The following is a 72,089-nucleotide window of genomic DNA, read 5'->3' as shown; positions in this document are numbered from 1 at the left end:
TTGGTGATAAATGAAAAATTGAGGGAGAAAGTTTCAGTAACCACCCCATGGGCTGCAGTGGGCCATGGGCCTACAGACAAATTTAGGATGTCTGCAAAATGCCTCCTGCCCCAGGGCTTCCCTTGGTGGAACACTTATGTCTTTTAGGTGCTGAAAAGAGCATAACAGTCTAACATGAACCTTCATGCCACTTGCCTGAACTTTTCTAACTGTCCTTATTGAAAATTATGTAATTATCTCCCAATTTGCTGCCTACTTAGCTGTTTGTATTCTTTTCATTTATTATTCACATTGTATCACTTTCTTTTTCTTTTCTCTCTGATTTTTCAGGATACAATTGCTTCCAGTGTATTCTCTGATTACTGGCGTATTTAATCTTTTTTCTGTAACAAGCCAAGAAAAAAAAAAACAACCATCCTACTTTGCTGCCAAAGAAAGGGAACAAAAACCCCACGCACCTAATTATCCCAGGCAGCGCTTTGTTCCTCCTGCCAGTGCAACTGGGAGCTTCTGCAGTGATACCTCCTGGCTTTGGCCTGCTACTGACCTTCAGCTTTTCATGAGTTCACTGACTTTTGTTCCCACACCTTTACTGTCTTTTCTTCTAATACATCTGAGTTCACCTCTTCTCCCTGACTCCTACAAGGGTTTTGTTTTCCACATATCAGTGAACAGTGTTTAGAGAGGTTTCAGTCAGATTTCTTCTTGTTCTGATGGTGATTGCCAGCAATGAGCCCTCACGGCCAAGAGCACCAATGGCATCCAGAGGGGGATTGGGAAGAATGTCACCAGCAGGTCAAGGGAGGTTCTTCTCCCCTTCTACTCTGTGCTGGTGAGGCTTCATCTGGAGTCCTGTGTCCAGTTCTGGGCTCCTCAGCTCAAGAGAGACAGGGAACTGCTGGAGAGAGTCCAGCGCAAGGCTACCAAAATATTGAGGGGACTGGAGCATTGCTCTCAGAAGGAAAGGCTGTGGGACTTGGGGCTGTTCAGTCTGGACAAGAGAAGGCTAATCAACCCCTAAAGGGTGGATGTTGAGAGGATGTGGCCAGTCTTTTTTCTGTGATGGCCTTTGACAGGACAAGGGGTAACAGGCACAGGCTGGAACACAGGAAGTACCACTTAATCACAAGGAGAAACTCCTTTGGTGCTGAGGTGAGGGAGACATGGCCTAGGCTGCCCAGGAAGGGTTTGGAGTCTCCTTCTTGGAAGGTTTCCAAACCTACTTGATCAAGGGGAACCTGCTTTAGCAGGGTTTGAGCTGGATGACCTCTGAAGGATCCTTCCAAAGCCACCATTCTGGGATTCTGGGATTAACCTGTTTGCTATTCATGCTATATATGAGATATTTCTTTTCATCTTCAATAATTTTGCTGCAGAATAAAACAGATCAACATCACCAAAATTTGGTATGCCTAGGGTAGAAGAATAAGAGATGTCCATCACTCAGGGCTAGAGGAGTTAAAGATAAAAACGGAAGCATGTCTGTGTGTCCCTGTGTGTGCATATACATTCACATACAAGCATACTGACGCATGTATTACATATGTACTGTTCAGAAATGCTAGGAATGCCAGCAGTCCCTGACCGTAATTTTGAGGTGCTTTGCCTCAGTTCAAACTGATACCTGGGGAGGATGAGGAGGGAAGAAGGAAGCTGTGCACAGTCAGCATTGCCTGATGGTTTGACTGATAAGAAGAGAGTTCAATTTTGTCCACAAATACTGGGCTCAATGCTAAGAACCTGCAGCTTCCCCTGAAGGCAATGGTTTCTTCTATCTTTTTCTGCATGCCAGAAGCAGCCTTGTGTCATCCTGAAAGCCAGGGATCCTCCAGGCACTTGGCCATACACGTACCCTTGACTTACCTTTCCATGAGATCTACTCTCGAGCTGTTAACTTGTCTTCAGTGTGATGAAACCCGCTAAAACAAACTCCACAGAATTACACTGTGTGCGCACAGTGCAAACTTTTATCTGCTTATGCCTGTGCCAATATATGCTGCATTTAAATATTTATAGGGTTTTAATACCATACATTTCTCTAATACCATAGCATTGGGGTGTTTCATCTTTATTCAGACTCATAACAGTCACATTTGCTTGCGGGAGAAGTTACCATCACCATCTAAAGATATTACCCCCTCTTTATCAATGGAAAATACATGCACAGAGAAATTAAATTATTTGCCCAAAGTCACATAGCAAGTCAGAGTCTGAAACAAGAACTGCTGAGTCCTGACCTTGGGCTACACACCTGCCTTTTCAAATCATTGCAGAGGATCATCTAACCAACATCTGCACTGCAAGAACAAGACAAAATACAGAGATAATTCCCAAATCCATGACCTTACAAGCTCAATCACATTCTTAGGCACCGTCCCAGCTGCTCAGTCAGCAGTGTGGACATGCAGACACACACATAGACACACACACACAGCTTTTCACTCCAAATGGCAGAAAATCAGCTTGAAAATCAGTATATAACACACTGATGGTATTCTGATGCAAATGAACCAACTTAATAACACACTTTCTACCACAGGAAGAACAGCACCCAGAGGCTTTGGTGCATCAGAAGGGCCTGTAAGGGTCAGGTAAACACTGCCCAAGTTGTGACCTGTACCCAAAAGTGCCAAGCCCATGAGGCAGAGGCACATGGTGGGAGTTGCGTATGAGATTCCCAGGTAAGGCTGATATTGCCATCCCCAGAGTCAGCTGTGCTTGTCCACACCCACCTCTGCTGGTGCACAGCCCACAGCTACACACCCTGTGGTGCCCAGAATTGCGAGTGACTTCTGAATATACAAATGTGCACAATTCGCCTCTCATGCCCCAGGTACTTTCCCCTTTATGCAAAGAAGAGACAGCAGAGAACTGCAAATGAAGATTCATGGAGAAAGCGCCTGAGTTGTCTCGTACCCTTATGTATTTATTACCAATGGGTTCTGTGAAATTATGCATCAAGCACAGAATTATTTATTGAAGAGAAAAACCCCAAAGTTTCCTTCTCCCATACAGAGTACAATTTTGTAGGCAGTCGTGGAGCCATGACAGCCTGAGGGACAAGGCAAGGCAGAGTTTCATAGATCAGCTCAGGGATGGGGGCCAGGGGACAAACATTGGGGTAGGATTTCTGGAGCCACAGATACAGACTTAAGAAAACAGGACTTTGGGCCATTCCATGCAGGGGGGTGCAGGGGAAAGGGGGAAGGGCTGTGCAGTGAGGTGGCCCCATGGTCCCCAGCGTCAGTCCCAGCAGATGAGCTCCTGCACTGAAACCTCCTCTGGCAGCTTCTGGAGAGGGCTCACCAGGCCATGTGCCTGGGCTGGGGCAGGAATTGCTCTGTGCTTTCTGGCATCTTCCTTGCTCTCTGCAGCCTCCAACAGCACAGGATTTCACAGAGCACTGCTCATGAGCCAAGGAAATACTGCAGGCTATGGCTGCTACTCAGCAAAGGGAAAAGCCAGCTCCCTCTAAGCAAGAAGCAGGGAGGCAGCAACTCTCCAAGGAAAAGGGATGCAGCTGCCAGAAACAAATGTCCTCAGAGCAATAATGGAAAAAAGCACCAGGACAAACCCTCAGGGTGGTAGCATAGGTCTGAGATAAACTGAGTTTCCATGTCCCTAGGACCCAGCTGAGCCCCTAGACCTGGGCAGTGCCATCCAGGATGCAGATGGCTGCCCTAGGATGCTGTCTCTGTGCATGCTGATGCCCCAGCCCAATATCTCTGCTTGCAGTGCCATGGGGACTTCCCAGCTCCCTGGCCTTTCTGGCCCCAGTCCTGGCTCCCAAACACTGAGCACAGTGTTGGCTGCAAGCACAATAAAAGCAGTTCAATAATTCAGAACACCCCACTCTAATAATTCTGGTGACATTTGCCACTGTTTCATATGCAGTAACCATTAATGGTGTATTAATCAAGGACCTCATTCATATATTAGATCAATAGCGGGAGGTTTTGTGGGAGGCCCGTTCAGTGAGATGTGCGTGTTCCAACCAACAAAGATGAAGCAATTCATTGTAATATCACCTCAAAGGGAAGGAAGTATTGACCCGCCAGATCAAAAGCCTTCAGTGCTACAGGGTGCATAATATGCTACTGTAAGCTCAAAACTTAAGCAAAGGGGTAGCTCAGGAGCGATTTATAGTAAATTTATCTCATTCACCTTTGCTTTGAATTAACCACCTTCCCTCTCACTTATGACAAGGAATTTAATGGAAAGTTAATGTCATGGGACTGTGCTCCCTCACCTCACATTACTTCACACTTAAAGAATTAATCAGGAACAAAGGTGGGCAGGCAGCAGCAGACAGAGCTTGTTAGACAACCTCCCTGTGCCATACTTCTGCCTGATACCCATCCACCCACCCACCCACTGCCGAGAAAGTGCGTTCTGCTCTGCATATGGGCACCAGGCTCTGCTCCCAACACAGCTACTGCTCCCCACACAACCATTGCTCCCCACACAGCCACTGCTCCTGACACTTGCCATAGCCACTGCTCCTGCTTGTCAACTCCAGGAGCTGCTGGCCAGTTAGCCATGGCACAAAAACAATGGTTCTCTTTGGCACAGCTTAGCCAAAAGGGCTTTGAAAGGACATAGAGAAGAGACAGCTCAAAGAGACTGGTTCTTCCACCCTTTCACTTCTGTATGTCTGTCTTTTTACACATTTTTAGCAAGAGAGCAGAAAGCTCACTTTCTTACACACATCTTACATGCATGACCTGCTGCTGCTCAGTGGTTTTTGCTCCATCAGCACTGACAGGCTCACAGACCATTTAATAATATAAAATTACTGTCTAATAGAATTAATTATTACAAAATCACACAATATTTTGGATTCAAAGGGACCTTAAAGATCATCTATTCCAACCCCGCCTTCTACTATACCTTCTATTTCCATACCTTTTAAAATACTGGGTTGCTCAAAACCCCATCCAGCCAGGCCTTCAACATTTACAGCGATGAGGGATTCAAAACTCTGGGCAACTTGTTGCTGCCTCTGACCATCTTCATGATAAAAAATTTCTTCCTTATATCCAATCTAAATCTACCCTTTTTTGAGTTTAAGACTGTGCCCCTTCCTTGTTCAGTCACTACAGGCCCTGGTAAAAGGTCAACTCTTGTAAAAGATGTGAAAAAGACTTATCTGAGTAGCAGCATTCATATGAGCATGGAGTCACATTTGTAGTTTTTGCATGAGCATTTGCACATGAAAAAGATGTTTCTCCTGTCTTATCTACAGATCTTATACCTCCAGGCTTAAAGAACCATGTTGCATTTAATGGGTATTATTTTTACCTACCTTGGCTGCTGTACTGCTTGCAATAACCTGAAAAGATAGAAAAGCAACATGTAAATTTTGGTTGAACTCAGTGAAAACTCATTGCAAATGTGACCTCTAAGCTCACTCATGCTATTCCAGGACACGTGGTCCCTATAGTGACAGATCTGACCATGGAGCCCCAGCTGCACCCACTTGCCTGCGGTCACCAGCCATGGCTCTGGTGTGAGCCACCATCCCTCCTTCGTTTCAAGGTCAGCTGTGAGAAGCAGCCTGCTATGCCAGCCTTGACTGCATTCTTCGCATCAGCCTGGGAAATGCAGCGCTGAATACATTTTCTAAAAGCAGTGACTATTCAGTTATTGCCACACCACCACCTTTTTACGAGCCCCTGTAGGAGGTTGGGGAAAGGTGTGACATCTGTGGCAGGGGGTATTTCATTTTCACACACCATGAAATGCCATCCCCTGGGCACATCGGTGAAGTGTTCTGTTGTCTTGACGTTTCATAACAGAAGTTGGACAAACAACTGACATCAGTCCATTTAAAGCATTTAAAGCGCTGAAAGTAATAGCCATTAAAGCCCTTGTTGAATTGTACTTAAATGCAAAGGACCTTGACATTTTGTGAATTTAATTTAATACCATTGTACAGAGAAGCAATTACAGTTACATCACTATGTGTAATAACCATGACTAGAGTCTCACTCTAACCAAGCGTGAAAGGATATTATTTGGAAATCCTTGGCTATTGTCACAGTCTTTTAACATTCCCTTCCCCCCCCATTGCTGCACTCCCAACACAGAACATTAGAGCTTTTCTCTCCCCCATGCTCTGCAGGGATGGTAAAGTCCAGAAGAGAAGACTTCAAAGCACGACTGTGTTCGTATTGTAGAGGAGAAAGGAAGGAAGATTTGGGAAAGGACAGGAGTATTTCTTGTCTACGTTATCTATAGACTTTTATCTTGAATCAGGGTTTTGAGGAGTAAGTTAACAATATGTATGGACCCACACAGCAGTGACTCCTGGAGGGAAGGGTTTGGTGAGGGATGCATTGGCAGAAGCATCTGGGAGAGAAGCTGTGGGCAGAGAAGAGATGAGCTCCACACCATGGTCCCTGCCAGCTCATTCAACATCACCATCAGCTCTTGTATCAGCCCTCCCAGCCACGCCAAAGATGTCCATGGCAGAATGAAGCAGTGAGAATATAAGCAAAAAAAAAAGCTGTGCCAACTCTGCCTCAGGTAGCTTCCTACGCTTCGTTGTGTAACTACGAGCACTCATCTAAAATGCACAGTTTCAGCATATTCTGCTCCATGCCCATGTGATGAGCATGGGATCAGGAAAGAAAGTCTCCACAACACACCTAACACAGCCTAACTTCCCTCTTGGTACTCCCCTGCATGGCAATGGTCTGGCTGTGCCTCAAGGGACTTCACAGAGCTCATTTCCTTTCACCTTTGCTTCGGTTTGCAAAGTTTCACCTCCAAAAGCCATTGAGATTCCCAGGAAAAGTTTCCTGCAGCAGCACAGTGACCTGTGTGATAAAGGGGTCAAATAAGTGGCTTTGTAACTGCTGTTTGGGTAAAATTAAATGAAAACTTACATAAAACACCGAGCTAATTAAAAATAAGATACTGAGTATTAGATTATTAGAAGTCTGTAATGTTACCAGCTTAGCAAAGCGGCCAGTGCCAGTGGCTAATTATTTCATGCTAGTTTACTAGACAATATACTTTTCCCATCCTGTTCACTTGGCCATGGGGTTACCAGCCTCTGCACTGAGGCAATTTGGCTTTGCTGGAAAGTTAATATCCATCTCCACATTGCAATGACAATCTAAAAACAGCTCGCATTAATTTCAGCCCACAAATATTATGAATTTGGGTCAAAGGAAAGCAATATGCAGAACAGACTGCCAGCAAAAATGAAGACCTGGGATCAACTCCCAGCACAAAGGCAAGGAAAGGGGTCATAGAATAATAGAATCATTTTGGTTGGAAAAGACCTTTAAGATGATCAAGTCCAAACCTTCCCTCACACTGCCAAGCCCACCACTAACCCATGGCCCTCAGCACCTCAGCTCCACGGTTTTGCAATAGCTCATAGGTGGACTGCCCCACCTCCCTGGACAGCCTGGCACAGGGGCTGACAACCCTCTCAGAGAAAAAGTTCTTCCCTAGATCCAGTCTAAACCTTCCCTATACAACTTGAGCCCATTTCCTCTTGTTCTGTCACTCATTACTGTCAAGAAGAGACTGATCCCCACCTCACTACAGACTCCTGTCAGGGACTTGCTAAGCTTGATCATGTGTCCCCTCAGCCTCCTCTTCTCCAGGCTGAACACCTCCAGCTCCCTCAGCTGCTCCCCATCACACTTGTGCTCCAAGCCCCTTCCCCAGCTCCGCTGCCTGGCTCTGGACACGCTGCAGCCCCTCAGTGTCCCTCTGGCAGTGAGGGGCCCAACACTGAACACTGCACTCGAGCTGCAGCCTCACCAGGGCCAGCACAGGGGGACAATCTCTGCCCTGGTCCTGCTGCCACGAGCCAGGGTGCCCTTGGCCTTCTTGGCCACCTGAGAACACTGCTGGTTCATGTTCAGTCGCTCTCGATTAACACCCTTAGGTTCCTTCTCCCCACACAGCTTTCCAGTCCCTCTGCCTCAGCCTGGAGCGTTGCCTGGGGTTGTTGAGGCCCAAGTGCAGGACCTAGCACTTGACCTTGTTGAACTACATACAAGTGGCCTTGGCCATGGCTCCAGCCTGGCCAGGGCCCTCTCAAGAGCCTTCCTGCCCTCATGAAGATCGGCACACTCAGACAGCTTGGTGTAATCTGCAAACTAACTGAGGGTGCACTTGATCCCCTCATTGAAGCGTGGGTAGCCAGGCCCTGGCTCCTGGAGCCCTGCTCCTCTGTTGCTGTGCTTTCACTGCTGCCCTGCTGAGCTGGAAACCAATTTCTTTTTGCATTTCCCATTTTATTATAAAAAAAAACGATGTAGACCTAGCATGTCACATTACCAGCACTGCTAGTTCAAGGAGAAAGCAGAGATAGCACCTGTTACTGCTCAGCACTCAGCTACTCTCCTCTACCAGGTGATGGCAAGCTAACTCTGTCCCTGTTTGCCCTCTGCTGGGGTGCCCAAGCACCCTGCCCAGACAAGACATTTGGCAGCCTCACTTCCCACTAGTCACAATTAGGTTCTCAAATGGAAAGCTGTACCACTGTTCAATGCTAAATACGTTTGAGAAGACTCTAATCTGCTCTCCTTTGCCATGAGGAAGGCTGTGTCCTTTGGCTGTGAAGGGCTGACATTGAAACTTGCATTAGTTCCTCAGCTGTAATATTTAAAATGCTCCAGTAAAAAAAAAAAAATATGTATTTTAAAATGTTTTGGTACTCCAAAGGGAATATTCTCTCATTAAATATTGACATATCACTAATGTCAGTGTCTTGATAACTCAAGAGATACTTGTATTCAGCAATGGTACTGCCAGTCTCCGAGGGAGTTTCAAAGGGCTTATATTTTATTTGAGCATTGTTTAACAGTTTACTTAATGGTTTAAGTTCTACTCATTCTTTTAGCTAACTTAAAAGTTTCTCCTGTCTTTGGTAAGATCTTGAGAGATCATTACCTTTGACTCAGAAAACCTTTCCCAAATCTTTTTCTTTTTGGACAACTTCAGCACACAATGTAAAAGATCACAAGTAGCTCCACAGCAAAGCACTTGTTACACTTCGAGGTACCTGAATATTTCTAGTCAATGTGAAGTTCAACTCAGCCAACAGAGACTTCTCTCTTGTTTGGGATAAAGAAATGTGAGTTTCCTGAAGTGTGGTAAGAAATGTGAGTCTCTACATAGCCTTAGAGAGCAGAGCCAGTTCCACACTGCCTTGAGATTGAGCATCAGGGTAGTTCCTACCGCAGCTCTGCTGCCTTCACAAGGTGTCTCTGTAGGACTTTTAGTGGTTTTCTACAGAGCAACAGCCTAAAGGAACACAGCCACCTGGGCTGGCTAACAGCACCCACACTGCTGACCAACATCAGCTCTGCCTTCTTGGTTGCTGATACCAGGAGGGACAGAAGTTCTGGACTCCTTCATGAGAATGTGGCCTGGAGTTCCAGGTGTGCAGTTGCTTGTTATTTTCTTGTTATTTTCAATGTTGTCACCAAACACATGAGCAAACTGATTCTTAGTTCTCCTTCACAACTTTTCAGCTGTTACAATGGCTCTGTTATAGCTGTGGAAGTAAAATTTATCCAGTAATCTCTCTGTGTTTCAACCCACAGCTAAATCAGCATCTGGCTCTACTAGAAGTCCTATGGTGTACAGGAGAGCCTCACAACCCAGATCACATAATCTAAATTCTACTGCCACCTCCACCACAGACCATGGCAGGTTACAGAATCTTAAGGGTTGGAAGGGACCTCGAAAGTTCATCTAGTCCAACCCCACCCTGCCAGAGCAGGATCACCTAGAGTAGGTTACACAGGAATGTGTCAGGTGGGTTTTGAATGTCTCTAGAGAAGGAGACTCCACAATCCATCTGTGCAACCTGTGCTAGTGCTCCCTCACCCTCACAGTGAATAAATTCTTCCTTGTATTTGTCACATTCTTCTAGCTGTAATTTGCTCCTGTTTACAAGTGAAACACAAATCTTAGGTGTGAGACACTTCCTAGAGTTGTATATTTACCAATTTTTAGTAAAATGATTTTTGTTTTTTTTTTTTTTTGCATCAGGTGTATGTTTTTGGTAAAGTTACTGATTGGTGTTGGGCAAAAGACAGTTCCCTGGAAAACCACAGGAAAAAAAAGGTGCAGAATTGTCAACTGATTAAATGTATTTGTTATTTATTTGCTGTTTTTACCCATTTAGTGTGTGTTGAAGCACAAATCTGCTATGCACTTTGAGATATTTCAGTTACCTTTGTAAGGTAAATACAAGATACTAGCCAAAATGGGACCAAACTTAAGAAAACTCTTTCTTTTAAGCAATAGTTGTCAATAATTATACTGTAACATTGTGACTTGGTATTGCTATATCATAATGTCCTAGCAAATATGATCAGGTAATAAAATGCAAGATAGTATCTCATCATGCATTAGATAACACTGTATCAGTCTTGCCATAATCCATCACCATCATTCACATCAGCCTTTGTAGCACTTTAGGACATTTCATTGCCCTATTTTAAATACTGACATGATGCTAATTTTCTGTTTCCACAGACTTTTCCCAGTGTTTCATGATTTGTGTAAAAATAGCAGACAAACAAATAGCAGACAAACAAATCCACAAGGTTAGCAGCTCCCAAGGATTCCCGGCCATTTTTTAATGATCTGAGATGCAAACTGTGTGGTCCTGCTGATTCAGAAATGGTTAGCAGTTGCTCTTTAACATCCTCCCTGGTTTCAGATGGAATAGAAAGCATTTAATTATCTCAGTAAGACATGAATAAATCAGCCTGTTTCTTTTCACACAGAGAGTATGAGTATACATTTAGGGCTTCCAACCTCTCTGTATCCAAAGATGTTGGGTCTTTGCTGAAGAACAGCCCAATCACTTTTATTGATTCAGAGAGAATCCCTTCTCATCCTGCTTAACCTCACTGCCCCTCCTTTCCTCCTGACATACAGAGATTCTCCTGGCTCATGTTCTGATTTCCCAGCTGTGTCTTTGCACACTTCCCTTTATCCTACTTTTGCCTTTTTCTATTGGTGCTGTTTTCTTCTCCTTTCCCTCCCCTAAAATAACAGTAGAGAAACATGCATAGTCATGTCTCAGGCTTTAAATATAAATATAGTTTTAGATTAACTGTGGTGATGAGATCTACTGGAACTAAGCATCCACATGTGATAAGATCTCCTGGGACCAACCTCTTTCCAGCCTCTGCTTTCAGCTTGACCTATCCTTTCTCTAGGATTTCCTGGACTTTAGCAAGGCCAGCAACATCATCTCCCACAGCATTCTCCTGAATCTACTCTGAGAAGGGTGGAAAACTGTCAGGATGGCCAGGCCCAGAGAGTAGTGGTGAATGTATGGAGATAAATCCAGCTATTGACTGGTCACCAGTGGTGTTCTCCAGGGCTTGGTTCTGGGGCCTGTTCTGTTTAATATCTTTATCAATTACCTGGATGATGGAATAGAGTGCACCCTCAGTAAGTTTGTCAATGACACTAAGCTGGGCGGGCGTATAGATTTCCATGAAGACAGGAAGGCTCTTCAGAGGGCCCTGGCCAGGCTGGCCAAGGGCAATTGCATGAGGTTCAACAAGGCCAAGGGCCAGGTTCAGCCCTTCGGCCACAACAGCTTCAGGCAATGCTACAGGTATGGGGCAGAGGTTTGAGTTTTGAGGACATGGGGATGTTAATTGACAGCAACTGAACATGAGCCAGCAGTGTACCCAGGTGGCCAAGAAGGCCAATGGCATTCTGGCTTGTATCAGAAATAGTGTGACCAGCAGGGCCAAGGAGATGATTCTCCCCTTGTACTGGGCCTTGATGAGGCCACACTTTGAATACTTCATCCAGTACTGGGTCTTTCACTACAAGCAGGACATTATGGTGCTGGAGTGTGTCCAGAGCTGGGCACCGGAGCTGGGGAAGGGTCTGGAGCATAAGTCTTATGAGGAATGGCTGAGGGAGCTGGGATTGTTTAGCCCGGAGAAGAGGAGACTGAGAGGAGACATGATCATTCTCTACAGCTATCTGGAGGGGAGTTATGGTGAGGTGCAGGTCAGTTTCTCCAGTAATGAATGACTGGACGAGAGGAAGCGGCCTCAAGTTGAGCCAGAGGAGATTTAGTTTGGAGATGAGGAAGAACTTTTTTACCAAGGGAGTTGTTAAGCATTGCAACGGGCTGCTCATGGAGGTGGTGGAGTCATCATTCCTAGAGGTATTCAAAAGATATGTAGAAGAAGTGCCAAGGACTATGGATTAGTTTAGTGACTTGGCAGTGCGAGGTGAGTGTTAACTTGATCTTAAAGGTCTTTTCCAACCTAAAAGATCCTATGATTCCACCCATTCTGTGTGGACAGAAGGTGGACTGTGTCAAGGAACTGAACCAAATGGAAAAGGGAAAACAAAAATAATTCTACACTTTTTTACATCTCTGTATTTTTTTTCAACTTTCCTCCAAATCATCTTGTTGGTTTTTATCAGCACAAGCAGTTTGGACAGCTCAATGAGAGGCAGCACAGAAGCAGGAGGAAACACTGGTGATGGGAAGCAGGGTGTGCATGATCTGTACCTACCCAGTTCCAGCACAGGAGCCCTCATCTGCATCGTTTGACATGATGGGGAGCAAGTTCTGGAGCTGTAAGTCTCAGGACCACAGAGAAGCAGGAATTCCTACTCTTTTTCAATGAATTAATCATTCATTGATATTAATTCAGAATGTTCTCGGGCACTTTGTGTATTTTTTTTTTTCAGATTGAAGGAGTTTGGTGCATAAATCCATATTTTCTATGATACTAAAAACAAATGGGGCAGGAAAATACTTGAAACTGGAGCCTGGTAAGATTTTTCTCAAATCTAAGGGAAAAAAGGAGGTTTAGGAAGAGAGTATTTGATCCTCAACACATATTCACTGAAGTAATGGCAGAATATTTTGTGTTCAGAAACAGAAGCAAATATCTCCAACTAAAAGCAGGCTGAAATCAGAGGTAGTTTGTCTAGGTCTAGAAACATTCTCCTGTGTTTTGTCTGCATGTGGCACCCGTTACCCAAGCAGTATCAGCATGACATGCCAGTGGGACTCCAGCAGACTATGCCAAAAGTTCGAATTCACTTCCTGTTTACCTACAGACAAAGGCTGGGTTAAATTGCTTTTCTTTGCAAACAAGCATAAAAGGATGTGTCAATTCTTGCTTGAGGAATGTATATTAAAAAATGAAGGTGTACCTAAGATGGGAAGTGAATTTTTTGTGTCTTTAGGAAGAAAGCAAACTCTATGGATTATTGTGCTTTGGAAGCACCTCTCTCTCTTGTTGGCAAACACAATGACAAAGCAGCTGGAGACAAGAAAAAATCATAGCAGCTTATTCACCCTCCACTAGCTCTTGGCCGAGCCTCAGAGAAAGACCTGGAGCCATCAAATGTCCATCTGTGAAAACCCTGACCCCTGACCATCCTGCACAGACAGAGCCCACCACAGCTCCAGTCTTCCCACACTTCCAGCAACTAAAGCATCCAAATGGTCCCTGAAAAAGCCAGTCTTTTCCCGATGTGCCAGTCACACTGGGAGAGATGGGAACTGCCAATGAGAAGATCCTGTGAGGACACAGTCCAAAACATGCAGTATGAAAACTAGTAAAATCTGAAACATCTTATTATTTGTGTCAAGACAACTTGTACTGTACTGCTGAGAAAAATTTCCTCCAGTGAAGATATCTGAAATCCATGGATTCCTTTTTTCTTCACATTTTGAATTGCAGATTGAAAGGACAAAAAGATACTATGCCATGCTATCTTCCTTCTTCTTATACCCTACAACCAAGTCCTCAATCCCATAATTACCCCCAAATTAGTATTATGCATATGGAAGACATTTTACAGAATAGAAAATAAATGTTGTGTCTTTGGAAGAAATAAAATCAAAACATATTATACAAGTCAAAAACTTATTACAAAGCATGGACACCCTGGTTCTGTTGGCAGGTGAGACTCCCATCACAAACCTAGGGGTCAAAGTTTTCCTGAGAATTAGTCACATACAAAATTTCCCAATTTCTTTCAGTCAAAGGCTAACAACCTGCTCCTCCAATTACTAAAAAACACACCCCAAAAAGGAATCACGAAAAATTTTATGTTCTTGATTTTGTTGTCAGCCTAAAAGGAAAAAAAGACAATTAGATTAGGTGTGCCTACCCCTAGGAACAGTAATTTTATTTTAAGCTTCTGTATACCATAAGGCAGAAAAAAATCTGTTTTTCCTTTCCAGATAATTTCTAATTAATAAAGTTGTATTTATTACATGCAACTAAAAACACAACCTCAGGGCATGAGCAACAATAGAGAGATTCAGTCTCAGGCTCACTTATCAAAATTATTTTCATTGCTTCTTTTCCCAAGAACTCTGCATGTGAAAATTCATTTCTCAAAGATAGTGTCCTGTTTCATAAAAGTGGTGTTTTCTAATTAAATTAATTTAACAAAGGAAAAAAAAAAAGATGTTAGAATGCCTCACATCTGAGAATACAGCTAATTGAACAGAATCATCTTTTCTGTAATGGAAGAAGCTCTGATGCAATCTACTTAAAAAGGAATAGGCCCTCTTTAATTATTTTATTTAATCATACCCAAGACAATTTCCTGGTTGCCACTTCTCAAGGATTTGGTCCATACTTCTGATGGGATGTAAATATAAGTGGTGTATGGATCTCAGCCCAAAGAGATAAACGAGACATTATGTCCTCTGTGACCTCTTGCTCAAGAGAAAAGCATTGTCGCTACTTCTCGGCCTCTAGAACTATTTCTCCTTTTGTTCCTAAGTTTGGTTTGTAGTGTTCCTCCCAGACCGCAAGATGTGAACCATCTTTTCTCCTCTTCTTGAACACTGTAAGTTCACAGAATCATAGAACCAAAAAAATGGTTTGGGTTGGAAGGGACATTCACAGGTCACCTAGTCCAACCTTGCTGCTGTGAACTGGGACACCTTCAGCAAGATCAGTCCAGATTCCATGAAGAGTTATTGTTTTTTCCATTGGGCAGTAAAAGAAACAGACACCAATAATATATATATTAAATCATAAAATATTAACACTTAGGCAGACCTTTATATTTAGGTGGTATTATCAAGTAATATTTGAAATGCCAGTCTCTGGATTCTGTTAATCACAGTTTTAAATCCCTGGTGTCTGTATGGCCACCTGAATATTAATCTCAAGATTCCGGGCTTCTGATTCAGAAAAAGAAGTGCCTTAAGGTCAGTGAGATGCCTGAGATTTTTATTCTCTATGGAAACACTATTGAAAAACTAGTTGTTTCAACATATTTCATATTGTAGCAAATTCTTAAAACAAGTAATATCTAATATATTGCATGTACAGATTATGTAAATATCTTAGTATTATGACTTAAACATTAATCAGTCCTTTCATTTTGCATACAAGTGCAGAAGTTCCAAATACAGTAGAAAAACTTGTTTTCCTAAAAATAAGCAAAAACACACAGAGGTTCTGTTTTTCCTACAGATTTTAGTCCATATTTCTTCCAGTCCCTCAATACCAGACTTTGTCTTAAATACACAGGGACACATCTGAAGCCTGAGGCTCCCTTACCTCCATCATAGTCATTTCCTTCAAGAAAAGTTAACCCTGTCAGTTAGCTTTTACTGCAGGAGGCAAAATGTTGCTCTCTTAATTTCTGCAGAACAGCGCTTCAGTATGACAGTAGAAGGACTCTGCAGGACAGCACAGCTTACGTGGATTTAAAGCTGGCTGATGGGTCTCAATGGCACTGTGGCTTTTGGGTCTCTGTACTAGTACATCACTAATGGGGTACCAAAGAACTGGTCCTCAGCCCAGGTTATTAAGCATTTCAATCAATAGCCTGGGAAGAAGTCTAAAACCACGTTGTATAAAGCCTGCAGATGGCACAAAGACTGTGGGGAGCAGAGGGGGGTGATGGGACAATGGAGCTCTCCAGCTTGTTGGTCAGCTTGGCATATGCAAATCATTCATCTGAAGGTAAGGTCAATTATAAAATCCAACTGCAACATCCCAGGTTCAGGAATGAAAGACTGAGGCCAATTCTGGAAGTGAGGAATTTTACTATGAGCGTCATGGCTCCGAGCGTGACTTTGAGTCCATGGCAGGTGAATCTCAACACTCAGCTTCCAATGAACACCTTGGCCACAAAAGTAGATGCAAATCTTGTGAGTAGAGAGAGAGAAGCAGAGACCTGGAAGCTTCTGCATCTATCACTGCTGCAGGTTGTCAGGTCCTCTTCTGCAATTGTAAGGTTACACATCTAGTGGAAGGGGTCTCCAGGGCCATGTGCTCATGGAGGGAGCTCTGTACACTCAGCCTGAGGAAGGGAAAACTGAACAGGGTTTGATGGCAGCATTTGGACACCTTGGCTTTGACAGGAAAGGAAAAGGACCCCTTTTAAAATAATAATAAAAAAAAATATCTGTCACCTTAAAACCTATGAGCATTGTTCAATGTCAATGGTAATACAAAAATAAAAACTGGACTTTCTTCCTGAGAGATATCCTTCAGTTAAAATGGCTGGTATCAAGCAGAAGTTCCTCCTGGCTTTTTAATTGACTGATCTGCTCTGTGTTGAGCCACAGGATTGAGTTATTTAACTCCGTGCAATAAATATTGAATGCTATTTAAATGGAAAAAGGAACCATGATTTTGCTGCTTTGTGTTCTATAAGCAAGATTTAAAATAAAATTACTGCTCCTGGAGATGAAAGAACTTAAAAATCTGCTCACGCTTTTTTACCCTTAGGTTTAAAAAGCAAATAAATACATCAACAAATAAATCAAGAATATTAAATCTCACCTAATCTGCTTTAACCAGAAAATCTAAAAAGAAGCTGTCTTATTCTGCAGTTGAAAGAACTGGGCATGCAAATCTTTCCCAAGGAAAGCTTTTCTTCCCAGATGAGTGTTCAGAATCTGAATAAAATTAGTGTCAACAAAGCCAACTTCCTTTTTCAAATCCAGATTATGCACTATACTGCCTTAGGCATCTCTTACTTGCTCCTTGTGATAACAAATCATTAATTTCTCGTATTTCTGGAAAAGTTTTCCCTGAAAAGTAATCAAAAATTGAGACTGGCATGGCTGTGTCCAGAGTTCTGGGCACTTCTTTATGTACCACAGAGAAGACATCCTTCCTTGGTCCCTTACAAACAGGGCTGGAAACTAAACACAGGAGACTCTATACAGTTTCTCTAAAATGTTAATCTTTTGATGTACACAAGAGCAGTCAGTCCGACCTTTACTCTTACTATTTATATTACTTCTTGTGTCTGTGTTTTTTATGGAAGAAGACATGTCAAGTAACAGCATTTAGTCTAAGAATAAATCAGCCTCTTAAACAGTTTTAAGCTTTTGTGTTTCCACAACCAGACACTGCCCATGTGAATAGCAACCATAAATATTCCTGAGCTGCAGTTTTTCCCTTCCCCAGCACTTTCTGCTATGAACGTGGAGAAGGGGCGTGATTAGCACTGAGTGAATTGTGCCAGCCTGCGTGGCTGTGGACAATGCAGAGCTTCAGGCTCTAACAGACAGAGCTATGTGGCTGAAACTTTGCAATTATCTTTGTCCTTCTCTATGTGGGATACCTACAGATGTCTCTGACAAAATAACCCTGAAGGTTTTACCACTGCAGCTGTTTTCTAATCTTCAGAGCTCTTACTGTGGTGTCTGAAGCATGCCAAAGCTCGCTCTCTATTTGTGTTCTGCTTTTAAAACCCTGCCCGACCTCCCCTCAGCCTTACTTGCAGCCTCTCCTGCCTTGCATTACCCCTGAAGATTTACTGACCCAGCTCTTCTCTGATGACTGCTGCTCCTAAGGCTCAGCTCCAGCCATCATTCTCTCCCCATCCTCTTGCTCTCACCTGACTGTGCCCCGCTGGAAACAAATTTCACTTTTGTCACATTTCTCTATATAAATAAAACACGGTGACTTTTTTAAACTATTTCTCCTCCAGTCTTCCCAACAAGCTCAACTCTGCTTAGTACCTTCCCATTTTTACCCTCTGCAAGTTCACAAGAGCAGGTGATTTAAACGACTGGTCACCGCTAAAAAGACAGGAATACATGAACTCACATGATGTACTCACTCAACGCAAAAGGTATACCTGAAAAAATACCTCTCCCTTCCTTCCATAAACCTAAGCCTGCTCCTGGAAACTCTTCTAAATCTTCTTTGCTTGAGCTGCATTCCTCTGGGGAAGCCCAATACCTGTACAGACAGCCCCCTCTGGCCATCAGCCACCCCTTCCCCTTCAACTAGATGATCTTTCGAGGTCCATTCCAACCCTTAAGATTCTGTGATTGTGTGATTCCTCAGCTCCCAGTGCAAACACTTTGGCTCAAGTGGGGATGAACAAATGTTGCCAGACTATTTGGGAACAGGTATGGATTATTTCCCAGCATAATTTCTCTATCCTTTTCCCCAAGGTCTGTTGCATTTCCTACTCTGATACTGTTTGTTTTCCCCCATGGAGAGAAGCTTCCTCTGAATTAATTATCTAGTCGGGCTAGACCACTCCATATCTAGGCAATTTCTTCTCATGCTTTTTTCTTACAGGTGATGAACCAGCAGAAGGGTAAAAGTCTCAAGGAAAGAGAGAAAAGTCACAGTCCCTTTTCTTTCCTTCCTGGCAGTATCTACTGCTCCAGGTTCACACAAAACCAACGGCGTCTCTGCGTTATGCTGATCATCCCCCGACACCCCTGCTACCTGGGACTGCAATAAGGCTCCTTTTTGGTCCTGGAATGCTCCTGCTATTTTCTTCTGTGATGACTTTGCACTTTATGACATCGTGTTCAGTGCTTCACCTTTAAATCCTCCCAGTAGGCTGGTTAAGCTCTCTGGGGGATGGGTGTCTGCTCACTGTAGCCCACAGAAAGATCAAAAGTGCATGATATAGGCTGGTGAGGGGAAGTTCTTCTCATAATATGAATCCTAGGTATTACTACTGAGTCCTTACTTGTCTAGGCATTAAAATTCTCCACTTCACAAGTGAAACCCAAAGTAGAAAAATATGGAAAAAAACAAATGTCAAATATTATTTCAGCAAATCCTGACAATTCGGCATGTTTTGGGAAAAATCACCTTTCTGAAGCTTCTTTGACCTTCAGACATGCATGATGAGATAGAAGACTGCGACAGAAGTATTTCACTTCTGCATTTGAAAAGCCACATGATGGGAAATTATTAATTTCTATGAAAATCTTGCCTCATTTGGCAATCAGCAGGATGAAATACAAATCCAAATAGCAAAATAGACAATTATATACTACAAGCAATATTCGCATAATATGTACGTGGCACAATACTCACAGAATTATGTCATGTTTTCTCATCACACTGAGTTTGGGATGATGGAGATAAAGCAAATCAAGCAGTAACTATGCACTCTGGAATAAACTAGTTAAAATAATTTGCTTCTGTGCACTACAAAACATGAGCACTGAATAGAAAATTATATTAAAAATTTATATAGTATTTCCTTGCTAAGCTTTACATGCATTATAACCATATCATGAGATCTATTCTGATAACACTGTAATACAAAATAAGCAGGATAACTCATCTGGCACATAGAAAAGCAGAAAGCGTGTGGTGCTGTATGATTACTGCAGTGTTTATAAGTTGTTGCTTCCCATCACAAACGGAAACAATGTTTTCAGAATAAAAGCCAAGCACTGGAATGTAGGATGCAGTTTCCAGGGCTGGGGCGGTAGTTGGACTTCCACTTAAATATTTGTGGTTTTGTTGTTTGCATCTCCAATTAATTGCCATCCATAATTAATCTGCCTGTAGAATCTGACTTTTGTATAAACATGGGATTTATTGGACGTGCCCCCTTAATCTGTGTTGTGGGTTTTGTTTATTTGACGGTCAAGTGAAAAGAATAGTACCTGTCATACAGGAAAATCAATATTCTGAGTGCTGTGTCTTCTGTCTGATCACCTTCACACCCACCACAAAACTCCTACGCCATTTAAAAACCAGTCATACTAATTTCTTAATTCTAACTGTGTCACTTACTGTTTACTCCCACAGAACAGGTGTTAATCTCATTATCAAGCCAAGGAGCTGTGCATAAGGTGGGGGAAGCCGTGTGCCAGAGCTCGGGGAGCAGGGCTGCAGGCAGCGGGAAGACCTTCAGAGATGAGTAGTAGGACAGGACATATTTTCAACAGCCTGGGTAGGTAGGAGAAGGGACTGGAGTCTAGAAAGGGCTGGCTACTTCTGCTGAGACCGTCTGTTTGCAGCAGGATGGTGTTCATTCCTGAAGACCAAATGGGTAATTAATTGGCTTTGGACAACATGTATAGCTTATTGAGTGCTCAGGCACCTCATCTCTTCCTGACTGCTTGCACAGATTGATGGCACATGGCTGGTATAACTCTAGGCAGGGATTTAGGAAACATTGATTAACAAAAAGACTATCTGTGTCAAAACATTTTCACTGCAAAGTTCCTACAATATCTAGTGGGGAGGAGAAAAAAAAAGTTGATTTTGCACAATTTTAAAATGAGATTTGACCTAGATTCAATGAGCTGTTCTACTGTCAACCAGAAAGAGGATAGTGAGACACTACAGACACTTCATCCATCAGCTGCTCTGATGGCCAGGGGCCAAGAGTGTGTCACCTACGAAGAGGGGCCTGTGCATCTAATGGCTGCCTACCACCACTTGAAAAGGGCAGCCACAAAGCCAAACCTTCCTTGGTAGAGTCAGAGGCCATAGCTACAAGTTGCAATATAGAGGTTTTAGACAAGATGTTGGGGTAGATGGCTGTGGAAGAGGCACCTAAGGATGCTGCAGTCATCCTCAGAGACTGACAAAATCATCCAAAGTCACAGGTGACCTTCTCTGGCCAAGGTGGGACTTTAGTGGAATAACCACCACAGGTCCCTTCCAGACAATATTTCTATTATTCATGTTGCTGCTGTTAGTTCCAGATAGATGAGTTTTCCAAATTATTCTGTTCTAAATAAGATGTAGCTCGCAACATGGAGTTTTATTTGCTGTCATCTTGCTGATCATCTTGCTTTATTAGGGTCCCTTTAGACCCAAGGACTGTAGCTTTGCCAGTCTAAATAACTCTATCATCTGCAAATGTGCCACATCAGTAATCACTCCCTCCCCTTCGCTGTCCATTAGCATGCCAGGCAGCAATGATCCCTGCATGGAAATCTCAGGACAGCCTACTGTTAACCTTTTGCCACAGTCAAATGGCCATTTATTCCTACTTTGTGTTCTGGGACTTGGCTGAAGACATTTTGAAAGCCCCGATAAATTACACGAGACGATGCTCCTTTGGGCCTGCTTGCTCAAGTGAAAAATAGGCCAGTATTTCCATGCAGGGCAACGACATTGCGCAGCAGAAGTGACAGCACTGCATCTCTGGGGCAGGCTGTGAAAACCCTTGGCGCTGACGGCTATGCTGCACTCCTCCCCCGCATTTCAAGTGCTGTTTGGATATACTCCTTACTCATCTATCACCATCTTTGTTCTGTATGCCACTGACTGGGAAAAGGAGTTAAAAACAAAGCTGTGTTATTAACACAGAGGAAAACACTCATTTAAGTGCTATTTATATGCCTATGGAGACTATTCTTGGATATTCTCCATCAGCTACAACTGTATACTGTCACTAGGCAATAAAGATACTGAATAACTACTAAATGATATTTATGCATGGGCCACATCTCTGGCGTGAATAGAGAATCTCTCTTTCTATACTGGGGAAGGGAAATGGAAGAAATGGACTCCTTTATGGGCTCCTTGCAAGGTCTGGGACAATTACTGAGGCCAAGTTCCTAAGAAGGCCTTTGGTGTTTAAAGCTGGCTGAAACCATCTTAGAGTCAGCAACCTTGATATCTCTAAGGACCTTAGCCTTATCATGATGATATTGTCCATCTGCCTGATAAGAACACTTTCTCACAGGAAGGCTGAAAAACCCAGCAAGTACTGCAACATGTTTCAATGCTGCAGTAGCAGAAACCCATAGGGTAATTCAGGTTATTCAGAGGATGGGCCTTCCCATTACAGAGGAACAGCATCATTGAGAGCAGCAGTCTCAGCAAAGACACTCCAACTGTCCCTGCCTTCCACCTGACTCATACAAACCCCTCATCTTCCAGCAGTCCCCAATGACCCCCAGGGTAACCCATGGGCCGAGGAGTGAAGGGTAGCTGGGATGTAGCCACGTCCACCCCAGAACAGCAGGGAACAGGGGTTGCAACATGCTGAATAAATCACTTGCAATTAATCCTGTTACCAGCTTCAGTCCCAAAGCTTGTTTATATCCATCATGGTCTAGTTATCAGAGAAGAAAAAGCAAACTTACAAAAACACATTCCAATTAAGTGCTCATAGCTCAAAGAGGTTTTGGCTCATATTTTAGTTCTACTGAACTGTGAGAGTGCTAGTGGAAACCTTTTGAAGTAGTCAATTATTGTTATAAGAATTCAACTTATTTTCAAATTATTTATAAAATAGCAATTTCTAACTTCCCCGGATTCATTGAACCAAAGTCCTGTAATATGTCATATAATTAAACTAGTCATTAAGACTTTTACTGGATAGAAAAATCAAATCTCTGAGGCATCTGACCTTTTGGGCATTTCAGTCTTTCACACTTCAGTTACTCAGTTGTCTTAAAATTGTCTATTAGTAACTGCCTGACTTTACGGGCTTTCTGAGCAGTTTTTGAACAGCAAATTTAATATGAAATAAATCTAGAACTAATAGCTCCATTTCATATTTTTAATAACAGAGCCCTGAGAAATAATACAGCTATAATTCTGAGGTAGGTATGCCTTGCCATTTTAATTAATCCCTCATTGATAGAAGTGTGACAAATATAGCATTTTCTTTTCATTTTCAGTAAACAATTATGCTTAAGGGAGCCTTCGAGAAGATCAGTAGATTCTTCCAAACCATTACCACTATATTATATTTAGATGGATAAGGATATGCATATGCATCTCAAAAAGAAAGGAATTCCTAAATTGCATTTGCAGACATGCCACAGTTTCTGCAACCTTTATTTTTGCTTTATGCAATGAAAGGTTTATCCCATGTGATATACACATCAGAAATGATGAAAATCTCCCTGACCTCTGCCACGTACCTGCACTTTATGAACACTAACCCCATGAATATTGATGGAAGTGATAGGCACGGACAGGATAGGCAACTACAGGAATTAGAGAAAAAAATAGAAAGACCACCTCAAGGACTGTCTGGACATAACAAAGCACTGGAATGAACTCAGATATCCATTGAACACATATTTCTTTCCCTTGGGATCTACATCGGGTGTAGATGTTTAATGTTTACATTAAAAAACAGTTCAGATTTTGGCTTGACTCTTCATTAGACAACAGAGCCATAGTGAGAGTAAAACCCTGCACCTGGAGGAATTATTTGTCAGCACGCTCAATGACAATTTCTAATGAGCTGTGACATCAAGGTTTCTCCAGCTTAAAAATGCATCCAACAGAAAAGCCCTTTGCAACTTTCTGACCTGAAAATGACATATAATCGTGCCAGCACTGGGGAGGAGTGCTGCTACAGCTCCAAGGGAGTAAATCAAGTCTGCACAGCCCTTTTCAGCGACTGAGAGGAGAATACCTTCCAATTCTAAATACTATACCGATACAATCAATATGGAATACATAATGGTTCTAATTGATGTCTTAAGGTGCCGGTGTCATGTAATTTCATGGTTTCTCACTATACTTTATGATCATCCGCAACCAATCATCCACCTCAGAGGGTGAGGCAGGAGCAGAGGAATAAAGAAGATGCTAGGCATGGAGCTTTGTTCACAGTGCTGTGAATATGCATACAACTTCAGTGCCATTAGCTGGAGAGCACAGACTCTTCCCCAGGCCAGCAGAGTATGAAATCTGTGGTTAGCAATGATCTGAACGGCCACTTGATTGATTTTTGGTTTTCTGCACTGTTGCATAGTGACGAATCTAAATCTCAGCTTTTCTTAACCTGTCTCCCCAGCGCCTGCCTAACGAAGCAGAGGGAGTGAAGTGAGCACAGGAGACAAAAGGCTCAGTCACTCAAAGCGGAGCAGCTCTGGAGGCTTTCAGAAAGGTCAGTATGGTTAGGGCTGCCTTCACTGGCAGCATTGGCTGCAATTAGAGGAGACAGTGGCCAGTGCTTTGCAGCCCCAGCTACCATCACAAGCTCATTATTTTACTGGATCCCAGTGTGAGGCCACAAGCATGGATTTAGGTGCCATTATTAAATTACATTTACATTGTCCTGGCTCATAACAAGTACTGTTTGTTTTGATGGCTGGAGAGATTCATGTTCCCGCCAGCTGACTGCTCTTAACATAATCATTTGTGGGAAATAATCAGAGGAAAATACTGTAATAAAGTAGATATTTTCCACTTGATTTTAACAAACTTAAAAAGAACTCCAAAACTTGAGGGCATCACTGACCCTTATAGATGTTATTTATATATGTCTAGCTTGAGTAAATCAATATGTAACTGGAAGTATTCAAACGAAAAAGATTGTTAAGAAAAATTATATGCAGAACCATAAGTTGGATTTTTAAAAGAGCAGAAGGATATTCTAGCATGGCAGACATGAACTACCTGAAGAAAGAAGTGAGGTGAGATCATCTAGCTGAATGTCTACAGTCAAAAATACTGAAGTGAATAAGAATTTATTCTGAAATCTTGAATTCTTCAGTCTGATATGCAGGAAAAAAAAGCAAACTTATTAACCATAGGACAAGTACAAATCATCATAGAGAGGCATCCTTAAAGCAGAAAAAGCCAAATGTAGGATAGGCAAGATTTTATTCTAGCAAGAAAAGATTGACTGATAACTACTAATAGTTTGAGGTATTGATATTATTTCCAAGGATATTATTCCAGTTTTTCTAGCATATGTTGGACCGTTGCTGTCACCTGTGTGGGTTTAGATTTTGCATTTCACTTCTTCTGAAGCATCAACCTTGTACAACAAAAGGCAGAAAAAGAGATAGAGAAGCAGAGAAGATGTCTTCATCAGGGGAAGGAGGAACCTGCACCTTGTATCAAGTCTTACATCAAACATTTGCACACAGTGGCCAGAGGTGAGGCATTTCCTTCCAATGGTGGAAAGAGAAAAACAAAGTACAAAAGGGAGAGGTGGTTGGACTCCAGGAAAGCTGAGAGATGAATTTAGTAATAGAAAAGCTGGAAGTGATTGCAGGGTAAGGTGAACTCCTGTGATCCAGCAGGATAAACCTCGAGGGGAAGAAGGTCAACTATAAAATCTGAAATATAAAAAATGTCAGGGTCTAATCACCAAATCTGAACAAGGAATGCAGAAGAAAAAATAAGATTCCTTTTTACTTATTCCAGCTGTATTTTGCCAAGAACTCATACTTAGTAAAACACGCTTCAATCAGAGGAAAGCACAGAAATATGAACAGCAACATCATCGGTAGATGCACATTACTTTTGTGGAATACATCAAGATGAAAGAAAGAAATGCAGTTATTTGCCTTTATCTACTACCAAGAGCCAGAACCTATATTTTTATCAGGCAGATTTCATTGAGTTGCCAAATTCAAAATACTTCTAAGAAATGAAAAATATCTGCTACAGTGTAGAGTCATACTCTGATAAAGCACCTACTACTTTCTCATCCAGCCCAGCTCAGGGTTGCCCAGTGACAGTCCTCAGGAGGGGTGAGAAATGGCACAGAACAGCTTCTGTTCCTGAACATGCAGTGTGCAAGGTAAGAGTTCAGAGAGCAACTGCTGGGAGGCAGGATTACATACCCTGAATTTAATACTATCAGAATAGATCCCCCTAAAATGCCACCCTTAACATCATTCTTTCTCCAGGTTCAACTGGCCACCGTGCAAGATGTTTTAATCACCTTATTAATTTTCATATGTTTCTCATCAGTCTCAGCTGTATGTCTTAGCAGGTAATCAAGCATCCCTAAAACATAGCTAGAAATATGCGTTCCCCATTTCACCTTTTCTTGCTGACTCCACATTTCCATGTCCCAATCCCTCGCTGTGAGCTTCTTAGCAAAATGGAAAATAGTGAGGAGTGCTGAACTGACATTGTTAGCAGAATCTGGAAGTTACAGGGTCATTATTTTAGTTACTAAACCAGCTCATTTGTAGTTGTTTGACCTGGTCATAAAGTACACTGCAATGAAAAAATAAGATGTGCTATACAAAATGCCAGTCATTGCTCCGTGGAAAGTTCTTGATGGATTAAAGACTTTGCTGTGGTATCCCCTAGTTTGCTTTTCAAACTTAATACTCCACTTTCCTTTTTCTGAGCAACTGGATTCAGTAAGACTTTTGCAACATCAAGCATTCTATGTCTTTAATTTTGCCAGGCTCCTCTGAGATCCGCTAGGAGCAAGCCCTTCCACTTCTGATTTAGCAAAGGCATGTTGATTTTTCTTCTCATAAGCTTTTGCTCCAAGGCCTAAGAGAGTTCTGAGTGAGACCATCTGTTGCTGTATACACCAGTTCAGTTTTGCCTTACTATAAAAAAAGTAATTTTGTTATGCTCGGTTTTGGCCTCAAGAGAAAGAAAGCTTCTGTGTATGAAACACGTGGAAAGGAGATTTTTCTGGAGAACGCAGGTTAAATTATTACCCTATAGCAGCACAGAAAGTAGGGGAAATTGGTCTGGTGTCATTGTAGTGGCAGGCAGTGCTGAGGACAGCAGGGCAGGAGGGAGCCAGGCTCATACCACAGAGTGCGCTCCCCAGGGGCAGGTAAGGGGATTTCTGTTTCATTTCTGCATCCAGAAAGCCATGAACAGGATAGGCTCTAAGAGCTCCAGGTAGCCATGCTCAGGTTGAGCCCTTGCAGGGTGGGGAAAGCTCACATCAGATAGAAGCAACCTGGGCATCTGAACTGGGTAAGAGCAGGAAATCCTGCAGGAAATCCCTCAGAAAGATGCAGCTGTCAAATAGCAGAATCAAGGGAATAGCAGTTTTCTCACCAGTTTTCTCCTTCACATTAGTATCTATCACGTTTCTGTATTGCATGTTTGATGATGAAAGCACCCTGTATGTTAATAAAAACTTTGACTATAGCCAAATGAGCGTTTTTCCACTTGCCCTTCCATCAAAACTATCTCGCTTCATTCCCTTAACCACTGAAATCTTGCATCTTTCAGGATGCCCTTTTACCAAATCAGTGCTTATTTATCCATAAGATAAATATCACACCTATCCAACCAGGTCCCCAGCTGCTATTTGTGTTTCACCTGAAACACATATCAACTTAATCAAGTTTTTCTGAGGAATTTGTACAAAATTACCCTGATGTGGGCCTAGCTGTACTAGCTTTTATCTAATAAACTCCTGCCCTTTCACTTATTTATTTTCCTATATCAATTTGCTATCATGATCTCATTTTTATAGTTGCCCTCATATAAAGACAAATCACAAGGCATCACATATAATGTTGTCCCTATTGAGATGCAGGGTCAAACATAGCAATCCATTTGCTATCAAAATCATATATTTATAAAACATCTTACTGCAAATCTTTACTGCTTTAGCAAAGGCATTTGACAGAGCTTGTCTGCCAAAAAAAGTCCTTGTGGGGCTATGAGAAATGCCTGATTTCATGTGTGTTAAAATGTGCCCCTGTGAGATAACTGGGTTGCTTCACAGGAGACCATCATTGAACAGTACAACAGATTTTTTTCTACAGCAATTCGACTGTGACACACAGCTAAAGCAGAAATATGATCAAAAAGCTCTTTGAATCTGACAAAAATTAGAGTCATTATAAGTACAGGCATGAGCAGCAGGGGGGCAATACGTGCAGTCTGGAATTACATGGTGCATCCAAGAGCACTGTGTTTTCACATGATACGAGCTGTTGACAGTGATTAACAATCCTACTGAGATCCATCACACACGCAAGAGGCTTTTCATGAGAGCTGCCCACGAACAGAAGGCTGGAGGGACTGAAACAACCACAGCTCGGTTGCTGCATTTAGATGCAACTGGTTGCTCTTTTGCTGGCTTTTGATGTGCAGAAAAATACTACAGTGGTGATTTAAATGCTTATTTGTGGCTCGATTTGTGCAGGCACAGTTTCCTTTGAAGGAGTGTGAGGAACAGCAGGGAAGGTGGGCAGCATAGGCTGTGCCAGATCTAGAGGCTCAGCGCAAAGCACTCACTAGTACTGGGACAGACAGCAGGACAACAGGGCTGGAGGACCCCCAGATTGCAGGGACCTGGGCAGCAGGCTCTTCTCTACTGCCAGGGCTGCAAGCTGCTGGGAAGAGTTCACAGACCCAGAGCTGTTCAGCCTGGAGAAGAGAAGGCTGAGGGAGGGACCTTATCAATGCTGATCAGTCCCTAAGTGGTGGGTGTCAAGAAGATGGGTACAGTCTTTGTTCTGTGGTGGCCAGTGACAGGACAAGGGGTAAAGGGCACAAGCTGAAACATAAAAAGTTCCACTTAAACAAAAGGAGAAACTCCTTTGGTGTTGAGGTGAGTGAGCCCTGGCACAGGCTCCCGAGGGAGGGTGTGGAGGCTCCTTCTCAGGAGGATTCCAAACCTACCTGGACACCTTCCTGTGCCCCCCTTGATTGAGGGGAACTTGCTTTAGCAAGGGATTGGGCTGGATGAGCTCCAGAGGGCCCTTCCAACTCCCTTCATTCTGGAATTCTGTCCAGTCCACCAGCATCTGCCCTTTGCCACACAGCACCTCTGCACCTTGACCTTACAGCCACAATGCTCTCTCTTTCACCCGACAAATGTGCCATGACAGCAGAAGGTTTTGTTTCAGAATATTTCCATTTAAGAGCTCTTAGATCATGAGTTTTACCTTTTAGCGATACAACGAAAATGGAAAACCAAAGGTGTGAACATATAAAAATAGGTCAGTCTAATAAAAATACTTTCAGAGAGTACAGGTCCCCTCAAAGGACTCACAGGCCTATAGGGAGAAACCCAAAAATGTAGAATATCTAAAGGTTTTCCTTCTCCCCTGCTTCCTTTTTCCTTCTTGTGATTTAGTTTTTCCTCCTTCTTTGTCTGCACATGGTGCCACCCACTTTTCATCTTGCTAATCTCCAGTTTTGCTTTGTTTTGAAGGAAATAAACCTCTTTCAGATATTCCTTACCATTCCTTTTCTCAACAATTTCAGACCCAGGTGCCTTTGTGGCAGCACTGACTGGCACAGCTTTCCCTGAGCTTCAGCGGAGGTGGGATCAGTCCAACACATCTGAGAGAGCAGCAACATCCCAGCATACAAAGAAACACAGTGGAGGGTTAAAAACCACTGATCACAGCTGGGAGCTGCCTTCTCATAGGGTAGAAGGAGGTCTTGGCCCATCATCCTGCAGGAAGGATAAATCAGAGATTCATATAATCATTTTGGTTGGAAAAGTCTTTTAAGCTCATGGAGTCCAACTGCTCCCCTCACCTTGCCAAGCCCACCACTAACCCATGGCCCTCAGCACCCCAGCTCCATGGCTTTGCAATAGCTCCAGGGATGGGGACCCCCTCATCTCCCTGGGCAGACTTTTTTTTACAGTGCACACTGAAAAAACAGGCAGCAACTTCCAGGTCAGGTAATAAAGAACTTTGAATCCCCTGTACTAACTGAGCTCTTAACAAGTTGGGATCTGCAGATACCTGCTGACAGTCAAGATTTTACCTTGTGTTGTGAAAACTCATTTAATTTCTAGTGAAAAACTACTGGTAACAAACACAGAAGCTGAGTTAGTTTGCAATGAGCAGTTCTTACCAGACTGCAAGTTTCCCTCTGCTTCCCTCCATTGCTCCCAGCTATATCCAGCTGAGTACACACAGGCTCATGCTCCAAAATTGCCAGGTTTAATCAAAAGAAAGAGTTCTAACCTAGCTGAGGGTGTGAAGGGACAAGTTTAAATACTGTTTTATTTTCTTTCTCTTGTTTTTGAGGGTTTTTTTCCAAGATGTATCAGGGAAGTTGCCAGAGATAGCAATTATTTCTTTGTGCTGATAAACTCCTGTCACTGCAGCAAAAGAGAACAGGCTGGTGACACCTCTTGTTACTCCCAGACAACAAGGCAGTGTCCAGAGAGCTTCAGCTTGGTGCAGGGCAGTGCCTGGGAAAAATCCCTTCATATGCTGGTACTGCAGCAGCATTTCTAGCAACGTGAGCTCAGTGCCATACAGCCTGATCGCAGTGGGGAGATCAGTCTGCCTCCTACAACACGCTGTAGTACCAGCGCAACGCCACAAAAGGCTTTTTCACACCCTGATGAAGAGCCTGTGCAGCACAGGACCGTGCTTTTTCGTATGTTCAAAGTATACTTTCAGCAGCAGCTGCACCCTAACTCCCTCCCACCCTCCCTTCCTGCCTCACAGATTAGATTGCGTGTGATGCTAAATCAGAAATGAAGCAGTTGCTTCTTCAGAGCATCTATTGACATCCCTAAGGGTTTCTGTCACCCTTTAACACTCCTCACTGATGTGTAATATTCATAGGAAATAAGGAAAAAAAAAAACCTTCAGCAAAGGCTTGTAAGTCCCTGTGGTTGAGCCATGGCATTGTCTGCCACACTGATAAAGACACCCAGAAATGCAGAGCTACCAGGGAACAGAGTTACTCCTTATGCCTGTCAGCTGAAGGTAGTATTTGGTTTCCCTGTGAGATGCAGTAATGTTGTGGAGAGAGCTGCAAGCTTGTATGTTTCTGGGAGAAAGGACTTCCAGATTCTGCATTATATATATATATTTTCTTCCTTTAAAATGTCTCAAAAAGGTCAGGCTAATGATGTTTACTATCAAGTATTAAATGTTAACACTTCCCCTCTCATTGGATAGTGCTGAAGACTGGAAAGGTGCCTTTTGTTTGTTTTCCAGTTTGGCAAATTGCACTAAATCAAGCTAGGTACAACATGTGCTATTTAAAAACACCGACATTTGCTGCTACTTTACTGGGAAATGCAGATACTTCTTTTCCTAATGGCTATTTTCTGAAGCCTCCAATAGGAAATACAGTTTAATGCTTTTTTTTGATAGTTGACTTCTTTGTTTTTAACAAACCCCAATCAGCCCTATACCTCACTCACAGCTCCCTACATCGATGCTTGACACAAGGCAGCTGGCTTCAGAATGGTTAATGAAACAGCCCCATGAAAAAGGCTAAGCTATTAGTGAAGTAATTAAGGTTTTTTCTTACTACAGATAAGACTGTAAGCAGGAATAATTAAACTAAACCTCGTAACCCCTTGGATTCAGGATTGTTAATAGCAAGGTGTTAATGAAAGTGTGCAGGTCTGGAGTGGGATGGAGAAGCTCCGTGAGCTCAGGGGGCAGTTCCTTGAGCAACGAGGCATTTAGAACACTTCAGAGCAGCAGCATGCAGATGGCATGGGGAAAGTGATCCTATTAACTGTCAAATTATGAAAAGCTGTATGATATCTGCCCATTAGAGATGCTTCAAGCTTGAAATATGAACTGGCATTACCTGAAAAAGAAAATTAAATCACTTTTGATGCTGGCATGGGGTTTTTGCTGGGGATGCCAGGCAAGGCACCTCTGCTAGAGTGTGTCCAGAACCAGGTACTGGAGCTGGGGAAGAGGCTAGAGTACAAGTCTGATGAGGTGTGGCTGAGGGCCTTGGGGGAATTCAGTCTGGAGAAGAGGAGGCAGAGGGGAGACATGAGTATTCCCTGCAACAACCTGACAGGAGTTTGTACCAAGTAGCGAATGGCAGAATAAGAGGAAACAGCCTCAAGGTGCCCCAGGGGAGGTTTAGGCTAGAAGAGGAAGAACTTTTTTCCCTGAGAGGATTGTCAGACAGTGGCCCAGACTGCCCAGGGAGGTGGTGGAGTCCCCGTGCCTGGAGCTATTGCAAAGCTGTGGAGCAGAGGTGCTTAGGGATGTGGGTTAATGATGGGCTTGACATTATGAGGTGAGGAATTGCACTCAATGATCTTAAAGGTCTTTTCCAGTCAAAATGATTCTTAGATTCTATGCTCCCAGGGTGGGAAAAGCTGGGGCCAGCCTGGGGTGGGAGAGGGGAGCAAATCCTGGATCTCATTAGTTGTTTCATTACTAACACCTAAAGAAGTAAAGCATTCCTGCTTGAGCACATTTCCTGTTGAGAGCAGGAGTTTTGGCTCCCAGGCTGTGCCTTGGGAAGAGTCAATGTGCTGCTGCCTGGGTACTGCAGGTGGGCAGTCACTCCTGCACTTTGCAACACACTGGGGCTGTGTCCTTAAAGCCATCGCACTGCACCATGCTTGCCAACTCAGTGCAATGCAAGTCTAGTTTTATCCCAGGGAAAGAACACATTCATACCAGTTCTACCTGCCAACAAAATGAGGTGCAACTCCTCCTTCTACTGCAAAAGCCCTGGCATTGTGGTGCCAGGTGAGTGGATGAATCATCTGAAGGTAAACATAGACAAAGCTGTGCTGGAGATGACTGCTGGCCACAGGGGAAGAGATAGGAAAAGCAAGACAGAAAGACAGCCTGCTGAAAAATTATGATAAAGAGAATCATCTCAAGGTGCATGTGAGTAATCTCAGAGAAGCAGAGGAAAATGCAATTGAATTTATTAAGGACTGATATTGATGGTATAAACATAGACTTTTCCAGTGTAAAGGAAGAACAGCGTGCTACCTGCCCAACTCATGAGTGATGCACAGGCGCAAGGTGGAAGCACAGGGAAAGTAGAAACTAGTTCAAGTGGTACTGAGGGTGAGAAAAAATTATGTGGAAATACAGGGAGAAAATCAAGAGAGCCAAGGGCCTTAGGGAGGTAAACCCAGCCAGGGCACCAAGCAAGTGTTCTGAGAACAGACTTGCAGCAGCAAGAGAGTGACCAGAAAGGTGATGAACAAACAGAGAGGAAAGATTATAGTAAGTAGTACTGAAAAGCCACACTACTTAATTTTTTGCCACTGTTCTGCTTCACTCTTCAGTAAAAGGACAATTGCAATCAGCCATGTAATGTGATTAGCACCATTGACATATGGGTAATAGCTCAGGCTGTGACAGAAAAGAGCAGGGTAAAGTTACGTGTTTGCAGATGAATTGAGCCTGCTGAAATTCTCCTGAAGTTCTTAGAGAAGTGGAGTAATTTCAGAAATGTCTGCTCCTATCTCTGAGAAAATTTAGGAGGAAGAATGAGACTGAAAGACTTAGAAAGGGCAAACTATTTCTTATCTTCCACTTCCTATTCAATGCTCCTTGTGTAGTTTCAGTTCCTGGAAACAAATAGTCAAACTACGTATTTACAAATCCCCAGAAGATCCCGAGGAGATGAGTTATAAAAATGCTTTTGTCTAGTACAATCGATGGCAACTCCAATGTCCCTCTTTCTCTGACCCTGGATGCCGTGCCTCAGGGTATGAGGGAACTGGCTGGGGACAGAGAGGAACTTCAGATCTCCCAGAATTCAGTGTAACGAATCTGTTAACACTCTTTCCCATGGCTGAGAAACATACTCTTGACAAGCCACATAAAAGCAGGGTCTGTTACCATTACCCAAAAACCAGATCAGAAAAGAGAACACTGAGCTGGTGGCATTCCGTGGGGTTCCCACAGCTTGGTGCTACTCAGAGGTCTGGCTGATGAGAGTCAGAGAATGGTTATCACATTTGCAGGTGATTCCTAACTGGAAAGGGGTGCAGGCATGCTGGAAAACAAGATCAGACTTCAAGGTGGTTCTACCACATTAGAGAATTTGAATGAAAATCAGGATGAAATGAAAGAAGTAGTAATTCTGGACAGATGAACAAGAACTAGTAGGGTAGAGATTTACAGAGAATGATCTTGGGGATACATGCAATTACAAACTGAGTCAACAGTATCACTTGAGTACATACAAGGAAAGCAGCAGTGGAATTCACAACCAACAGCAAGCCCCATAAGGTGCATGATGTTTTTGACATGGTCAAAATGAGAACAACAAATGACTGGATGAACAAAAAACTTGGTCTATGACAAAAGACCAAATAAAGTGGTATTATTTAATTAGGGAGAGAGGGAGGAAACAGAGGGGAACCATGGTGATAGTCTCGACATACATAATAAAGCATGAGAAGAAAATCAAAGCACAGGTTCCTCAGAGAGGATCTGGAGTCTCCACTGGACACAAGCCAGGGCAGTAGGCTTCAGGTGGCCTGGCCAGAGCAGAGGGCTCCAGAGCTGCCTCCTGCTTCAGGGATTTGGAAACAAACTGTTCCCTGGGGGCAGACATAGGTAAGACAACAAATAACAGAAAATACTGCCACGAGGAAAACCTAGGTTAAATACTACAAAAAGCATTGTAAAAAGAAGACCTCATTCCCCAAGAACAAGTAAGAAAACTGAGATACAGTTTATCAGGCTTTTTGTTGGGTCAATGGGTCAGATTATCTGCAAGAATTTAACCTTATTTTCTTAGATTAGATTTTGGAGCTCTCTGGGTTCAAGAACTCATAATGCAACTCAAGTAGGCAAAGGGTGAGAAATAGGCAGGGAAGACGGGGACAGAAATAAACGAACAACCAACCAACCTGAAACCTCCTGCCATTTAATGTCACATTCCTAGCTAATTCTCTCTAGGAGAGGGATGTGCTGTAATATAACCACAAAAGAAGAAAAATACGTTTACAGCCTGAAAATGAAATTCATGGCAGGGAAGAGGAAATGGAAGGCACATATGTTCCATAACTAGCTACTAAGCTTTCCAAAACCAGTTAGCAATGAAACAGCACGTGTGAAAAAATACTCTAAAGAAAAATCTCCAAAGAAGCTTGATTTGGCAATGTCATGTACATTACCTTAACAACAATTAGTTCAATGGCAAAACACAGCAATTCTTTACAGGGAAGAATACCTGTTTCATTAATACCCTCCAGCTGGGGCTTCTTGCTGGGGTACAGCTGCAGTACTATTATATTTCCTAGTTATTCACAAGCTTGCACTCAGCTCCCAGGGCTGCAGCGGGTGCTGTGGCTCCATGTCTCAGCTTCACCTCCACGACTCCCTGCAAACAATTAACACCTTTGAAATTAAATCAATGCCAGGTGGTAAAACTTATTACTGCATACGAGAGCAGGAAAGGAGACTTCACTGCCAGCACTGTAACTGCATTGGCACCTGCCTTTTGACTCAGGTTCATTTACCCTATACAAAAAATACCAACCAACTTGCAGCCATCATTAAAACATCAGGGATTTGGAACAACCCATTATATGTTGCAATGGGAATGATTCAAAAGATCAGATCTCAAGAACAAACCCAATCCTAATCTTGTCTTCCTTTTTTGTCCCTGGATGTTTATCGATTTATCCATCCCATTAGTTATAAAAGCAGCTTTCCTTATCTATATGACAGGAAGATTGAGAATACGATGTCTATAAAAGGTTTTAAGGTTTGGGTTTTTTTTTTTTTAACAGAAAGGTATTATCAAACCAAGAATGGCAACATTAACATCTTGCAAGATTAAAAGCAGCTCTAGTTGAAAAGTGCCTACTTAAATGCTTCTTTGACAGGAAATCTGTTTTTCCTTCATGCGAGAGTTTTTATAAGAAGACAATTTTACCACAATATTATTTCTTCCCCGGGGGGAAGCTCTGTAAATTGCCAGGCTCAGTGGGAAGGGTTTTTTTTTTCAGGGTGCTTCAGGTTTTATTTCAGGATGCTTCTGCCCAGGTGAGGTCTGGGATGGGTGTTTGGGATGTCCCTTCACCCCACTCCCCTGCAGGTGTGAGGGGGTAAGTGTACACACAGTGGCATGGGGAGAAAGGGATGGGATGGGATGGGATGGGATGGGATGGGATGGGATGGGATGGGATGGGATGGGATGGAATGGGAGACACAGCTCTCCCTGGTGTGCCAAGACTGTGGAATGCACCCACTGTTGGAGAATGTCCCCAGGGGTTAACTCTAAACACTTGGATATTGGAAGCTCTGCCAGAACTTTCCAGTCTATTAAAAGTTTCACTAATTTTGGTGTGTTGCACTTGGTCTGAGCCTGGGTTTTCTCTCCCAGCCTCATATCTCCTGCTGTATGGACCTGGCTGGACTGAGTCAGCTCTAGATGAAAGCTGTGTTATCTTCTCATGCACAGCGAGGGCAAAAAGCAAGGTCCAGACATCTCCACTGGGAATTATAACTGACAATACAAAACAGAGCTTTAAATTACTAGCTCCTACCCAGTGCAGCTGTTCGCTACCGCATCTTAAAAGCCATAGAGCTGAAGCCTAGACAGGACCATTAAATCCTTCTCACCTGCCCCTGCCTGTCACAGGACAATAGATTTCATACATTTATTCCCCAGTCTGAGTGCAGTACACAGGCAAACTACAGCCCCTGTGCTCAGCTTTGGAACCAGAGGATATCTGGGGCCTCCATCATCACTAACAATTCTCTGGGCTTTGCTCACTCTGTAGTTTTCTGTTCCTGACCCTGTGAGTCAGCAACACATTCCTCAGGTACACACAATACACAGGGCAGAGGTGCCCAAACCCCATCTGTGGCAAAGGGATGAGCTGACAGGAGACAGGGATGGCAGTGGGAGGAGCAGGTTATCAGGGCTGCAGCAGAATGCTAGTGCTGGAGCAGCCACTCTGTCTCCCAGCACTCAATGGTAAGGTCCAGGGGCTCTGGAAGCGAAGGGTCTCCTACGCATGCACTTAGTGCCTAGAAAGATGTTCTCTTGACAAGTCCATAACCTGATACTGAGTCTCCGTCCATCAGAAGATGCATCCTTTAGACTGCACATCTACGTCTTTCTCTTAAAAAGACCTCTGGAACAAGGAGCAAACTCACTGCTCAGAGGTCCCATCTAGCACTGGATCTCAGACTGCTCTTTGCAACAGATGTCGTTTTGAAATGAGGATACCTGTCCTTTGCAAACAGAGCTGAGTGCCCAGGAGGACATTTCAGCTTTATAGTGGCTTTAAAGCCAGCAGCAACCCACCATGCTGGAGAGGTGCCAGCAAAGGGTACAGGGTGATGCTCAGGTCAAAGTTGGAGTGTCTCCAACAACTCCTTGCAGGGATTTGGCACTGACTCCTATCTTGCCACCTTTTGGGAGCACTAATTTCTGATTTCAAAGGGAGCTGTGACTGCAGACTGCAGCAATGAAGTCTTCTGCTCTCTTTCCCCAGCATGTGCCCATTGGTACAAGTGATAAAAGGGTGACTTAGTTATAGGAACAAGGGTTGCAGAAATAAACCATCCCTAGTCTACCATCCCAACCTGAACAGATGTACTCTATACATTAAACAGAGGATAATATAGGGACAGAAAGTAATTTCACAACCATAATTCAATCAGAGGAACGTTGTAATGTAATAAATTGGATGAATGATGGCCCTCTCCATAATATATTTCATAATTTCTGTCTACTTTACAATGTATGAATACCTACTTAATGATTCCATGGAATTTAAATTACACTGCAGAGTGGAAGAATGGCACATCTGTGGGAAGCAGGGCCTGGCCACTTAGCCCCTGCTTTTGGTGCTCTGGGGCAGAGCCAAAGGGTATTGCTCTGACCCCCACCCCGTCAGATGCTCTCCCACACCTCTCCAGGGGTCACCTGGAGCATGGCACAATGTGACCACGCAGCCCTTCTCTTCGTAGGATCATAGAATCATTTCAGTTGCAAAAGTCCTTTAAGCTCATGGAGTCCAACCTCTCCCCTCACACTGCCAAGCCCACCACTAACCCGTGGCCCTCAGTACCTGAGCTCCACAGCTTTGCAATAGCTCCAGGGATGGGGACTCCTCCACCTGCCTGGGCAGCCTGGCACAGGGGCTGACAACTCTCAGGAAAAAAGTTCTTCCTTATCTCCAATCTAAGCCTCCCCAGGTGCACCTTGAGGCTGTTTCCTCTTGTCCTGTCATTCTCTACTGGGGAGCAGAGACCGACTCCTACCTCACTACAGACTCCTGTCAGTGAGTTGCAGAGTGATCGTGTCTCCCCTTAGTCTCCTCTTCTCCAGGCTGAACACCCACAGGGCCATCAGCTGCACATCAGACTTGTGTTCCAGACCTTTCCCCAGCTCCTCGACAGCTATTTCTTTTTTCCTCTTCTGGTGCCTCTGTATTTTCTCAGCTTGCATCTTACTCATATTTTCTTTTCTATTTGTTTCCCTCCTTGCAGCTTCCCTTGTTCAGCGTGACATTATGGAGTTACTATGGAACCGCTGATCTGAGATACACGTGAGTACCATTTAAGAACCATGCACCTCCCCCTCGCCGTATGTCAGGATGTCATAAGAACATACAAAACACTTGCATGGCAGAAGTTAGAGATTCCTGACACAATCTTGTCACAACTCTTGATAAACATTGTTTTAATTCTTTCAGCTGATGACTGCTGAGAAATTTTGTGCCTGGAAGGAAGCTGTTATCTATGCTCACTACTAGTCATGGTCTGGACCAGACAGAGAAGATCAGAAGTCTTTTAAATAACCATTTATTTCCATGTGAAAACCAGGATACATTGAATCAGAAGTATTAGAGTCCATAAATTATTTCAGCAAATCTGGGTTCTTTAGGTTTTTTTAATTGAAAAAAATGCTTTAAAGTTTGAAAATACCATTTTGAGCCTATAAACCCCTAAATTTCATTTTTATTGTGTTTGGAAGGCAAACATAAAGGACAGAGCCACAGTGACCTATTTCTGAGGCCAGTATGAGAGCTGATATTCACATTCCAAGGTCTCCAAGCTAAGCCTTTCAAGTTTGTGCCCTGTCCAGATGTATGGTTTTCTAGGATTGTAATTTTTTGTCCATACCAGTGTGATACACCAACCAGAGCCACAGGAAAATGAGAGGTTCTGCCATTGACAGAAAGGAAAAGGGAAAGTTTTCTTAAGAACCAGCTGCACTATCCATCAGCCAGTGGTATGCTGAGCACCTTAGAAGGACTTGGGCTCAGAAAGTTGTACTCTAAAACTGATGACATGGAAATAGCCTTATCAGTAAAAATCAGGAATGTTTAGCCCAGCTCAGCCCTTCCCATCCCATTCCACAGCTTAATATGCCTAAATTCACCAGGGGAAAGAAAATGGCCAGAATCATCCCGTCCACAAAAGTCACAGCCTCCCTCCCAGATTTCCAAAACAGCTTTTTGTTCCTCTTGCTCTGATCCCAGGGATTCTCCTGGATGCCCAGGGAGGACCTATCCCACACCTTCCCACCAGGTTTGGCAGAGGATTGCATCCTAAGCATGAGCAAGAGCAGATTCCACCTTTTCTGTTCTCCCTGTACCTGTACTTTCCACCAATCTCCTTTCAGAGCTGTTGTTTTTCACCGGCCTTTTAGTATGTTTCATTGACAGAATGTTAATCATAGCCAAAGGAGCCTTCCTCTGCTCATACTGGACACTCCTGAGCAGCTTTCATTAAAAGCTATCACTTACTTTGCTGGGTGGGTTTCTTTTGGGCTTTTTTTTTTTTGCAGGTTAGTGATCTAAATAGCTCACAGCAGGACCTGACAAGCAGCGGAGCTGGCAGAAGGTGAACAACAATAGCATGTGGTTAAAATCTGGGGGAGAAAGGAAAATGGCAAACCTCTTATTTCAGGGGTACAAGTTAGGAGGTTACCCCAAGCATCTGCAGAGCCATGCCCTGACCTGGAGACAGCTCTGCCCTATGCCTGAGTTATGAGGCTGTGCAAAGCAGGTATCAGGAAGCATTAGCTTGGAGGGCAAACAGTCAAGAGCACAGGATTGGGGTTTTCACTGAGACAATATTGCCTTTTGTGTGTTTGTTTTCTTTTGGCTTCAGAAAAGTAATGCTTCATAAAAGTAGTTTCTGCCCAACTCTGAGCTTTTCTCCTTTCAAAAGATGAATAAACTAGCAGAAAAATAATGTTATTTTAATTACTTTTATTTACAAACTCCTTTGCTTTAAAGGGAAACCAAATAAGAAGTCACACTTCAGATTTTTTGGAACTTTCTGTGTCTTTCAAAATGGCTCAAAAGAGAGTGATGACTACTGATTTGGTAGGAAAGAAACCTGTGTTTCTGCTCCTCTAGAATCATAGAGTCATTTCAGTTGGAAAAGACCCTTAAGATTATCAAGTCCAAGCACTCCCCTCACACTGCCAAGCTCACTACTAGACTATGTCCTTCAGCACCTTATCTATGAGTCTTTTAGGTATGTCCAGGGATGGGGATACTCCATCACCTCCCTGGGCAGCCCATTCCAATGCTTAACCCTCTGAGTGAAAAAGTTCTTCCTAATGTCCAATCTAAATCTCTCCTCATGCAACTTGAGCCCATTTCCTCTTGTCCTATCATTCCTTACTGGAAAGAAGAGGCTGATCCCCACATTGCTACAAACTTTCTACTTCAAACTTGCTTCAAGTGTCAGAAATGTGGTGACAGTATCATGTCTGCATTGGCAATGGAAGGAGGAGAAATGAAGGGCTAACAAAAACGTTGTGTTTCTGTAGGGCAGGGAGAATATTTTGTGCCCAGTACCATTGTCATGGTGCCGGGTGGTTTCCAGTGGGAGAGGCAGAAAAACTTCACAAGAGCAATGAAAGCAATGAATCTTTACAGGGAGAGCTCAGGTCTCTGTGCTGCAGCCATAGCAACAGGTTTGTTAACAGAGAAAAGCCTGAAGACAATCATGTATTCGGAAAGTCACAGGCAGCAGATCTTCCCACCCAGTTATCTCCCCAGGATTCGCATGCCGAGTTCTTTGCCTTCCAGTTTTGCTGTACAATTAATACTATGGGGGTGGAGAGAGGAGGGTGGGTAGTAGACAGGATTTGCTGGATACAGAGTTCTCGGAATTTCTAGTGGTTTGAAGAGGTATTAAATATAGCTTTTCAATAAAATATATTTTTATGAAAATGGATTTTTCTCACATAATCTACCAATAAAATCCAGCCCAATATATTACATCTCACATAGACAAAATATATAGATATTCTATTACTATCAACTGAAAAGTTTTGTACCTCCTTTTGAGACTTGCTGATGACTCTTATGCATAATCCTGGGTTGGGAACCTGCAACATCCCCCAAGGGATGGCCCTGGGTTGTCAGATTGTGGCCAGTTCTCTCTCTTGTGGCCAGTGTGAGTATATGGGGCCTGATCAGGGATTCCAGGTGGATGTCAGCTGGGCTGGACTGTCCCAGTGTGATTTTCACCTTTTAACCCCACTAGGGAGTTTACCACTAGGGAGTTTAGAAAGTGCCACAGAGAAACCACCATTACCAATAGAAAAGTGGTGCTGGATGAAATGATCTCTGGGCTGAGGACTGTCCCCAGACATCAGAGCTTTCACAACTGTGAGTGCTGAAAGACTCACTAGTCAGAAAATTGTAATTAATGGAGCAAGGAGGGACTGTGTGATGAGAGGCTGAGGGAGGTGGGGCTCTTGAGCATGAAGAGGAGACTGAAGGGTGATTTCATTAATGTTTACAAATACATAAAGTGTGAGTGTCAGGAGGATGGAGCGAGGCTCTTCTCAATGATGTCCAATGATAGGACAAGGGGCAATGGGTACAAGCTGGGAAGTAAGAGGTTCCAAAGACACATAAGGAAAAACTTCACTGTGAGGGTGACAGAGCTACTCTAGGTGGTCCTACTCTGGTAGAGGGATTGGACTAGATGGTCTTTTGAGGTCTCTTCCAATCCTTATGATTCTGTGACTGTGGACATACTATGTACTGGGCTGCAGTAGATAGCAGAGGCTGCCTCAAACCTCACCTTGTCCTAAAGTCCATCTTTACTGCTCCCCTCAGCACTCACAGGCCTGCAGGCAGCTGCCAGGGCTGCCCCCAAGCTCAGGATCCATGGGAGGTTTATGCTCTCCAGACATGATGCACCAAGTACCCCAGGGGAACATGGCACCCAACTCACACCCTGGCACCTGCATTCTTGGCAGTATGAGGTGAGTGATTAGACTCAATGATCTTAAAGGTCTTTTCTAACCAAGCAATTCTATGACTGTGTGATCCCTAACCAAGCTGTGCACCAGCACCTTCCTGCCTCTCCATCCCAGCAGGATGAAGAAAAGACAGCTTCCCCACTCTGTTTCCTTCATTTGCAGAGTTTCTTTTCTCCAATAGCAGTAAGAAGAGCTGGGGAAAGAAAACCTACTTCCAATAGTCTCCATTTGGATAACAGCCTTTCCTATTCTCTCTCCCTTGTTCAGCAATATCACACCCACCCTGTCTTGCCCTCCTCCCTCCCAGTGTTAACCAGTTTATATTCACACACTGGGACTTGGCATAATTTGCATTAGTTCAAATGAAAGAGCTGCGTTTAGCACCATATTTTCAATTAACTCACATGAAAGTCAGAGATGCAAACAAGAGTGAAGGAGAAATTAGCTATAGAATAGGAGCTGTTTAATCTGCAGAGGTTGAGTACAAAGCAGAAGGGCACACTGAAATCCTTTTGCAAAGGAATGACAGTGTTTGCTCTGTTCTTCCAAGCACTTTGTGGTAAACTCTAAAAGTAGAATGCCAGCAAAAGGGAAAGAAATTAATGGCTATTGTTTCATACAAATGGGTAATTGAGAAGGAAATAACTCAGGCCTAGTAGCTAAATTTAATTTGAGGATATACAAATCTACAACTAATGATGCACACTGGAAAATATATGGCATGATTAAATGAGATATCTGATGTCAGGAAAGAAATCTTTACTGAAGATTTGTTGAAAGAGGACGCGTATCCTTGTGTGGCTTTGTACAGGCCTCTCGTGCTGAGCCCCTGGGCTGCAGCTGTGTGGGGCAGGAGGGCTCTGCAGCTACCAACCCCCAAGAGAGCTGCGTGTAACAAGTCCCACAGAGAAGATTCGGTTACTTTCAAGGAATAACAGACCTTTTCTGTGCAAACATCTACCTAATAATTCATTAAACTTGCAAGTGCAAACAGCACCCTACCCCAGCTCTGTGCGGGAAGAAGGAGAGCTGCTGTTTCAGTGGGTGGTGATAAACGCTGTTCTCAAAGCACTGAAGAGTACAGGGGGAGGAAATGGCTTGCAAGACCTGTGCAGACATTGGAGTGTTTCGACCAATCTGTGTAAAAAGGAGAAAACAGCTCATTGAAGCCAGTGGTAGCCAGGGTAAGGGATGGTGTGTTTGGGGAGATAATGGGGTATTAGCACAGCTACAGTAGCAAACTCAGCACATCCACCGCTCAAACTTTTCCCAGTGGTGTTATATACCAACTTTGTGAGCACTGAATTCACTGACAGTCAAGGAGTTTCTGCCCTCTCCTGAGTGCCCACAGACAGAGGCAGGGCTGCAGATGCTCAGACTACCCAGTGCAGCCCAGGAGGGTGCAAAGTAGGGACACAGATGCCAATCCTATCTCTTGGATTTAGCATCCACGCAGGGAGTAAACAAGCAACGTGCTGACAGCTGTTTTCCCTTGAACACGGCTCTCTGACGGGCACCTTGATGTATAACATTTGATCTCATCACAGCACCGAGCCCATCAGCCCATACCACCCTTTGATCATTTGCTTTATGAGTCTTTGTCTTCCTGCAGTCCAAGGTCTTGACGCTGACAGAAGGATCTTTTGGAAAGAAAGAATATTATTTTGTTTTCCATTGTTGGGGTTGCACTCTGCAGTTTCCAACCCACCAATGCCCAGCATGGCAGTAGCTGTACAGAGGAGTTCATGCTGCTGTATCTGGCACTAGGCACTGCTGCTTTTGCTGGTGCTATAATTTGTGAGCAGAGCCTCCATCAAGCCCACAGCAGCACCTGCCCAACAGCTGGCTGCTCCACACCTTGCAGCTTGTGTGAAGTAAACAAAAAAAATGTAAGTGGAAGGGATCAAGAGAAGGCTGCAGATGTCAGGATAAAAGCAGTGCTGTTCCACCACATGCTCTGATAAACAGCATCAGCAGAGCAATGCATTCTGCTTCCACACCAGCATTCTAGTCATAGAATCGTAGAATCATTGCAGTTGGAAAAGCCCTTTAAGCTTATGGAGTCCAATCCTTCCCCTCATGCTGCCCAGCCCACCACTAACCCATGGCCCTCAGCACCTCAGCTCCACGGCTTTGCAATAGCTCCAGGAATGGGGACTCCTTTACCTCCCTGGGCAGCCTGGCACAGGGGCTGACAACCCACCAGGAAAAAAGTTCTTTCCCCTTTTCCAATCTAAACCTCCCCTGGGGCAACTTGAGGCCATTTCCTCTTGTCCTATTCATTACTTGGGACAAGAAACCAATACCCACCTCACTGCACCTTCCTGTCAGGGAGTTGCAGAGAGTGATCATGTCTCCCCTCAGCCTTCTCTTCTCCAGGCTGAACATCCCCAGTTCCTTTAACTGCTCCTCATCACACTTGTGCTCCAGACCCTTCCCCAGCTCCGGTGCCCATCTCTGGACACCTTCCAGCACCTGAATGTCCTCCTTCTTGTGAGAGGCCCAAAACTGAACACAGTATCTGAGCTGTGGCCCCACCAGCACCAAGTATCAGGGGGACAGCTCAGTCCTTGCTGAGCTAGTGATGCTGGGCCACAGTCAGACAGGGGCACTACTTGGCCCAGAACAGCAGCCTGAGAGCAGACTAATAGCCCTGACTACCCAGACTACAGAGAAGATAAGAACTGTCCCTTCCTTTCATTTTTTCCTTGCATGCTGTTAAATTACAGAAGTTCTGAAGTGGCTCCTCGTGCTGCTTGCTGCAGGCATCCGGCAAAAGAAGCGCTTTGTTCACATGTCGTGTATTGTTCTGAAGAAAACGATGAGGCTATTCTCACTGCAAGTTTGTACCAGTGCTGTGATCATGAGATTCATGGGGTGAAGTTCAAAGCCAGAGCAGGAATTGTATCTGTGTAATGTGCTTCTGAAGCCAAAAGGACAAAATGCAATATCAAGGGAGTAGTTAAAATGAGCGAGCTTTGATCTAAGACATAAAAGGAGTAGAAAAATGCTATTTTTTTCCCCAAAAAGGTTAAATATTAGCTATCAGTAAATCTAAATTGTGATTTTTCCCATTCAAGTCACTCCACAAAGGCCTATACTTGTCCTGGCACTGCATAGTTCTCCTAGCTAGTTCAAGAAACAACCCCAAAACGCCCCTCAAGTCCAGACACCTGAATGATAGGAGGTTCTTGCTATGGCACATGCTACAGTGCTCAGACTTCTGCACTGCCCACAGCCCATCACTGTGGGATATGACTCAGATGCAATGGGTGAAGAGGGGATGACAAAGCCCTCTGCAGTCCACAGCAGTGGGTAGGGAGGACCTGGGAAGAATGGAGGGGGTTTTCTCTAACAAAGAGCAGTTAGAACCAAGCCAAGAGCCTACAACGCCTGCAGCACAACTGCTGATTTAAAAACAGTATCAGTCTCCTCTTCCTACTAGGCTAAGCATAGAGCCTTAGCCCTGGCATGAGCCTTCCTTGCCTCCAACTCCCCTCTTGTTATCAGAGTTCCCTACAAAGTGGAATAAAATTATCATGTTAGCTGAAGCTTAGCTCGCATTTTCCTTACAGCTTGTGTTGCCATAGTTGGTGTCCCAGGCCTAGGCATACCAGAAAAAACCTGAACATGACACACTTCTCCAGGTCTCTGTGCCACCTGTTCCTGCTGCCAGCAGCAAAGAAAAAGCATGTTGATATCGGACAACCCCCTTCACTTTATCTTTTCTCTAACATCTCACAGAGCTAATTCTTCTCCTTTAGCAGTAATTCACATCATGGACATTTCCAAGCAGAATAATAATTCCCTGAGCCGGGGGTGGCATCAGTGTCACCAAATCATAAAATCATAGACTCATTAAATCATTTAAGCTGGAAAAGCCCTTTAAGCTCACCGAGTCCAGCCCCTCCTCTCACCCTGCCCAGCCCACCACTAACCCATGGCCCTCAGCACCTCAGCTCCACAGCTTTGCAATAGCTTCAGGGATGACTACTCTCCCACCCCCCTGGGCAGCCTGGGACAGTGTCTGACAACCCTCTCAGGGAAAAAGTTCTCCCCTGGGGCAACTTGAGGCTGTTTCCTCTTGTCTGGTCACTCCATACCAGGCAGAAGTGAATAACCTCCACTTCCTAACAACCTCCAGTTAGGAAGCTGTAGAGAGTGATCATGTCTCCCTTCAGCCTCCTTTTCTTCAGGCTGAACACTCCCAGTTCCCTCAGCTGCTCCCCATCAGACTTGTTCTCTGCTACTTCTGGTGCCAAGGCTGGAGGACCAACGCAAGCTGTCACTGCAATCATCTGTTCTCAGAGTTCAATGGACCTGAGGTGGTTGAGGCTCATAATCCTGATCCTTGCAACACTGACCCCATTCAATGCAGATATCTGTATGAGCTCTGGCCTCAAACCATGTGGATGCAATGCCTATCCTTGCTGGGAGCCTGTGTGCGGCTCTGGGTTTCGGGATGCCATTCCCAGGCTAGGGCATGCACTCCTCTGCTCAACAGTGATCATTGTGGTTTTATGAAGATAAATTCCCCGAGGGTAGTGAGCTGCAGAGCAAGTGTAGGTAAAAGCAGACTACATAAATATGACAGTGAACACAGAGGCCTGCATCTTCTCTCAACTTTGCCAAAAGGTAATAGATCAGACTGACTTTAAAAAGTAAGGCCTATTCATACTGCAGCACAGTTACACAAATCCAGAATATCAGCTTTTTAACACTTTACAGAATAAACAAGTAGGACTGCTTTTCAGAGTGCAAAAGTATTGCAGCAACATTCGCATTTAAGTGAAAATACTCCAGAGCAGGCACAAATTAAACTTTTGTAAAACATGACCTTCTTCCCCAAAAGATAAAATTGAATCCTGTTTTTCATTTTCCTTTCTGTGTTAAGTAACACCCTCCTTCCCCATTGATAAAATAATAGCTATTGGCAGTCATACTGGAGTTATTTAGAATGCTTTTGTCAAGGGACTTGAATAAAGGCCATGGCACAGAGCTAGAAATTAGGCAGAAAATGTCAAAAGGCTGGCCTTAAGCCCATTAAACTTTATTTTTGTAGAGCTTTCAGCTTCTCATAATAAAGTGTTCCCTTGAAGCTCTTAACTTGCCTGACAGTTCCTAAGAAAAACTGAAACAACTTACAGAAGTATTTCACCTTTTTCTGTGTTCTTAGCTGAGTGCTGACCAGCATCACACTGAAACCAACTGATTTTCCTACTTGAAAAATACCAAGCCTAGGAAAATGCCAGGAGAAAGCCGGCAAAGCCGTATTTTTAATAATCCTATAAATAATTTTATAAATTAATAACGCTACACAGGCAAAGAACCCCCGAGTGGATGTGAAGTGATAATGCATAAGTAATCTTCCTGTTGCCGAGGCTGCATTGAGAGGCTGCACGTGGCTGGTAGCTGCCATAGCTGTGCTCCAAGAGGCCTCTACTCCCAGAACCCAGTAATGCCAACTACCCTGCTTCCCAGAGGCTTCCCAGCCTCCCCTGCCCAACCAGGGCTGTGCCAGACCCTGCTGCCACAGCCACAGTTCCACCTCTTCCACCACATCGCCCCACAGACAGAGCAGTAGGATGTAAATCAGAGCTTCTTGAGGAATCATTGGTCCAGTAACTGCCTGTATTCCATTTAAAACAGCTTTTTACTTCAACCAGCTATGTTTTCAAACCTGGTACCAAAAAGAGGTTTTGGAGTGCTTTTTGTTTGGATCCTTTTCTAGTTGTTTTGAGTGGTTTTTTGGAGTTGTTTTAAAGAAAAATGTATTTCATCTTTAGATTCCAGGCACACCAAGATCCTTTCCTTCCCAGCCATGCCTGATACACTACAGCCCGTTTCCACATTCACCCCTCCTCAGACAGGCAGTTCTGTGGGGACAGCAAGAGTCAAAGCCACCGGTGTGCTAAAAGAGCAGGTGGCACACTGCAGGCCACAGTCCATGACTTAATGGTACTGCCTGCAAAACCCAGCCTCTCCTGTCAGTACTGTCAAACAGCTTTTTGTTACCAAAAGAAACTCACAACCCTATTAAAAGCAAAGGTGTTATTCAAAATGGTTGGAACCTCATCAGTTGCACTGAAATGCTGTTAATAAAACTGGGGGCATGCACTGTCTGGTCACATCAGATGCATTTTATGATCAATGGTAATAATAATGCTTCTACAGCCTCAGCTGTAATATTTATCTAACCAGGCAAAATCCTTTAGATAACCTACAGGGCAACCTTTCCTAAAGTAATTAAAATAGTAAAGTCATTAGCTATTCATTTTACTCTGCAAAATACTCATCCTAAAATTAGTTAATGCTCCCAGGTGAATATTCCAAAACTGATTACTTTTCACCTTTCCGGAGATTCACCTTTGCTATCAGAGCCAACTACCCCACTCTTCATTAAGCTCCAGCACCAGCTGTCTGGATTTGCTTCACCAATGTCAGCAGACAGCATGGAATGGACAGACTACATCATGAAAATATGCTCTGCTTTTTGTGCAAATTATTCTCTTACTGTTTTTCTTAAGTTTTTTGGCACAATGAAGGTGATGCCACATTAGCTGGTGCCTCAGTAGTGCTGCCGTCAGAGACAAGGGCCTCCCTCGTCACCCACCCTGAGCAGCATGGTACCCAGGGGGGTTGCAAGAGGGTCACCATGGCCATTCCTCTACACTAGATGCATGTGGCAAACCAAAGGCCAGAACAGCTCTTCAGAGACATCCTGTGCCTGTGACCACCCTGATCACAGCTTTAGGAAGTAATTATTTTTCTTTTAATCTTTCCCTTTCACTTCTTAGAAGAGTCTGGGATACAATTAAAGACCAGGCTGTTGCTACAGCTGCAAGAGAAGCAGTTGCCCATCACAAAACTTACTCACATGATGGAAAGGACCTGGGCTGGAAAAAAATATAAAGACTACTGCTTGCCTAAGGACCCAAGGAAGGATGTTTGGATGGACAGTATTAGTGTAACTAACATATTTAGATGAAAATACTGAAAGGACTATCACCAGTTCCTGGTTTCATAGCAGCAGAGCTGAATTTAAACTTCTTAAATTTTACTTAATTTTTAAACTTTAACTTTTAAATGATAGTCAACTTTAATTCAGACTTTAACACGCAAGCTTCCTCAATTGCTGAACAGGGTGATGTTCCTAATGCAAAGTTAATTAAGAAATTCACCAGAGAGATGCTGTGCCTTCTACCAGCTCTAATGGGCATCATCTGAGAAGCAGCTGAGTCCATGCTGCACCCCGTGTGCCTCAGGCTGCAGCACACCTTGGGCCTGCCTCTGCAGCACTGCGTGCAGACTACAAGTCTTTGGCTCTAGAGCTGGAAAGGCTCAAGGGGAATGTGCTTGATGGCACCTATGAAAATAACTCAATTTCAAATACTGAAACTGGACAAGAGTTGAACCTTGTTTTTTTAAGTTTTATCTTCTAATTTCACAACCAGCTGCAAAAACAAATTATGCAACAGTCAGAAGTACTAGTGGATTATAAAGGGAAAAAAGAAAAAATTCTTTCTTTAACAAATCTGATGAAGAGTCAGTAGAACAAATCTTATGAGGAGTGGCTGGGGGAACAGGGGTTGTTCAGCCTGGAGAAGAGGAGGCTGAAGGGAGACATGATCAGTCTCTAAAACTCCCTGACAGGAGGGTATAGTGAGGTGGGAATTAGTCTCTTCTCTCCAGTAATGAATGACAGGACAAGAGGAAATGGCTTCAAGTTGTACCAGGGAAGCTTTAGATTGGAGCTGGAAAATATTTTTTTCCCTGAGAGGGTTGACAGCCCCTGTGCCAGGCTGCCCAGGGAAGTGGGGGAGTTCCCATCCCTGGAGCTACTGCAAAGCCGTGGAGCTGAGGTGCTGAGGGCCATGGGTGAGTGATGGGCTTGGAAATGTGAGGGGAAGGGTTGGACTCCCCAAGCTTAATGGACTTTTCCAACTGCAATGATTATGTGGTTCTATGATTTTTGCATAATTCTAAAAGCAAGTTCAAGAAGCATAAAGCCACATCAGACTACAGTATTTCAGTATGTGTCTCACCAGCACCAGCCACAGAAGTAAATCCTCCCTTACTGCTGTTAGTCCCTCCCTGACGATAACATCTGTGATGACTACAGATTGTTTCGGACCAGGACTATGCTGTGGGACTTGACTAGTCCTCTCCAATTGCCAACCCACTGTCAAAGTAGTGCCCTGCATGGCTAAGTCTCCTCTCCTGTACACACAGCTTAATTGGGAGATGTGCAAGCACTAAAGTGCATTTTGCTTCCTTTCCATTGTTTATCTCTATACCTATCACGCAGTCACCTCTGGGGCATGTGGACTGTGACTGTAGGGATGCACAGCTGAGGATGATCAGGAGGAACCCAACATTCAAAGACTAAGGTATAGGAGTTACAGATAACAATGGAAAATAACAAAGTATAAAATTATCCATTAACAAAGAAGTTGCACATCCAGTGCCATGCAAAATGGCTGATTATGGGGTTTTTTTCCATCTTGGACCAAACCAAAGAGTATTTGTGTTAGAATGATGGCACCAGAGGATCTGGTAGGAAAAAACACCTGAGAGAAACAAACCTGAGGCATGACAATGACCTAAATTTATCATAAAACACTAAGTTAACCAAAGCATCATCTGAATCATTAGCAATTCATTGTGAGAACAGATTAGGGACCCAGAAACACATGTGAAAAGCTGCTACAAATGATTCTCTGGCAAAGGACGTATTAAACACTATTGAGCAGGGACTCTACTGGCTGTGCTCCTATTAAATATTAATGACTCCAACAACACAAGTGAGGGAACTGTGAGTGACATCAGTATGGGAATGATTACAAGTGGTTTGGCAGATAGGATTAGAATTCAAAGTGATCTTGATAAATTGGAAAATGGTGTGAAATCAAAGAGACAAAATTCAATAGAGACAAGTGCACATACAAATGAGAGGAAAAACAAATATTCAGATGCCAGAATAGGGATCGCCCGCTAGGCAGCAGGATTGAAAAAAGCAGCAATGGTGACAGCTGAAATCAAACTGAACATGAGTTAATAATGTCATCTTGTCACAGGAGTAATATAATGGGATCTACAAAACCTGGCATAATGTGTCAGATATGCAAAGTACACTCCTGCTCTCCCCAGGGCTGGTACATGTAAGGGCACAGTGTCTTGGGAAGGCTATGTGCCTTGGAGAAAGCCAAGATGCTCAGAGGGTGCAGGACTGTGGTCTTGCGTGAGAGGTGGAAGAAGCTGGATGGCAGAAGAGGCTGGTGATGGCTGGAGGGACACAGAGGCACTGCTGGTTAATGCCAAGCTCAGCACTCACACCACTGACTGGGAAGAAGTTGTAACTCTCTGGAATGCTGTGGAAGAGCTTAATTAGTGAGTGAATGGAGAACCTTTCATTTGTGGATTTTGAGACAGATATGACATGCTTTGGTACCTCTCGAACACGATCTAATTATATCTAGTCCTGCTCAGACAGCATAGGGGAAAGATTGGTCTCCCAAAGAGTTTGGCAGCTTGCAGGATTCCTCTTTCAGTGCCTTACATCTACTGTGTGACAGCATGCATGTATCCAGGCCAGCAAAGGAAGCCAGAAGAGCACTAAAATGGCTAAGGATCCTAAAACTATCCCTTATCAATATGTCCCCTCAAAAGTCTTTCTGTTTAAGATCTGACTTCTAGCCAGCTTTTAATCCACACTAAGGTTCTTCATTGATGTTTTGCAGTGGCATTTCTGTAGTATCACACCATGCAAGACTGGGTCAAGTGAATACATTTCCAGATGCCCTTTCTGTTAAGATCAGCTGCCTGGCAGGTTGCACTGACATTCCTGTACAAGGAAGATAAGCTGTGTCTTGCTTCCTATGTCATTTCACAGCAGCAGACAACATTGTCTGGTAGTGCTTTCCTTGGACTTCCCTCCTGGCATCACTGTAAGAGCTCACAGAACATGGCAATCTGTGGCCCATTTTGACCAGCTCTGCGGTCCCAACTTGCTCCAGGGATAAAGATGTTTCCCCAGTCTCTTGGATGTCAAATCCATGTTACCAAAGGACTGCTGAAGGTTCATCCCACCAGCTCACAATTCAACTTCACACAAGAGGGTTCTCCACCTTCTGTGCATGCGTTTACAGTTTTCTTTCTGGATTACCTCTGTGGGTTTTTGAGGGTTTATGGTTTTGTTTTTGTTTTAGATTTTATGTAGAAGCTTGGTAAGTTATGTTATTGAGGACAGTGGTATTTAAGGCCTTGAGTTACTCGTGGCACCTCAAAGCCACACCGGGAGCAATTACAGGTAGGATAAATGATGAACTGCCAGCTATGCTGGCAAGAAGTAAATTGGCCCAGAGAGGATGGCTCCTTACACTGCCAGACAGGATAGAAAAGATGGGTATTAAAAGAACATACATTGAGAGAATCTAAGAATTAAAGATTAGTGGATCTGATGAAATTTCCACATATCCCCACCTCTAATCACCAGGGACACCAGGGCAGGACTGTTCCTTGAGCCATTTCTAGCCAGGCCAGTCAGCAACAGCTAGAGAGATGCAGAATGAAGGATTTCCTCCAACGAATGTATTTCATAAAGTCCTAGACACTACAAAGAGAGTACATATGGCAACTTGTTTACTCCCATCAGCCTTCCACTGGGGAGCACCTCCCTCTTCTCACAAAAACAGACAAGGAGGGAGATGCTCCCCAAGCAACTAAGAGCATCCAGAACTGACTCAAAAAAATCCTCAAGTCTTTGCAGGTTAATAAATCACAGCATCAGAACAAACAGTGGCCCACACCATAGAACCTTTTTAAAAATCACAGGCTGTTTGAAACCATGTGTACCTTACAGAGAAACATTTATCCTTTAGTTCCAAATGCTGCAACTGAGCTACCATTGCAGACCTTTCCATGATGTTCCAAAGGCAGTTCTCCTCACCTTGAACATCTCTCAGGATTGAACTAGGCTAGATTTCAAATCTCCATCTTTAAGCCCATCTGATATCTAGTGCACTGGGAGGTGGGAGTGATGGTTCATTTCCTAAAAAAGATGACATTTTTCCACAAAAGGCATAATTATGGTAGACCACTTGGTTTTAGGTAAGATTGCTTGCTCTTTTTTTAAAAATAGACCAAATCTAAATATAAAAGTCATGGTTGAAAACATAGATTTTTCCTATTTGGAGATGGAAGATATTACCAAAGTAAAGTCAGGTCATTTTTCATAGCTGGACGTTTATAAAGTTCCTGTCCATTTCTCTTTACTCATGTGCACTATTCACTCACTGCTTTCTCTTCCCCCTTCTTCTGTGCAGGTATTAGAGACAAAAGACAAGTGGTAAGGAGTAGGTCTTGATACCTACTCACTCTTCTTTTTTTTAGCTCAGTAATTTATGGTATTTTTGTCATTCCCTTCGGCTGGTGATAGAACTCAGTACAATATTGTCAGCACAGGCCCAAGGGCAGAGTGAGTTCCTCTGAAGTCTCTGCTTCTTTCGCTCCTCCTATGGCAGGTTCAAAGTTTTACTTAGGAGAAAGTCTACAGATAGCAGAGCAATACGAGCTGAAATACAGCATGTTTAGTGGAGTTACGTGAGCTTTTAAAAACAGAAACAGGGCTCAGGGCATGGCTCTTTCCCACTATCTGTCTTGTGGTTTGGATCCAAAATAAACATGCACATTTAGCACAAAGAAGACTGAATGAGAAGTAAAGCTCCTTTCCAGTCCCCACCTGGACTGCTATCTCAGCTGCTTGAGAGTTTTGCATCAGCAGCATTTCAAAGCCTCCACTTTTACAATGTACTTTTACACATAGCCACCAGAGGCTACAGAATGCTTATGGTAACTGCACAATGTAATATCACATCAAGTACTTTTTCCTCTCTCAGTGAGGTATTTCTGCACAAGAAACTCCTGGAGATCCTTTTCTCTCATTTTCTCCTCATAGGCTGACAATATGAACATTTTTTGTGCCCTTGGGGTGTGGATGCTGTAGGTTACCGTTCTCTGCCCACAAACAGCACATCTGTCTTCTGGAGGGTTTTTCCAGGCTGTTACCATTTACGATCTTCCCAGCTGAAAAGCAACAACCCTGATGCAACTGCCATGCCCACGCTAGCCACTGCAGCCAGAAAGAAGCCTAGTGCTTTTCAGAGCATCCTCCAGCTTGGCCCCTAGCACTAGTGAGGCAGGTGCTGCCCACGAAGATGACACAGTGCCAGGCTGTATCAGGGGAGAAGCTGGCTCAGACAAGGCAAGAAACCAGGGCTGCCAAGATGGTTCAGGCACTGGAACATCTCTCTGACAAGAAAAGGCTGTGGGACCTGGGGCTGTTTACTCTGGAGAGGAGCAGACTAAGAGGGGACCTTATCAGTGCTGATTAATACCTAGAGGGCAGATGTCGAGAAGATGGGGACAGTCTTTTGTCTGTAGTGGCCAGTGACAGGACAATGGGTAACAGACACAAGGTGGAATACAGCAAGTGCCACTAGAACAAGGAAAAAAGCTACTGTTGGTGTTGAGGTGAGGGAGCCCTGGCACAGGCTACCCAGGAAGGGCGTGGAGTCTCCTTCTTGGGAGGCTTTCAAACACACCTGGACACGTTCCTGTGCCCCCTGATTGAAGGTAACCTGTTTTAGCAGGAGGTTGGGTCAGATGAGCTCTAAGGGGGCCCTTCCAACACCCACCATTCTGGGATTCTGTGCAGAAACATCCTTAGCACTGGCACTGGGCACTTGCAGGTGCATATGAGGAGTAGCACAAGGCTCTCGCACCACTGGACTCGGCAATGTTAGAGCCCAGGGACATGCACTCTAGCCCACGGGAATGCAGCAGGAGTGGGAAAACAGGGACATTTCTCAGCATTCAAGGTAAGGCTGCAAAGACATTTTAAACACACCAGGCTTCTGTGGTTTTCTGCCGGCAGAAAGGCGACATCAGAGACAGGCAGGTGCTTGAAGACAGTTGCAAGAGCTGAGCATCAGAATACAGGTGGGACATGCTAACTTTTGAATCAAGCTGCAGATTGGACTTTTCAGCACAGCCTGGAAATCCAATTTGAGCTTCTTTTACTGTGAAGTACGGGATAACACACAAAATACAGCTGACCCCCAATTAACCTATAGGGGCATACTTTTAGTTTTTCATTCACAGTGATCATCCAGAGCACATCTGATTTTAAAAAAAAAAAAAAAATAGGTTTCACTGCAGTAGGGCCAGGTTTTAACCAGGATAAACAAGAACAGAATTCCCTACATTCATTCTAGCGCATGCATAAAAGATATCTTCCTTCACCTTTGCAAATAGGGGACAATGGTAATTTGTTATGTGCATTAAAATTATAATAATGCTTTTCAGTACCATCAAGATTATATTAGGAAGCTCTGTGTTCCCAAAGGGAAGATTAAAGTGCAAGACTAATAGCATGATTTGTTCTTCAGTGGAGCGCTCTTGTGCAGCTCGGAACAAAATATTCCCAGTAGAAAATATCAGAAAGAGCCTGCAAGAGCAATTTCTTCACTGTATCAGGCCTGTGGGAAGGTGAAAGCTGCGTTTTCTATTTTTGTTGATGAGCTTTCTTGTACACTGGAGAAGCCTGAATCTGTAGGTAGGTGACCAGTTACACAAGGAATCTGAAGTGAGTTCTGCAAGAATCTGCAGACAGGTAAAACTACAAACAACTGAGACAATGGGTTTAGGGTCCTGTCCTCCTCAGGAGCCCTGCCTGGTCTGCCAACCACCTGGGGTAGCAGTAAAGACAATGCCAGGGTTAATTCAGAACAAACGATAATAGTATTAAGGACAGAAGACTCAGCTCAGGCAGTAGCACAGGACCCACACCAGCCCTGCAGCTCCCAGGAGGTGCTGGGTGAGCTCTTCTGGAGTAACCTGATTGTGTCTGATGGGAGAAGCAAAGGGCTTTGTCTGCAAAGATGTGATTGAATCCAGAAGTTCAGAAAGATGGAAATATTGATCCTGCTGGATGTGTTCAGAGCACAACTTCACACATCTGTTTTAACTGCAGCCTTAGATAATTTGCAAATTTACTTTGAAGTTAAGTAGATAAGGCACGATATACGCTAAAGATGGTAGCAATCCACCTATGTACAACCATAGCTGATTTTGGAGAGTTTAGGATTAGTATGTAGCATTTTGTTAATGCAAATTTAGACAGACCCTGGAAAACAAAGTTCACACTACTGATTATACACTGCACATTATAGCAACCACCCAGCATACATTACTCTTTCTGATTTCTCTAACATGTCCAAGTCTTTTGTCTAAATTCACAGATCTCTTTCTTAGTCTTCTCTTTGGATTACATTACAATCAGATTTTTTTTAGTCTGTTAAAATAATCCCCACAGTCCTTTAAGCCACTCCCATTCAAACCCTCACATGCAGTATCCCCAGCTTTTGTATGGTTGTAACACTCCCTGTGTTTGAAAAGCAGATGTGCCACACAGCATCATTTCAATGTTACCTGCCTCCCATCTCACGAGCCATATGAAGGTTTGAGTAACAGGCAAAGTTAAGTCCAACAGATAGGTCTGCACAGGGCTTGATTTCAAAGGCAGCCTCCCCTTTGCACGAGTTTAGCCTAGTCATTTAGCACAAACTGCATGCAACCACGTGCAAGGTTCAGTGAGGAGCTGGAGCAGCTGTCAGCTGGCCAGCTACCCACAGAGAGCTAAATCAGCACCTCTAACCAAGGTAAAACTGTATAAAACTTCTTCTTTGAGCTCTAAAACTCTATAGGTTCATTGTTTTGTTTTTTTTCTGGGAGATTAATCATGCAACCTTTTCCTAACTCTGCTGCTGCACATCCCACTAAGTCCAAAATCAGCACCTTGAGTTTGTTGTGGAAATTCTTATGGAGTTCAAGAAGCCAAAGAGTATACAAGATTTTCGTCCTAGGTCACACACAGTGGACCCTGACTGTCAAGTCCTGTGTCAACAGGTCTCACTTTCAAACTGAATTAGATATCACCTGGTAAAACAGGATGTGCTGTTAGGAGGGCACAGCATTGCTTTAAGCATTTTGTCTTCTTTCTAAACTCTTTCTAAATTTTCATTAGGAGTTGCTTTTCCTGTAATGGACCACTTCCACTTTTAATCTCAATTAGCAGAGAAACTAAACTCCTGCCAAGCTTTGTGCTGCTTCATTATATAGCTGAAAACGTGTTGGGAATACTTGTGCGACACCAGAGCCACTTATTTTTTCTACCTCTAGAAAATTGATGAGAAGTAACTGAGAGTGAGGGTTCCAGATACTTGGCAGAAGAATGCCCAAAAGTGGGCTTGAAGCCCTCCCCGTAGTGGAGCAGTCGACTGCCAATGCACAGCATAGCTCCTCTGCCTATATTGAACACTTTGGGCCTTTTTCAGCTACTATTCCTGTAAAAGAAAGGCATAAAGAGGCAAAGAACTGGCAGACAGTGCTGCTAGCAGAATTCAAAAGGCAGACACTCCAGCACAGACAGAACAGTTAGAGAGCCAATTAACATACAAGCAATACATCTCCTGAGCAGAAATAAGGATGCTTGCTGAAAGTGAACTTTATTGACTCAGCATTTTCACAGATGATTTATTTTTGGAGAGAAAATAAGGTGTATATTTTTTCCTAGTGGATTTACTCTCTTTTATCATGTGTCTAGCTTGTCAGCCATTTCTCTGTACTTTGCCCATTTCATGTAAAAGTTACAATAACTTGGAATATAGCATTTTTCTTTAAAGGAATACTGCTTGCATGCAAGCATAAATTGCAGAGGCACTAGCAGCAGAGCAGGCTTTGCTGCTGTCTCCTACTGGCCAGGCCACAAGACCAGACCTGGGTGTGAGAAGTGCCATGGGGTGAAAGTAAGACTCTGCCTAGCTCTGTGCCCCAGGGGCTACAGCACCTGGCAATGCCTGCAGAGAAACTCCTGCTGCAGCATCCCACCTTTGGCAGGGCAGGGAATTTCACAGGCAAAGCAAGGTCTGAGTGAAGAGTGATGTTTTCATATCATAACTGCAGGTAAAGCCAGTACCTTTATCCCAACATCAGTCCTAATCAGGCTACCTGCACACTCTCCTAGTTAACAGGAGAGTCAGAGATTTCAGCAGGAATAACTAGAGACTTGTGAAGGTTCTCAGAAAAAGACATATTTTTCTCAGAAATCAGAGAGAATACAAAGAGGGAACATCTCCATGACACAGTCCCTCAGGCAACACAAGGTCCTTTAGTCTTACAGACAGAAGTAGTTTTCTGACCTATGCAGTGTGCACAGATAAACTTGTATAGCCACTTCTATTCAACTTCACCTCTACAAGGAGCTGCAGTGGTCAAAGGTAACATGGGAGGTTCATCTCCATTGTGCTCTGCCCGTCTCACATATATTAATCTGCCCATTTTTATTTTTTTTATTCTTGCATTCTTATCTTCACTAAGTGCCTGAAAGTCAGTCACAGGCAGTCATCTTTCACAATCACAGCTGCCTATTTCTAGATAAAGACTGCTTTTCTTTATATCTTTAACCTGTCCATTGTTACATCTACAGGTGTTCTCTCAGTGCCACACCTTGACTGGGACACCTAGTACCACTAGAATGTAAAGTGTCCTATGTGCTAGTTAGAATAATAACAACCCAAAAATGGGTATAAAGGACATGAAGAAAATAAATGAAGGAGTGCAAATAAGTGAGAACAATAATTTAATAAAAAAAAAGACAATCCCAGAGCAATAAAACAACTATTTTATCTAAAACATAGAATTGGCTCTAATACTTCAGTACAAAATTTTATTAAAATGAGGGACAGATGGGTTTAGAAACTGATAGAATTATTTGGGTTTTTTTTTTTTTTAAAGAACTATTAAAGGTATTAAAAAAAATTAAAACAAAACAAAACAAAACTGCCAGAGAGAGGATAGGAATCCAGCCAGGCATTTGGACATCTGCCCTCAAGACAAGGTGGTTTTGAGAGCCCATACAGAAGGGCTGCACCTTTGGTTACAGAAGGGAAACCTCATCCTTGCGCATTTGACTGAAGTGCAGAAACAACTAACATGTCTGATTTTTCTCCAGACAACTGAAGTTAATGGACACAGATGATAGAGGCAGCTGCAGAAGCACTTTTGTCTGCTCAGTCCCCTACAATTATGCCCACTCTTCACCCAGCAAATGCCTGCCTTTGTGCTCGTGATCAGTATTATTAAAATCCATACCTGTATGTAACCTGCGTTTATGCTTGCAGAAACACAAGTACAGGCCGCTTGTCTGTGGAAGGATGGATAGAACTTCCTTCTCAGAGGTGATCCCACAGGCACACTGGCAGAGGAAAGTTTCCCATGGAGGCAACAGATACCCAGCTCTGTCCCCAAACCTCAAGGACAGCCCAGGCATCAGTGTGAAATAGATTTCACTTGCTCTCAGACCCACCAGATGCTGATATTAAAAGTGCTTTTCAAAGCCCCAGCTAAGAAAACTGTCCTGCTCAGCTTCACCAAGTCCCAGGGCCCCATGGGCTGCAGCCAAGAACCTCGCACAGACACGGGAGCTGTCCTCCTCTCATGAGCCCCACCAGGAAGGGAACCTTAGCACTCTTCAACCCAAGAGAAGGTTTGCAGAGCTAGAGGATGTGGGTCAGTATCTGCAATTAACTGCACTGATCCACTTCAGAAAACAAGACATTTGCATGAAATTAAAATGGATCGACCTATGACTGTTTTGTCAAGATGGATCTCATCAAGACTGGTTTGCATAAATATTCTAATCAGTGCTCTCATCTTGCCCCTCTCCTTACCATCAGTGGTAAAGTTCTGCTTTTCTCAGAAAATTATTCATTATGTTTATTCATGATGCTGTTTTCTTTTCAGAGCTGCGATCCTCAGAAGAACTGAAGCACTGGGGTGAATACCAGCTGCAGGTGGGTGCCAGACATGACAAGGTGGCTGTGACTGGTAAGAGACATAAGCAGGAGATACTAAGGGAACGGGGATGGTATTGCATTACTAAGACCATACTTCCAGCCCCTAGGATGCAACCTGGTGAAGGTCAGATGCTCACAAGAGTTATCTAAAGCCTGCAAAGCCAGTTTTAGAGAGATACAAATTACAGGCACTTGACCTCTTTAATTTATCCAAGGGAAGAATAACGGCCAAGTTCACTGCATTCTTTAGTGCCATCACAGGCAATTCTGATACCAGGCAGCACTTTAATTTAGCAAAAAAAAAAAAAAATCATAATGAGAGCCAAAGGCTGGAAGGTGGAACTAAACAAATCCTGAGTAGGAATAAAGTTAATTAAGCAGTGAAGCAGCTAACCCAATATGGAGCAGATTCTCTATCATTTGAAGACTTAATTAAATGATTATCCTTGAAGAGATGCCCTAGCTCAGAGGTGACAGGTTTCATGGTGAGCCCAGAGCAGAAGCTGTATGCCAGCATAGCCCTCCCTGAGTGCTTGCCACTTTGGGCAGGGCCCTGTGCTGGGCTAGGGAATGAAGCTCAGCTTTCTCCCCCAACATATTTCCCCTTGTTACTTTTCTGGGTAATAAGGGCAAATCTAGGATAAGGTTTTACAGGAATTTACAACCTGATTTGCAACTCTATGTCTTGATGCCAAAGTCACTTTTAAAAATAGGTAGTAATCATCCAAACCATTTAACTGGCATTTCTGAATCTTAGAATCATTACAGTTGGAAAAGATCTTTGAGGTCATTGAGTCCAAAAGCAGCATCCAAACAACTTTAAAAGCTCTTTGGGCCTCAAGTTGTACCAGGGGTGGTTTAGATTGGAGATGAGGAAGAGCCTCTTCCCTGAGAGGGTTGTCAGCCCCTGTCCCAGGCTGCCCAGGGAAGTGGGGGAGTCCCCATCCCTGGAGATATTGCAAAGCCGTGGAGCTGAGGTGCTGAGGGCCATGGGTTAGTGATGAGCTTGGCAATGTGAGGGGAGTGGTTGTACTCCATGAGCTTAAACATCTTTTCCAACCAAACAATTCTATGATTATATAATTCTATGATTAGATCCTGGGGAGAAACACGAGGAGTTCCCACTTCCAGAGGGGCTGATCAGAACAAAGTGCAGCTGCAGAAAGAGCAGACATTACTGAGCTATAGCATCCAACCTGGCCTACAATGTCATCTTTATCACCACAGGCACACCAGAAATAGGTGTATTTTCCAGCAGGGTGCAAACAAAAATGGCAAAATTAGACGTTAAATGCAAAGAAGTCGAAAAAAACAAACCAAATAGACTGACCACAAGGAAAGAGCAGAACCTACTTTGCAGCTCCTCAACACACAACTGATTTGAAGGATGACAGACTAACGGGTCTTACAATAAAAGCAGAGTCAGCTGTTACTAGTATGGGGCTGAAGAAAAATCATATCTTATAATAGATTGAAGATAAACAGGCAACTAATGTTTGCCTCTAAATTAATGTAGGATGATCCCTCACAGCACAATCTTTTACCAGGCACAAATACATACAGGCCTACGTGATAAAACATATAAAACCTTATTGTCTTTTTTTGGAAAGTAACAATAAGAAACAAGATTATTAAATAACATACCAGCTCATCTGACTTAAAAAATAGCTACAAATTTCTCAGTAAAGCAGCAGCTTTTTCCATGTGGCATTTACTTGGAGACCTGTTCAACATGTGGGGCTTAAAGGTCCCAATGAGCAGGCTACTGGGCAAAAGGACAGTCACAACAGGCCTATATTCCTGCTAGACTGGATTAGATAGCACTATCTACTTCAAAACCTGCCAAAAAGGTGACAGAAATGATTTATCCAAGAGAATAATCCAACAGAAGAAAGGGCCAGAGAGTCAGGGCTTACGCCCATCCAGGAACAAAGGACTAGGATCAGCCACTTGTTCACTCCTCTCCCTCCCAATGGGCAGAGGAAGACTGAGGGCCTTTGGAACCCCCTGAGGGCAAGGAGGGCTTGCTCAACACTCAAGGTCCCAGACAAAACAGACAGGATTACTCAGATTGGGGAAGAAAACAAATTAATTTCATCCACCAACAACCAAAACTATCACAAATGGAAAACAAGACAGAGTGGCACAATGATAAAGAACACAACCAGATCCCGTCACCCCTCTGCCCATGCTCAGAACCCTGATCCCGGTGCCTTTACCTCCTTCCCTCAGCAGCACAGGGCTGGAAACATCAGGTGTGTGCAGTCTTTTCCCGATGGCTCTTGCCACTTGTCTTGCCTCAGGGCAGGCAGACTCCTCACAGCCCTCCCTGCTCCACTGTGGGGTCCCTCACAGGCTGGACAGACCCACACAAATTGCTCCAACTTGTGTTCATCCTGAGTGCTGCAGCTCCTCTCCGCCTCTTGCGTGTGTCTCCATGGCCCATGGTCACTCCATCATGACCTGTGCCATGGCTGCCTCCTCACACAGTCTCCTGACCATCCAGATGTAATCATCCAAAGCTACTGGTGGTTGTCAGTCTTGCCAGTGCCTCTGTGAGTGCAGGGGCACAGCCGTTCTCTTGTCATGGGCTGAGGGAGGTTCTCCTTCCCTCCTCCTTCTCTGATTGTAGGGTCCATACAGTCACCTCAATCTTGTACCACTCCTCCATCTCCTCTACAGCTGCAGATTTCCCTCCTTAATTAATGATGGCAGGGGCACCAGATTGGCCCGGCCAGGTTGGAGCTGGGGATGTTTCGAGAACTACTCCCAAGGCAGCACTGGAGCCCCCTATCCTGTTACCAAGCAAAAAGCAGCTCCACACAAACCCAGGACATTTAGGGAAGAAGGGGAAAGATTTAGAGGTAGTAAATATAACTGGGACATGGCCCAAATGGCTTCACATGAGACTCTCATAAGAAACTTGCTGAAAATCATTACACAAGAACAAAACCACTTCAGGTTACCTAATGTAACTTTGACAGTCACATTAAAAAGGACGTTCACCTCCTTGTGATGTATTTCCACATCAGGGAAAATGGAAGAACCATTAAGAGTAGGATTAGAACATAAAAAGAACTGATGTGGCGGAAGGAAACTATATTTCTGTAAAGGAAAGGCCTCCTGCACGGATCTGAGTGCTCTGAAGGGAACATCAGCATGTGGGCAAATGATGTGCTTAATTCCTCTCACCAGAAGCCAGGAAGGTTTTCATATTTGTTCAAGTCTGGTCTTTTGTTCTCCATCACCATTCCTATTAAACTGCTGATGCAGATATCAGACTTTCAGGTCTGCACCTTGCAGTATCAACTTTGCCATCCTTTTAAAAAGGATATATCTTTCTACTCTCTGGCATTGAAGCTGAAGTAAGCAATAGCTTATGGACTGGGGCATGCACCTTGGTGCCTTCAGCTCTCGGGAGAATATTGTCCAGCCCTGAATACTCTGCTGTACCCTCACCTTTTTCTCAAAGGTCTTTCAGAGGACTTTAGGTGAGGCAGTCTCAAACTTGCTGTCTGCAGAGTGGCACTGCGGGGCTGAAACCTCACCTCTCCCAGAGCCCTTGTCACTAAGAATTCATCAAGCTTTCCTGCTTGCTTCCCCTCCCCATCTTCATCAAGTGTCAGCCTCAAGTTTCTGTTACACCCCAATTCTTACCTCCATTATAAGAGGATCTTTTATTAGTTCCCAGGCCTGTTGCTCTTCATAAGACTTTTGAGCCCCCTTAAATGCAAATCTGCAGTAATTAGCAATTGATCTTCTCTGTTTTCCTTCTCTAAGCAGGATATGTGCTTTTTGGAGACTCCCTTTTCGCTTTAGCTTTCCTTTGAAACACAGGGCTCACATGGGAGCAGAGCTGGAAGGAGATGTGAAAGGGGATCATGTCCTGAGAGTGTTTCATGATGGGCATGAGGTACTCGGAGCCTCCTGTCTGGCATATCATGTGATCTCTATTATTTTCCACAGACATTTCTGCTGCATTATCTGATCCCTTGATTATTTTACTCCATTTTATATAGCACTTCTTCTAAACTTAAGTACTACTATCATATATATTTTTTTTTACTTTCTGCTTACAAGAATGTTTTAGGCTGACTCAATTTCTATCACAATATGGCTCTTTGATAGCTTTATCTATACCCCATCTTCATGCTGCTCATGACAAAATTGCAGCTGCTTTTCTCTTTTGCCTGCTTCAACAAATAGCAGTTGTTTATTACATCTAAAAATGTAGCCTGTGTGACACTGATAAATAACTGAAATCTTCTATTTCTTCTTTTGAATCCTTGCAACCTCTCTAATCCTCTTTAGCATTTTACAGTCCCAGATATCATCCTGGTCAAAAGACTGAAACTAGAGTATGATTTTCCCATTTGAGCACGGGATTTCAATCCACAGAAGTGCTGCGAGGAAAATGGATATAACTTGTTATATATTTGACTGTGGTTTTTTTTTTTTCCAAAACATCATGTCACTGCACATCAGTGTGATTGATTTGGCACAGCCACGGGTTGGTTTGAGCAGCTGCTGCAGGTTCCCTTTGGCTCTCTGCCCTCACCTGCTGCTGGAGGCATCCAGCACATCTCTCCATCCACCTCAAGCTCTCCCTGCTGTGAGTGCTTAGCCAAGCACCACCTCACAGAATCACAGAGTGGTTTGGGCTGGAAGGGACCTTAAAGATTACCTAGTTCCAACTCCCCCTGCCATGGACAAGGACAATAGACCTCCATGAAGTTCACCCTTTACTATCTATGCGAAGGCATTCGTACACATCCATGACAGTTAACCTGCACCAGCACAAATTTGCAAGGCTTTTCCTGCTTCCTCTTCAACACCAGTCACACCCACCATGCATTTGGTGGCATGTCCATCCCTAGGTGGATGTTCACATTCCACCTGAAGCTTTACTTGCACTCTGCTCAAAAAAATAGACTTCTCTGCCTCTGCTTTGCTCTGGCTATGTTATTCTGAAGCTGTTCCTCCCAGCCCTGCCCTTACTGTGTCATTCAGACAGTTCATCTATTGCACACAGCTTCTGTGAGTGGTACTTTGATTGTTGTCTCAACATAACTCACCCAGCAGTCCAGCTCACCACTGCCTGAATCCTGCCAGCTTTTCTTCCAGCTTTCAATTGTTTGCTTTTTCTTTGTTTTGTGTATGCATAACTTGGAGGCTGTGATTTCTATAAGCTCCTCTGGGCAGGTGAACTCCCTTCTTATTTCTCCAACTCAATCCATGGTAAGTTGCTATAAGACTATAAAGAAATTTCACTGGAACTGAGAAGAATCAAAAACTGCCACATCAGTGCATAGGAGACTCCCAAGAGGACAGCGAGGAGGCTTCAGCCCTAACAGGGTCCTGTTCAAAGCACAGGAAATTTGAAAGCATTTGACATATAGGAACTAGACATACTACTGGCAGTTAATAGCCTTCTGCTCAGGTGTGTGAATGCCTTTAACAAAACACCAGAGAACACATTTTACAGGATTTTCAGGCATTCACTGTAAGCAAAGTTTCATGAAAAAGCACCTACTTGGAAAATATAATTACCAGAAGTAGGGCAAATAGAGGAGGAGTGGATAAAGGTGGTCCCAAGGGTCACATCCTATATTCCTGTGTTTATACATAGACATCCTAAATATCCAACTAAATTAAACTACGTTTGTCCTTTCTGATAGCCTGGCTACGGGGGCAGTCATGAACATGGAACAAGCAGTAAAATTAGAGACTTTCACTCTCCTGTGTAACTGGATCACACTAACATTAATTAATCTCATATTTGACTTTGGAAATACTTCCCGTTTGGCTTGTAGCGTTACTCCTAGGAGTTGTTAATAAGGCCCGTTCTCTCTCCCAGTCACTGTTTCCTTTTACCAGCCATTAATTTCTGCCACAGCTCCAGGTGAGTGGCCCCCACGCCAGCCCTCAGCAGGGGCACACATGGGGAAGGGGCAGCTCTCTGACAGTAGCACTGACAGCATGAGCTGCTGCTGTCGTTTTCCCCCATGCTGTGATTCCCTGTGGGTAGAGCTGCAGGATTGCTGCATGTGTGTTCTCAACCATCAGCTCCTGCAAATGGGGGCCCTTGGTGAATAGGTGTTAATGTGTCATTAGCACAAGCATTGAAGCCAAGTTACTTTGTGGATTGACTGAAGTGAAAATTACATATATTTCGTATCCGTTTTTGCGGATGCACCATGAAATGACTCAAGCTAAGGCTTTGTTAGAAAATTTTCCTCTAAAATAAAAGTTTGTCAATAAAAAGCTATTTCTGAGCAGCCTCCCACAGCGTCTTCTTCTGAGAGATCCATCACAAAATGCTGCACTTGTGGGCCTCACCAAAGGACTTTCCTCTAATAAGAAAGCTTGTCAATAAGTTCACTTTTTAGCTGCTCTTTCCAAAGCTTTTGTAAAGATATAATTGTCAAGAGATATAGATTTATTTGGCATCCCTAGCTAGGCCTGAGAAATTACAGCTGTGCCTTTCTGTCAAGCACACGCCTTCAGCCAAATGGGTCTGAAATTGTGTACGATGCTTATATGGGAAACTGCAGGAGACAGCTTCACATGGACTACTCACTAAGAAAAAATAAGGAAGGAAGGAGGGAGGGAGGGAAGGAAGGAGGGAAGGAGGGAAGGGAGAAGGAAAGGAGGGAAGGAAGGAAGAATCAATTCCCTACAAGGATGGAATTAGGAATTCATACTAACTCCAGAGTACATATGTAGAGTATGTAGACTGTCAATTAAAGCCCAAAATATTTGCTTTATATCCCTTTATTAGTACTTTTCTTAGTGTAATAGACATGGAAAATTCAGTCTCCTCATTTTTTATCCTTTCTGGTGCAAACTCCTTCATTCCAGCTGCTACTGCAGCTCTGGGACCACTGATACCACCAAATCTGGTGGTGTGTACACTTTGTAGTCTTGAAGGAAAAGATAACTGAACAAGTCACTGCCCTGCTTTAGACCGTGGACTGATATAATCTGGTTACCTGCCTTGTCACCTGATCCAGCAAAAGCCCAATGACTTGAGTGGTGGAATCAATACTATCACAAAGTATATTCCACCCTAGGAATTCTTTACACACTTAGAAATTCAAATAAAATGAAGTCGGGGTTGAAAGCCCTACAGATCACGGATGCACATCTTTCAGCAATTGAATTTAAAAGTCATAATCAGAATTTGCATATGACAGCAAAATAGATTTTGGGTTAACCCATGAGTCTTTCTGAGAGCTGCTTTTACCCATGCCTCTTCTTGTGGCTTCCATTAGAGACTGAGAAACCTGAAGTTCAGACACTTCCAGTGATTCAAGAAAAATTGTTTTAAGTGGAACAGAAGAACTTCTGTCCCCTACCTCCCTTGCTCTTCAAATTCTTTTCCTTAGTTTTTCTAAGCATCATTCTCTGCAAATGCTGTATACAAAAGCTACTTAAAATTCTTTGCTATTACTGGGAAACTGTGCCATTTGGAACTTGGCATTTTTAAACACCTTAGGTATTTGTTCTTACAAGAAGCATGCAGCATTTTCTGTCATTGCAGGATGGAATTACCTAACTGCTCCTTTTGTACAAATCTGCTTCTTCATTGCTTCCATTATTGGAAGTTTCAGCACATTAATTTTGACCTTGCTTTTGCTTCTGACAAGCCTAAGGACACAGCTTGAAGGCATCACAGACTATTAAAAGTAACGATATTTTCCAAAAGTTTTGTGCATCAATATCCAACTTAGTTGGGAAGGAAAATCCATACATCATCTCTCTGGGGGGGTGAAGAAAGCAAAGTGGTGAGAGTGGGCAAGTTAACTCACAGTGACATTTTAGTTGAGTTGTTTGTATCATATCAATACAGCTTACTGACCGGAGCATCCCCTCAAGAGGCAATGTCTATCCCAAGAGAGAGGAATGGAGCAGACCTTCCTCAAAGCCATGTCCAGGCACACAGAGAGGTGATGGAAACGGACAGTACGGCTTTGCTAAGGAGAAGCTGTTGCTTGATCAACCCTTATAGCCAAACTGAAGAGATATAAACAAGATGGGGGGGGATTCTCCCCTCTGATTGATACTGGTGAGGCCCCATCTGGCACTGGTCCTATTTAGTCCCCAGTACCAGACAGTCCAGTGTATTGGTGCAAGTCCCATGGAGATACTGGAGGCTGGAGATGAGACAAGAAAGGAGAGGCCAAGGGGGTTGTGCTATGAGGGAAGGAGGCAGTGGGGGGCTCATGGCTTCCTGTGACTTCCGCACAGCAGGGATGGAGATGGGTTCTTCTTGGTGAAAGATCAAGAGACACAGGCTGCAGGGAGAAACTCCCTCTAGATATTAGAAAAAACAATCTAAGTGGTCAAACACCAGTAGAGGGGCCCAGTAAAGATGTGGGATCGCCATCCTTGGAGATGTGCAAGACTCAGCTAGACAACCCCTGATCAGCATTCTGGCTTCGGCCTTAACAGGAGATGCACCTGACACCTCCAGAGCTCCTCTCCAGCCTCCAACACTCACTGCCTTCAGGTCTGCAATGCTGCTCCTGGTTTCCCACTTCATTAAGTTCAAAAGAGTTCTGAAGAGTTCAGAAGGTGCCAGGACAGACCAGTAATGCAACATGTATAGTGCAGACTGTCCAGCTACACATCCCTAAGGTACGAGTTGTTCAAATGAACCATCCTCTTGTAAAACTGGGTGGATAAATCAGAAACAGGTCATAAAGTGAACACCAGCTTCTTAAAGACTAATGAGCAGTAAAATAACAAAAGGTTCTTCCTCCTCTGAACGAAAGAATATTTGAAAAAAAATCAAAGATTTCTCAGAAAACAAAGGGATGATGATGGGACAGTAAAATGTTTGAAGATTTTGTATTGCATATGATAAAAAGCAAGACCAGGTCTGGAAAGACAGTGCTACCCATCAGTCATCTGCTGCAGACGTGCAGCTAGTGCAACATTATGTCATGGGGGAGCAACAGAGTGGGGAGGCCTTGGATGGTGCTTGAGAACAGGGGCAGTTCAAGACTGCTGTTGGGCAGAGACAAGACTCACTCCATCTTTTCCACCTGATCATCCCTGAAGATGGGCAAACTCTTCAGGAGTACCAAAGGGGCTCAGCATCACACTTAGCCTCTGCCCCACGTTAATTTTACATACATGACGAAGAACCCTGGTCATAATGCATTTGCCTGCCAAGGTCAGTGCCAATGGGTCAGTAATGCCAAGTTATTTCACCCTGTCATGCTGTAATGGATCCCTACTGAGGGATAAAGGGAAGGACAGTTTCCTGTTCTGCAATAGATATCCCACAGTGACCAGGCACCAGAGACGTCTCCCAAACCCGGCACCTGCTGCAGGACAGGGGCCACGGTGGATGGCACAGCTGCCTTCAGCTGTGTGCATCCCCAGACACTAGCAGGGGGTTTCCAGGCCCTTCACCTGCTTGAGAAGATGCACACATCATTCATGAGCAAGACCAGAAGCAGTTCTTTTACCTAGTAAGAGGAGTATACTACAAGGACATTTGGCAGCCAGACACTTTAATGCCTCTTCTACACCAGCTAGGACAATCATACTATTAATAATATTCCTTAACATTTCCTACAGAAGGACATTTTTTTTCTGGAAAGCTCTGGAGAGTTTAACTGAGGATTAGTGGAGCCAAGAAGCTTCTAGAGCTTCTGCTAACTTAAATAGTTCTTATTAATCAGAGTTACTTGGACACTTAAACGGATTCCAGTGGAAGTGCCTGGGCTGCAGTCCGAGGCATCTTCTCCCTGAATAATGTCACTGCAGTAGTCTGCAGAAAATTATTTGAGACTGGGGCATTTAACAGTTAAAATTAATCCTTATCTGAGTGAAAAAGCCTCTGCCTTCCAATTAGGCCGCTGTGAGGAATGGAAACAAAGGAAAATTGCTCACCATAATTAGTCCCTTTGTGACACCTTTTTGCAAACTCATCTGTTATCACCAGCTCACCTAGGGTTCAGTCAGTGCTGAACACGGGGATATCCACAGGGAAAGGCCCCCTGCTCCTCCCTGAACCATGTCCCACCCTGGATGAGGGTCTCCCAGGACAGGTGGGAGCAGCCCTGCATAAGAGTGAGCATCCCACTAGGCAGAGGCAGCCACTGGTTCATCTGTTCATTATTTGATATCCCAAATCAGAGCTGGCAAATGAACAAGAAATGTGAGGAAGAAGTTCTTTAGAAAGTGTCATGCTTCTAGTGAGCCTTGCACAGAGCATGCTTTACTGTTAATTCTTCCTTGAAAACAAAAATCTTCAGGACCGTTTCATTCCATTACTAGATCATCTTTTACAGATGTTATAAAGTTTGAATTATGTGGACTTTCAACATTTCATATTATCTAAAAGCATGAAGAATAAAACGTCTTTAATAAGCCCATCTTTAAGACTAATTTCAGCTAACTGCTTAAGTACATCCTTTATGTACAGACTCATATCCATCTTTCTACAGCAAAACCATATGCTTCAAGCACTGTTTCAGATCCAGTGATTCTGTGGGACTTATAAAAGCAATAGCAAGTTCTTCTGGGAAAGGAGAAACTTGGGTATTCATTTTAAATTAAAAATGCAAGTAACTGCATTATCAGACTGATTCCCATGAACCTACAAAAATGCAAGGACAGACATCATTAGCACCACCATATTGTAGACATTAAAAATGCAGGTGCGATACCCTCATTTTAATGGCCCTACAGACTGACTCATATACTAATTACAGTTATCTTTAGCTCATTAAATGGAAAGTAAGTTTGTTGTCATCTTGCCTCATACACAGCTTGAACATTCATAATTGGGAGAAAACATACAGTACCTTCCATTTCCATTTTTAACTTCTTCCAAAAGAAAAAGATTAAACCATTCCTCATTCTTGCCTTCAAGAAGCTGGTTTCTAATTTCACTGTCAACTATGCAAGGAGAATTCATTTTTCATACACAATGTGGATGTGAGCATACTGAATGTGTAGCTCAATCCTCTTACATCTAAAATATACAAAAAGGGTATTTGGACCCCCTCTCCTCCTGGGAAAAACATTGTGTTGCTGCAAGATGTCACATTGTCCAGTGTGGATTTGCAGCCTTGAGGTGCAGGTATCACAGAATCCCAGAATGGTGGGGGTTGGAAGGGCCCTGCAGAGCTCATCCAGACCAATTCCCTGCTAAAGCTGGTTCCCCTTGGTTAGGGGGCACAGGAATGTGTCCAGATGAGTTTGGAAACCTCCTGAGAAGGAGCCTCCACACCCTCCCTGGCAGCCTGGGCCAGAGCTCCCTCACCTCAACAACAAAGAAATTTTTGGAATCACAAGAAAGACAGCACAAGCTTTACCAGAGCACAACTGAGCACATGCCAGTCAGATGTGTTTTGGTTATCTTTGATATCTTTGATATTGCACACCAAGGATAGGCATCCTGCACATTTCCCCTAAGCAATAAATGCAAACATGCTATACAAGTCATGACCTGTGCAAAAGCAGCTGCCCAAGTTAGTCCTGCACCTTCTCAGCCTGGACTGGACACTGCAGCTGGGAAACACTGCACTTAGATGCCCATATATGATGTTCCATAATAGTATTTTACATTTTCTCCACCAAGGTGACTGATACTGTGAAGCCTTCAGGGTAGTTTGGCATCATTTCACCTAGCAAAGGTGGCTTTGGGTGGCAAGTACCAGCTGTCTGCTGACAACAGAGCTGCCTGGGGTGAGGCAGTATGTGAGAAGAGTTCTGAATATCAGAAGCTGCTGCAGAATCAGCCAACACTTCATTAGCAGGAGGCTCATCAATCGACATCCCAATCAATTCAATTATCAGAGCATCAGGTTGCAGCAGCCCCCTGGGAGGAATCAGCACATGTGGAGGGCCCCAGTGAGGAGGGAGGTTCAAACAGATCAGCTTTCCCCAACTCAAACACAGATCTGTAGCTCTGGGTCATGGCTTGCCTAAGGCCTCAGACTCCAGCTCTAGCAAGCCTTAAATCTAGGGGAGACTTGGGGACTCAGCCCAAATACAGGTAGCTAATAAGATATGTTATTACTTTGCTTCTTTACATCCACTTTCTCAACATCTGTAACAAATACCCCTGGCTTTCTCGTGGGATTTACTACGAAGATCTCCATGGAGATGACTACAGATCCCCCTACTTCAGTTGCTTAAATGGAGAAGTGACTGATGCCGTGCTACTGATGCAATGTTTCAGAAATCATACAGAAACTGTTTACAGCGTGCAACAAAGATATCACTACAAAAAATCAGTCTAATTTTAATCAGTTTCACTGTTGTCCTCCACATTCAAGATGAGGACCAC

Source organism: Colius striatus, chromosome 6 (assembly GCF_028858725.1).
Source record: "Colius striatus isolate bColStr4 chromosome 6, bColStr4.1.hap1, whole genome shotgun sequence".
In the NCBI taxonomy this organism is placed as follows: Eukaryota; Metazoa; Chordata; class Aves; order Coliiformes; family Coliidae; genus Colius; species Colius striatus.
The sequence above is the reverse complement of the archived record's forward strand: the minus strand, read 5'-3'. Positions refer to the sequence as shown.